Source organism: Mauremys reevesii, linkage group 15 (assembly GCF_016161935.1).
Source record: "Mauremys reevesii isolate NIE-2019 linkage group 15, ASM1616193v1, whole genome shotgun sequence".
Classification (NCBI taxonomy): Eukaryota; Metazoa; Chordata; order Testudines; family Geoemydidae; genus Mauremys; species Mauremys reevesii.
Genome location: NC_052637.1, coordinates 14,006,381 through 14,078,026, shown reverse-complemented (window position 1 = coordinate 14,078,026; position 71,646 = coordinate 14,006,381). Strand labels below are relative to the sequence as shown.

The following is a 71,646-nucleotide window of genomic DNA, read 5'->3' as shown; positions in this document are numbered from 1 at the left end:
CTGAGCCATACGCCAGTTCCTGGTTGCAGTCGGGGGAACCTGTCAGAATGCCTCCCTGCACCACCCAGACTTCTACCTACTGGTAACCAGGTGCACCTTTCAGCCCTGGTGTTGGTCTCAATTGGCTGCCTATTGTGTAAAAGGCCACAATGGTGGCCAGGGAACAGCTAAAGTGAGTGTGGTTGGATTTAAACCCACAACCTTTGAAGGAATGACTGATTGACCCAAGCAATACCCTACCCAAGGCAGGTTTTTAGAAGGCTAACATGCATTCTATTGTGCCACAGAGCCCTCGCTAAGATGGATGAGCTCCTCTTCTCCCTCTACTTTGCAACACTGCAAGTGCTGTGGTAAAAGCAGGAGAAGACCTGAGGAAAGGACTAAGCTGGCTGGGAATTGAAGCCAGACCAACTGGGGGACAAGCAGCTTTGCTGACCACTACACCAGCAATGCAGCTTTGCTAGCAGTTCTCAAGACACAAGAAGATCCAGCTGCAGCAGAAGGTGGGGAGGTTTAAGAGTCGACATCTCGAGTTAGTGGAGAGGCTTAAACGTCGGCCTCTTCAGTGTGAGGCCAGAGATTGCCAGACCCCATCTGCCCACTGCTAAGTGCCAGTGGCTCAACCTCCCTAAAGATAGAAGGGGGAACCCAGCGGGGGTGCAAAAATGCACCTGTGCAAAGCTTGTACCAGGCCTCAGCCACTGGGAGGGGCTTTGGTTTCCCTTTCCCATTTGTTTCTTAATTCTCTAGGGCTGAAAGCTCGCCTGCCTGCACCGCTGAGAGGCATGCAGAGGCTTCTCCCTGCTGGTATCCAGGTGCACTTTTCTGGCCTTGTCTTTGCCCCATTTGGTCACCCTGAAGTGGCAGCCTATTGTGTAAAAGGCACAATGGCTGCCAGGGAGCAGGTAAGGGCACCTGGGTGGGATTTGAACCCATTGCTTTTAATTGAAAGTTATAAGCCAGGCTTTTTTAAGCAAGCTAACATGCATTCCATTGGGCTACAGAGCCCTTTGCTTGAAAGCAGGGTTCCTTGCCTTTCTCTACTTTGCTACACTGCAGTTGCTGTGGTAAAAGAAGGGGAAGAGCTGATGAAAATGCTGTGTTAGCTAGAAACTGACCCCAAACCAACTGCTTAGAAATCAGCCTTGCTAGCCACTACACCATCAACACTGCCCGGAGAGCTCTCTTAGCAATCTGGGAAGGGATAGCTCAGTGGTTTGAGCATTGGCCTGCTTAAACCCAGGGTTGTGAGTTCAATCTTTGAGGGGGCCATTGGGGGATTGGTCCTGCTTTGAGCAGGGGGTTAGACTAGATGATCTTCTGAGGTCCCTTCCCACCCTAATATTCTATGAAGAAGATGCATTATCTAGAACCTGCCTTCAGCTAGCATGTAGCCAAAATGACATTAGCAGGGTTGAGTTGTCTATGCTGCTGTTTCATTTTCTCTTCCCTCTTGAGACTGGTGACAAGCCCCCCCCCCCCCGTAGGGGCTCTAGTGGCTGCCTCCAAGAGTTGGGTGCTATCAGCTGCTACCCACTTTGGGCACAGTCTCAGGTGGGGACTTTGACTGGGGCACTATACTGGCACCATCAGACAGCTGTCATAAATTGAGCTCAGGGTGGACAAAACCTTCTGTGGAGCCAAAGGGCTAACGCTGGCTTCCTCTTCCTCTTCCCCCTCAATAGAAAAGGGGAAAACAGGTCTGTAGTGCCAAGCAGAGCAGCTCCCTACCTGCCACCTCCCGAACATCAGCCTTTGAGACAAGCCTTTTCCTTTTCTCCCAAGATCTGCAGTCTAGGGGGGCCCTCCAGCAGGATGGGAAAGGGCCCAGTAGCACCTGGTGGAGTGGCGGCAAGCTCAGGCTCCCCATGGGAGGGTGACCATGGCTGAAGAATCCAGGTGTCAGAGGCAGGCATGGCCACTGTGTCAGGAGGAAGGTCCATCCAGCAGAGGAGGCAGGCAGTGTAAGCCTTGTGGGATCTCTGCTACCCTTTGGAGCAGTGAATCTCAACCAGGGGTACATGTACCCTGGGGGTACTAAGAGATCTTCCAGGAGATACATCAACTCATCTAGATATTTGTCTAGCTTTACAACAGGCTACATACAAATCACTGACAAAGTCAGTACAAACTAAAATTTCCTACAACTCATGACTTGTTTGTACAGCTCTATATACTATACACTGAAATGTAATTACAATATTTATATTCCAAATAATTTAGTTTATAATTTTATAATTGTAGGGTAAAAATGAGAAAATCAGCATTTTTTTAGTAATAGTGTGTATTTTATGTCTGATTTTGTAAGCAGGTCATTTTTAAATGAGGTGAAACTTGGGGGTACACAAGACAAATCAGCCTCCTGAAAGGGGTACAGTAATTCTGGAAAGGTTGAGAGCTATTGCTCTGGAGGGTTGATGCAGCCAGGAGGTGGAGGTGCTGCAGCAGCAGTGGGGGAGAGTGGTCCTTCAGCTGCCCTTATTAGGGCAGATCAGGATCAGGGAGGGGGGATAAGCGGGTGTATCCCTCTTAAACAATTTCAGTTCCATGTGTTCTGCAAAGCCTTGATGGTATGTAGAACTCCAAGGTGTGGATGGGTGGGTGCGCAGTGGGAATTCATAGAGGTAGTTCTCAGAGAACCAGTTACTTATTAGAGTTAAAATTGTTGGCTGTCACTTTATACTTCAAGAGGTTTTCCTGGTCCTGCTGCAGGCCAGGTGATTCTGTAGAGAAGCACAGATCTGGGTCCAGCAGTAATGGGCAGTTCATAGTCTGCAGACAGATGCTTGCCAAGAGTAAAGTGGGATGAGTTGTGCCTCTCTGTTTTAGGGAGCAGACTGCTTTGTCTCTCTCTGTTTTGGGTTCTAGTGTGTTAAGGCTCTGTAGTCTAATAAATAAAATCATGTTACACTGGAGCCTTCCAGCAAGACTATTTTATATTGTCATAAAGGGTGTCATACGGAGGAGGGAGAAAATTTGTTCATCTTAGCCTCTAAGGATAGAACAAGAAGCAATCGGCTTAAACTGCAGCAAGGGAGGTTTAGGTTGGACATTAGGAAAAAGTTCCTAACTGTCAGGGTAGTTAAACACTGGAATAAATTGCCTAGGGAGGTTGTGGAATCTCCATCGCTGGAGATATTTAAGAGTAGGTTAGATAAATGTCTACCAGGGATGGTCTAGATGGTATTTGGTCCTGCCATGAGGGCAGGGGACTGGACTCGATGATCTTTCGAGGTCCCTTCCAGTCCTAGAATCTATGTTTTTATCTAACTTCTCTGTCTGTATGCTGTGAACATAACAAATAACTTCTCCGTGTCCTCAGAGTGAATTAACTCTGTGCATTCCCAATCATGGGAGATCAGGAAACACTGCCACCCAGGAAGATAGTGGGTGTACAGTTCTTAATGTAATGTGGACTCTGGCCAGGGGCGGCTCTAGGCACCAGCAAAGCAAGCACCTGCTTGGGCAGCCCATTTGCAGGGGCGGCATGGGAGCTGAGAACCAACAGGGGGCTCTGGGAGCTGTAGTTCCTTAGTTAGCTCCCTGCCTATAGAGCCAGCCCTGGAGCAGGGAAAGAACTACATTTCCCAGCATTCCTTTGGCCACTACCAACTGGAAAGGAAGGAGGGGGACCTCATGCGGCAGCGTGCTGTGAGTGGAGAGTGGTAGGGAGATCGTATTTTAACATTCAAAAAACAGGACACTCCAGGGGGAGGGAAGCCCCCCCTGCCACCATCCACTCCCTCCGACTGCTCCCCACAGAAACCCCAATCCATCCAATCCCCCTCCCCCGCTCCCTGTCCCCTGATCACCCCCTCCTGGGACCCCTGCCCCTAACTGCCCCCAAGGACTCCACCCCCTATCTAAGCACCACTGGTCCTTGTCCCCTGATTGCCCCCTCCTGGGACCCCACCCCCTATCTAAGCCTCCCTTCTCCTTGTCCCCAACTGCCCCCTCCTGAGACCCCCACAACTTCCCCCCAGGACCCACCCCCTACGTGTCCCCTGACAAACCCCTGGGACTCCCATGCCTATTCAACCGCTGCCTGTTCCCTGACTGCCCCCCCCGAACCTCTGACCCATCTAACCCCCCCTTCTCCCTGCCCCTGACTGCCCCCGAACCTTCACCCCACCCAACCCCCCTGCTCCTTGTCCCTTGACTGCCCCCCTGGAACCTCCTACCCCTTCTCCAACCCCTCAGGCCCCTTACCGTGCCACTCAGTCCAGCGTGTCTGGCTCCGTGCAGCTCCGGACACGCTGCTGCGTACATGCTGCCGTGCTCCCCCGCAGAGCCCACAGCCTCCCCCCCACACACACCCAGCACCTGCCTTCCAGATTTGAACACCTCAAAATTCAGAAGTGCTCAAGCTCAGTTTGGGCAGCTGTTACTTCATTTCTCCCAAATCAAATATACTGATCCACTGTAACTTGCTGTAGAAAAAGTAGGATAAAATTGAGCAAGAAATGCTTCCCAGTGGTTATTAGGAATGGAATTGCTATTTTCAACAGCCATTGCCTTTTGTTTGTTTGTTTGTTTTGTTTGTTTGTTTGTTTAAAAGGAAGACAGTGATATTGCATTGGCAAATTCCCCATAGAAAGAAAGAGTGGAACAAAAGAATAATAAAGGCACCTCAACTTTTCCTCATTTATGGAGGACAGTCTTATCATATGCATCCAGACATCCTCCAATCACACAAGCTGAAAATTGTTCCACTGTACTACAGCTCTGTAACCATATGGGAACCAATCCTGTCTGTGTTTTGTGCACATCCAAAATTCCTGCTGAATGACCGGCCCTGGGAGCGAGTTACCAGTGACCCAGGGCTGCAGCGGAAGGAGGGTGCAGGTGGGGGTGGAGAGAGCCCAGGGCTGGGGCGGCAGAAGGTGTGTGTGGGGGGCACTGGTGGGGGGGAAGGGGAAGCCCAGTGCTGGGGCAGCAGCGGGGTGTTGTGGGGGGAGCCCAGGGATGGGACGGGGGGCAGCCAAATTTTTTTTTGCTTGGGGCGGCAAAAAACCTAGAGCCGGCCCCGACTCTGGCACTGCTTTCCCAAAGCAAGCACTGGAGTACAATGCTAAATCTAAAGAGGCGTGGTCCCTGAAAGTACACACTCAACTAGGTTGCTGCTTTGCAAAGGTGCACTTGAGAATGACCCAGATGCTGCAGTGGCCCAAGTTGAATAGCATCTTAACCTGGCATGCACTGGTACTAGCTGTAGTAAGAAGAGGCCCTGAAATATAAACCCTTGTATCAGAGGCCCAACTCCCTGCCCTGAGCCCCCTGCGGCATCCTGCACCTCTCCTCCACCCCAACTCCCTGCCCTGAGCCCCCTGCCACACCCTGCACTCCTCCTGTACTTCCTGCCCTGAGCCACCTGCTGCACCCTGCACCCCGACCCCCTGCCGCACCCCTCACCCTTCTTGCACCTCACACAGCAACTTCCTGCCCTGAGCCCCTGCCACACCCTGCATCCTTCCTGCACCCCCTGGTGACAGGGAAGGGGCAGCGTTGGGGTGGGGACTTTGGGGAAGGGGGTGGAAAGGGCCAGGGAAGGGGTGGGAAGGGGTGGGGCAGAGGCGGGGCCTCATGGAAGGGGTGGAGTGGGGGTGGGGCCGGGGGCAGTGAGGGTGGGGTGTCAGTGATGCGGCTCTTGATCCAATGCACTAGACCTCATGTGGCACTTGTGGTCATTTGAGTTTGAGACTGCTGTGGTAGATGGAGGTGTATTTGACCAGTCTCTTATATATAAAGCACTTCATTTTTCTTTTCTTGATGCTTTGGGGTTTCTTCACTGTATACTGATATTTTCTGGTGTCTTCAGGGTGCGATATTTTCTAGTGTCTTTGATCTGTGGGATGCAACTTAAACAACTTTTGTTAGGTAACATAGTAAAGATTTTGTTTGTTTTCCTTTTTTGTTTATGTTTTCAGTAACCCAAATTTAATATAAAGTTTAACTTGGTTTGTTTACAATGTAATAGGGACAATAGAATAGGGATCGAGTCTTTTATAACACAAGCTATACTTTTGCAATTGCTGTATAGACATTCATTTGAGGTGCATGACTAATATTTTATACTGAATGTAATGCTTAACTGCTAAAATAAATGCTCACTCATAGACTCATAGACTTTAAGGTCAGAAGGGACCATTATGATAATCTAGTCTGACCTCCTGCACAATGCAGGCCACAGAATCTCACCCACCCACTCCTGTATCAACCCCCTGACCTATATCTGAGTTATTGAAATCCTCAAATTGTGGTTTAAAGACCTCAAGTTGCAGAGAATCCTCCAGCAAGTGACCTGTGCCCCACGCTGCAGAGGAAGGCACCCCACCTTTCAGAGTGCCTGATTTCTAAGGGGCAATCAGGGCCCTAGGCATGTAAGGGACTTGGAACAGGGGTGTCATTTTGTACCCCTGATATTTGCACCTTGGGGGAAAAAGATAGGGAAGGCTGGACCTGAAAATTGACCCCAACGGGCCTTTTTTAAAAAGAGAAGGGCCAAGGGATGGAGAATAAAATTTTAGAGCGTAAAGGTTTTGCACATAGCCTTCAGCAAATAGCCTCAGAGATCAAACAACAAGTAGGCGACCTTTCCTTCCAAAGCCTTTATAGACAATCCTAATTCATACCCTCCCAGCCAGGAGATAGACTGGCATCTTGGGGACACCCTGGAGCTCGGGGCCCTGGTACAATCATCCCTCCTTCCCCATCCCACCTCTGTTATCACCCCTGCTTTTACCGAGAAGGGAAACCAAGGCACGGGTTGGTGACGTGCCTGAGTTGGCCCAGTAACAGAACCCATGTCTTCTGCTCTGTCCACAAAGTCTCACTCCCTTCCTTCCCACCCCTCCTGTTTTCTGCATGATACAAGCTGCGGCTGTGACCACCCATTTATATTGTGGGAGGATTGCTGCAAATATGCGGTTCGAACTGACACAAAACTCTGGCACGGGCTCTACAAACAGATTTTGGCCTTGTATATCTTGGTCAGGTCAGGTCAGCGTGGGATTTTTTTTACCAATATTGTACTAGTACAATCCGTAGTGTGGACACAGTTATACCAGTACAAATGGGCATTATAGCAGAATGGTTTATTCTCCTTCCCATACAGAAATACTTATACCAAGTCTTCTGTGAGAAGGTGTATTGCTTTTTTTTCCCTGCTGAACATTCTGTGTTAGCAAAAGAGTCAATAACATAATTTTTTCCAAGTTTTTTAGAGCCTAATTTGCTTGTGATACCAGTTTCACTCTTGTTAACTGTTTAGAAGCACACACTTTAACAACCACTGTTTCCCATTAACATAACATAACAAAAGAAAAGCATATAAAATTAAAGCAACTATAGAATTAAACCAAAATAAATTTTAAATACAGGTCCATGCAAATACTTTGAGGGTATTAAACTTTCACGATGCTTTGTTGTGTTTGGGAGCCAAAGGTAGAATCCGGTTGAAAACATGGAAACCTGCTGAAATTGTTTGGTTAGCTTTATGCGTAAATTGTTATTTTAAAACATTTTTGCTATCACATTCTTATAACAATATTTAAAAGTGCAAACAAGTTTATAAAAACCCAAAGAAGCAATTGACATTTTGTTAATATTATCTTTACCTTCATGTTGAGGTTTCCCCTTACATTTTTTCTTTGAATAACAAATAAAAAAACCTTAAACAACATAACAAAACTGTGATTAATAAAAGAGAATTATTTTTGTTTGCAATTGCATTATTTGTTGAGGCAGAAATATATGTATATATAGAATCATAGACTCATAGAATATCAGGGTTGGAAGGGACCTCAGGAGGTCATCTAGTCCAACCCCCTGCTCAAAGCAGGACCAATCCCCAACTAAATCGTCCCAGCCAGGGCTTTGTCAAGACTGACCTTAAAAACTCTAAGGAAGGAGATTCCACCACCTCCCTAGCTAACCCATTCCAGTGCTTCACCACCCTACTAGTGAAAAAGTTTTTCCTAATATCCAACCTAAACCTCCCCCACTGCAACTTGAGACCATTACTCCTTGTTCTGTCATCTTCTACCACTGAGAACAGTCTAGATCCAGCCTCCTTGGAATATATTATTACCCTTATATAAATTGATGGTACACCCACATCTTGAATGCTGTGTACAGATGTGGTCTCCTCATCTCAAAAAAGATATACTGGCACTAGAAAAGGTTCAGAGAAGGGCAACTAAAATGATTAGCATTTTGGAATGGGTCCCATATGAGGAGAGATTAAAGAGGCTAGGACTTTTCAGCCTGGAAAAGAGGAGACTAAGGGGAGATATGATAGAGGTATATCAATCTTGAGTGATGTGGAGAAAGTAGATAAGGAAAAGTTATTTACTTATTCTCATAATACAAGAACTAGGGGTCACCAAATGAAATTAATGGGCAGCAGGTTTAAAACAAATAAAAGGAAGTTCTTCTTTACACAGTGCACAGTCAACTTGTGGAACTCCTTGCCTGAGGAGGTTGTGAAGGTTGGGATTATAACAGCGTTTAAAAGAGAACTGGATAAATTCATGGAAGTTAAGTCCATTAATGGCTGTTAGCCAGGATGTGTAAGGAATGGTGTCCCTAGCCTCTGTTTGTCAGAGGGTGGAGATGGATGGCAGGAGAGAGATCACTTGATCATTACCTGTTAGGTTCACTCCCTGTGGGGCACCTGGCATTGGCCACTGTTGGTAGACAGGATACTGGGCTAGATGGACCTTTGGTCTGACCAGTATGGCCATTCTTATGTTCTTGTTCTCCTTTCAGGTAGTTGAAAGCAGCTATCAAATCCTCCCTCATTCTTCTCTTCTGCAGACTAAACAATCCCAGTTCCCTCAGCCTCTCCTCATAAGTCATGTGCTCCAGCCCCCTAATCATTTTTGTTGCCCTCCGTTGGACTCTTTCCAAGTTTTCCACATCCTTCTTGTAGTGTGGGGCCCAAACCTGGACACAGTACTCCAGATGAGGCTTCACCAATGTTGAATAGTGAGGAATGATCACGTCCCTCGATCTGCTGGCAATGCCCCTACTTATACAGCCCAAAATGCTATTAGCCTTCTTAGCAACAAGGGGACACTGTCAACTCATATCCAGCTTCTCGTCCACTGTAACCCCTAGGTCCTTTTCTGCAGAACTGCTGCCTAGCCATTCGGTTCCTAGTCTGTAACAGTGCATGGGATTCTTCCATCCTAAGTGCAGGACTCTGCACTTGTTGTTGAACCTCATCAGATTTCTTTTGGCCCAATCCTCTAATCCTTGGTCCCTCTGTATCCTATCCCTACGCTCCAGCATATCTACCACTCCTCCCAGTTTAGTGTAATCTGTAAACTTTCTGAGAGTGCAGTCCATGCCATCCTCCAGATCATTAATAAAGATATTGAACAAAACTGGCTCCAGGACCGACCCTTGGGGCACTCCGCTTGATGCCAGCTGCCAAGTAGACATGGAGCCATTGATCACTACCTGTTGAGCCCGACGAGCTAGCCAGCTTTCTATCCACCTTATAAGGAATAACATGTCCACTGCTTTCCCCTCATCCACAGAGCAGTTAGCTCATCATAGAAGGCAATTAGGTTAGTTAGGCATGACTTGCCCTTGGTGAATCCATGCTGACTGTTCCTGATCACTTTCCTCTCCTCTAAGTGCTTCAAAATTGATTCCTTGAGGACCTGCTCCATGATTTTTCCAGGGACTGAGGTGAGGCTGACTGGCCTGTAGTTCCCTGGATCCTTTCTTCCCTTTTTTAAAGATGGGCACTACATTAGCCTTTTTCCAGTCATCTGGGACCTCCCCGATCGCCATGAGTTTTCAAAGATAATGGCCAATGGCTCTGCAATCACATCCACCAACTCCTTTAGCACCCTCCAATGCCACGCATCCGGCCCCATATAGAAACGGCAGGTCTTAGGCACACCACTGGAGGGATGGTTCACCTCCCGCGCCTTATGGTACGCCTGCCTCAGCTCCTTTATCTTTGCTCTGCACTGCTGCATGTCCCGATCATAGCCCTTATCACACAAGCCTTCAGAAATTTGCCCATATGCGTCTTAATTCCTATGGATCACTTGCAGTTGCAACTGAACACGCTCCTCTCCCCATATGCTGATCAGATCCAACAACTCAGCGGTCAACCAAGCGGGAGCGCATTTGGTGTGATTGCCAGCCATGCTCACCTGGGAAGCCACCTGGGAAGCAGCTCTGGGAAGCCAGCAAACAGGAAATGAGATTTAAAGGTCCCGGGGCTTGCAAGATGAAGGGGCGGGTTGGCTGCAGGGCAGCAGAGTTCAAACTGCTGACCAGAGCGGCAGCAGGGGAATTGCTGGATACTTTCTGGAGGCCAATAAAATTAGGAAAAAAATGTGGTGTCTACGCTGGCTGTTTTTCAACAATAAAGGGAGGGGAAAAGACAAAAGTATCTCGCAGGGGTGGATGGTTTTTTGTTGCCAAAACTAGGGGTTTTTTTTTCAAAAAAGGGACCTTGCAGTGTATACGCTATTGCTGTTTTGTCACCAAAAGCCAGTTTTTGGTGACAAACCTTGCAAGTGTAGACAAGCCCTAACAAGCTACCCCTCTGAAACCGGTCACAATACAAAGGTGATGCAAACATATAAACAAGATTATCGTACTTGGGAAATCAGAGCATTTTCATAGATACCTCATACGGCATATCTGGTCAGATTCCTTGCAATTTTATAATATTGGTATTAACAATACTATAAAGTATCTCCCATATTCCATACAGCATTACACCCCAACTTTCCAATTCACCAAAAAGTCAAACTAAAAATTAATTTTCCGTTCTCCTCAAAATGATTTTTTCCCCAATATTTCAGAATTGTGAGGAACCAGCAAATCCATTATTTGCCCAGCTCTAATTTATACAGCCTCTGTATGGACAGCTTGGTTCTCCTCAGCATCTTTCCCCATGAATTCTAAAGAGCTCTCTGACATAGGGAGATGCACTTCCCCTGGGTGGCAATGGGGTCCAGGGAATAACACAGAGAGAACTATACTGAGTATGGTGGAAGTAGGGTGACCAGATGTCCCGATTTTATAGGGACAGTCCCGATTTTGGGGGCTTTTTCTCATATAGGCACCTATTACCCCCAGCCCCATTCCGATTTTTTACACTTGCTATCTGGTCACCCTAGGTGGAAGTCAGAAACTACACTGTGCAGAAAACTAGGGGAGGTTTGAGCACCATTTTGTCCTTGTCAACGATAATCTATGGAGGACCATCCATCAGGACTTGTGGCTCATTAGCCCTCCCTTCATTTCTGATCTTATTGCAATGAAGAATGCCAATTTAAAAAAGGAGTTTCTAGGGATGTCTCCCCATGAAGGTCCCATCAGCCATCTGAAAACTAAATTCCAGTCTCAGGATGGGGAGGAAGGGCAATAGCTATGTTACTTTGGAACTGGAATAGGGATGGGAGGATACATTTCTTCCCTGGGCAGGCTGGCGTGTGTGTGAATGTGGGGGTGGGAGCTGAGAGACCTGCACGATTAACCTTCACTGGATTAAGAGATAGCCCTTGGGCCTTCAAGTGAAGCAGAGCCTCCAAGGTCATTGGGATCCTTGCTTGTTTTTATTTTGCTCCAGGAAGAAAACCTTTTCCACTTTGGAACGTAGCATTTCGCTGTAAATTGTTTTCCGCACATAGATCACATCTTTTCCGAACAGGAGCGGTTTCACCCTTGACGCTTGGCAATTTATCCTGGTAACGGGCACTGGCCCTTTAAGGCCAGAAGAGGTAGCTCAAGAGACCAGTTACCCTGTTCCATGTGTGTGGAAAAACCAAAATGGATCATGGGCAAGAGGTAGATTTTCCTGAGGAATAGTTATTGTCTGGGAAGGGGAAAGTACAGGCAAACCCCAGCTGTTGTTCCTATAAGGGCCCTCGTAGAGTGGATGGGGCAAAGCACCCTTTTCTTTCAGTCAGCCCAGACAGATATTTGGGGTTATTAGATCCACCTGAGCAGGAAAAAGGCAATGGTCAGGTGACTGAGTGGGTGGCTCTGCCGGACACAATCCAAGAAGGAGGGCTGTGGAGACCCTGGACTTAGGGGTGGATGAAAAGGGGGCTTTTTTGGGAGCTGGACTATGCAAAATAAATCAGACCCCAAGAGAAGGGGAATATGGTTTTTAAAGATTTTTGGCTGTGAGTAGATTATTCCCAGGAACCTGAAGAGAAACTGAGGCGGGAACTGCAGTGACGCACTATACCACAAGGGGGCAAGCTTGGAGACTGCATCCTTCCTACTATCCTCCACATTGCCAGGTGAAGTGTCTCCAGGATGGGATAGAGGATTGGCCTGTTCCTCTGGGACAGGAGGTCTGGAACTAGTGGCAGTAGGTATGCTGACCTCGATACTGTAGGGAACCTGGTGTGAGCTACAGACTACAAAGCTGGTGCATGGGGTCTGTGTATGTGGAGCTGGGGCTGTAGATTATAAAACCGCTGGGACTGGGACAAAAGCTTTCCATGTCTTAGGACAGGAAGGGTCATCAAGTCCAGTCTCCTGCCACCCCATTATATAATCCCTTTCATAAATTTATCAAGCTTCATTTTTAGGTTGTTTGCTCTCAGTACCCCTACTGAGATGATGGTCTGGAACCTGGCTCATCTGATGGTTAGACACCTTCTAAGTTTCAGACTAAATTTATTCATAGCGTGTTTACTCCCATTTGTTCTTCTGCCAAGATTGTTCTTTAGCTTGGACAGCTCTTCTCCCTCCCTGCTGCCCCGCTCGCCCCCCAATGTATTTAGAGAGTGCAATCAGACCCTCTCTCAGGCTTCGGTTTGGTAGGCTAAACAAGCCATGCTCTTTTAGTTTCATCTTAGAAGATTTTCCTTGGTCATCCAGGTAGCTCTTCTTTGCACCTGTACCACTTGAATGCATCTTATTTGAACATGGGTGCCAAGCATGGCACACACCCTGATGTGAATTGGTTAGTACACTTGTGATGGGATCCCTTGGGTGCAGCCTGGGACTGTAGGACCGCTGTGCCCCCTTAACTCTCTCCAGCCTGAGCTGTCTCTCACAATGCCTTGCTAGTGACCAGCAGCAAACCCCTCCAGGCGCTGTGATCACTCAGCACAACAGCATGTGGAGCCCCCCGCCCCCAACTAGATTGCATGAATGTCCCCAGAGCCACCCATGAATGACACAGAGAAAGGCACCGGCCAAATCTCCCGAATCAAGATGAGCAGTGAAAATGTATTAATTTGTTCACCACTTCATCAATGGAAAGTGGACATACACTAGCCTTTGCAAACCTGAGCAGATTTGCCACAGACTTCAGGCAAACTCACTGGTAAAGATAAACAGTTAAACAAATTTATTAACCACAAAAGATAGATTTTAAGTGATTATAAGTGATAGGCAAAAAGTCAGAGTTAGGGTTTGGCTACACTTGCAGGTGTGCAGCGCTGGGAGTTAAAGCTGTCTTCGTACAGCTGTGTAGGGAAAGTGCTGGAGTGTGGCCACACTGACAGCTACCAGCGCTGCAGTGTAGCCACATTTGCAGCATTTGCGGCGGTGTTGGGAGTGGTGCATTATGGGCAGCTATCCCAGCGTTCAAGTGGCTGCAACGTGCTTTTCAAAAGAGGGGGGTGGGGTGGAGTGTGACAGGGAGTGTGGGAGAGAGAGAGAGAGTGGATTTTTGGAGCCGACACTGTGTCAGCTCCCTGCCTTGCAAAGTCCGACCACTTCCCCCACACTCTTAAATGCAAATAGCCTTTAGACCAGATAAGCAGCTGCTCCGACGGACTCCCTCCCCCCCCCCCCCGCCGTGTTGTTTCTCTCCTCAAGCAAACACTAGGCTGTGGACAATTCATCCCCCTGCCTGCCTCATTCACAGCAAACAGTAGCTGTGTTTGGTTTTTAGATAAGCAGCTCCGGGAGCCCCGAGTTCACAACAAAACAAAGAGAGGCATCATAACAAAACAAAGAGAGTTCTTTAATTAAAAGCATTATGGGAAAATTCCAGACGTCAGTTACAGCGTAGTAAGATTAATCACTGTTTACACTGGCACTCCAGTGCTGCAGCACCAGCGCTGCAGTCGTTATTCCCCAGGCAGACATGGAGTACAGCCAGCGCTGTAGCCAGGGAGATACAGCTCTGTATGTGCCTTGCAAGTGTGGACGGTGAGTGAGTTGCAGCGCTGTATACCACCACCAGCGCTGCAACTCTCCAGTGTAGCCAAGCCCATAGTTACCAAAAGAAATAAAATATAAGCATGCAGTCTAAACTCTCAACACTATTAGACTGGATAACAACTAGACTAATCAGTTTTTCTCACCGCACTTGATATTGCAGTCCTTAATATACAGATTTCACCCTTGAAATCTGAGCCAGTCTCCTCTGTTGGAGCCTCAAGTCTTCAGTGTCCTTGTTGCAGCATAGGTGGGGGCAGGAGAAAGGCAAAGCATGGGCCTGACTTGTTCTGTTTTATACCCTCAGTCCCATGTGCTTGGGGAACACACAAGTCCAGGCATGTCTGGGGGGCATTACTGAGTCTCCAAGCAAGGTTGAGCAATTCCCCTGATGCGGCCTTATGCAGGTGAGTCATTGAATTGTAGCTCCCTTGCTGGACAATGGCTGTTGATGGGTTGTTTGACACCCTGCCTGGGCATCAGTTACTTTCCTCTGGGGAGCTAATATCTGCTTGATTCCCCAACTTACAGCATGTTTTAGTGGACAGCCATACAACACAATTCTTATAACTTCATATGCATTAATGATATACATATATGGATAGAGAAATGACTTTCAGCAGATCATAACCTTTTCCCTGATACCTCACAGGGCATGCTTTATATGCAATATCACAATTATCTACAGATGAGGAATATGGGGGTTACAAGATGCACCCCCAAGGTATAGAATGTCACAACACTTTTATAAAAGTGAATAATAAGGGAATAATAATGTGAAGCCTGAAAAGGGGGTGCAGCCTCCTAGGGACAGTTTGTAATAGACCTAGAACAAAAGGGGAAAAGCTTGATAAACCATTTACATAAAAATAATGATTATAAACAGACTAAAATAAGAACAGCCAAATAAGAATGAACCAGTTGTAAATAACAATCAGCTAAATAACAGCTGGATTCTATTATAAAATAATATTAATATTAATAATTAATTAATAATAAAGCAACCTAATTGTTATAACCAGCCTGCCACCGCCCAATCAACAGGAGGCATATTACCATCCCTTTCATTTCCAAAAGGGAGAGAACAGCCCCGGGTTGCCCATTATGAAATACATAGGTCTGTACCGATATCATCCCATTGTGACCATCTGGGGGTGTGGTTACAGCTAGCCAATCACTGGGCTCAGAGTCAGCCCCTCATTTGAATGCCTGTCACTATATATGTGTACAGCGGGAGGGAAGTTAGCAGCATTTGCAGGCAAAGGGGCTGAGCTGAGCTAAGTGAAAGCAGAGCGGAGCAATGGCTGCTACCCAGAGAGGGAGGAAAAAGGCCCAGACTCAGAGGAGGCAGCATTATGGGAGGAAGTCCCAGGCCAAGCAGAGGAAGTCCCGGGACAAGCAAAGGAGGCAAGCCAGGCAGAAGCCAGTGGTGAAGCGTGGAAAGAGCCCCCACTGGAAGAAGCCCTCCCCACACAATGCCAAGATGCTGAGGCGGTTGCAACGGGACAACAGGCGCTTGTCAAACAAGGCCAAAGGGCTGATGATCTCCTTCATCAACGACATTTACAAAAAGGTGTCCACGCAGGCTGAGCAGATGAGGAAGCAGAGCCACTGCCCCACGATTGGCCCTTCTCAGGTGCAAGCTGCCCTGCAGCAGGTGATGCCAAGGAAACGGGTCAGGCGCTCGGCCACCCCAGTCTCGAAGAGGTCTCACTAGAGCAACATCCCTCCCCTTCTCCCTGGGGTGCATCCTGGCTGGGATCAGAATAAGAACAAGAGGGGAGAAGGGAGAGGAGCAAACGCCAGCCTGAGACACCTCAGCACCCTCGTGATTAAAGAACTGATGTTGCTTTAGACATGCCAAAAAAACCTTAAACAACTTGCATTCTGCCAGAGGGACCAACCTCTCCCCCAGCAATTCTTCACGAGAGACTATGAGAGACTGAATCAGTGCGAGACTTTCTATACCAGAGCCTGATAAACCATTCCACTGCAGCCTGCTTCAGTGAGACCATCACAGTTTGGAAGAGGAGACTCTTATCTCTGGACTGAGCCATCACTGGAAAAATAGAGACCAAAACGCTGGCTGTGGACTTAATGAACCAGACACTTTCCATCACTGTAAATGAGAGACTGGCTAGAAAGAGCTGGCATCAATTGAACTGAAAGGATTGTATGAGAGGGAAATGAAATAATTGTCTTGGCATTGTAATAAAACAGGATTTTAGCAGCACTTTTTGGTGTCAATAGTTTCCTCTATCTTAAGGAATAAGGAAGGGATGGACTGTGCTTCCAAATTTAATATACAACTAAAGAGAGGGATAGCTCAGTGGTTGTGAGCTCAATCCTTGAGGGGGCCACTTAGGGATTTGGGGCAAAAATCAGTGCTTGGTCCTGCTAGTGAAGGCAGGGGGCTGGACTTGATGACCTTTCAAGGTCCCTTCCAGTTCTAGGAGATTGGTATATCTCCAATTATTACCTTTTAACTAATGACTAAGAGTTTGGGGATTTTCTTGTGTTGAAACAAGGAACAATTTTATTAACTCCTTTAAGGCCTTTCTCTTTACCACAAATTAACAGTGAATTATCCTGGCTAAAATGTTAATCACTTTAGGACACCACTTTCCCCTGAGAATTGAGGGTTTATTAAGGGACTAATGAAATACCCAGATTTTAAATTAATCAGACAAAGTGTGGGCACAACCAATACATTCACAGAACAGCTCCATATTTAATTTCCTTCCTTCCAGTATTTTCCCTACTCACACCTGTATTAATCTGAAGCCAGGCAAAACTCACCCAGGATCCAATCTCTGCAAGAAAAGAAAGGCAAGGTCCTCAGTTTGATTTAATTGGAATAGGTCTATTAGCTTTAGTGATGCTCTGCTGATAAGCCCCTTCGTTTTCAGTTTAAACCGATTTTTTTTAAAAAAATCCCAGGTTTTACAAAAAGTATTATTCATTTTTTTTTTCTGATTTTCACTCTACTTTTGCATCATTCAAACATATAAAAATTACGTGTTTTATTAGGAAAATACAATACATTGCATGACATATATGTATTATGATAATCCGTTAGTTTGTGTTGTGATGCGGTCGGGCCAGACAGCTATAGGAGAGTGGTCCTATTGAAAATTCCAGGGGAAGTGGGTGGGCGTAAGCCCATCCATGGCTAAAAGACCCTCCCTCAGCCTTTGGGGAGGATCCATTGAGCCTGGGAACTTAATTGCTTACAGGGGACAACAAAAAAGAAAACACAGGCAGGTGTGAAGGTCAAAGGGTCAAAATGAGAGAACCAAAAGGGACACCAAGCAGAGAACCCCGGACAGCACCCACTGCTCCTTGAAGGTGTCAAGGGAGCCAGCAGACGCCACCCAGAGGAAGTCTGCCTGGATGCATGAATGGAGGGAGGACCGGAAATAGACCCCACAGTCGCAAAGAACCCCCTCAGTTAACATCCTCTCCCTGGTGTTGTAGATGGCCACTTTGGCCATCGCCAGTAGGAGGTTGATGAGGAGGTCCTGCGATTTTGTGGGGCCACGGATAGGGTGTGCATAAATGAGAGAAGGCCCAGGGTAAGCAGGTCCCTTTTCCCCTGGTAATTGAACAGGGGTTACTCCAGGTTAATTAGGACACCTGGGGCTAATCCAGGGTCTGTCAGAACCTGTTAAAAGCCTCCCCTCCAGTCAGATAGGTGTGCACCTAGGAGCTGTGGGGAGCAGGCATGCTATTGGAGAGCTGGATGGTGAAGACACTGACAAATGCCAGAAGGGAGACCTCACAGATATAGAGATGAGAAGCAGGGGAAACCCTCTGCCCAACTGGGCATACAGCCCTTCTGGGCCCTAGAGGTTTGGGGGAAGAGACCCCGCCAGAGGGGAGAGACTGAAACTGCTGCCACTACACCCAGAGGAGCTACCAGAGACAAAGAGGCTTCCCTTCCCCTCCCCTGTGAGGGAGGCCGGTGGGAACCTCTGCTCCGAAAGATGCAGTCAGTATACCCAGGGGATGGGGAAATTCCAGGGAGAGAGGAATTCCTCAGCCCACTGCTAAGAGGAAGCGCAGACCCACCAAGGCAGAGAAGGAGCTCTGCCACAGTGTGTATAGGCAAAGCTGCCTCTTGAAGTAAGACTATATATTAGTCTAGAATATGCAACAATAGACAAACAGGCACTCATGCAAGCTCGGAAGTGTGTGCACATCTGAACATACCAATGAATTGCACACCCACCATATACACATTTCAAGCAGATAACAGTTTAAAGTTTTGACACACTAAAATTGGAAGAAAATGAAAATCAAAATAAACCCCGATATTTACCCAGAAAAATTATGAATAGTTTTTGGCACCAATTTTCACCTGTTTTTGTTGTTGATAAATTCCTAGGAAAAATTAAATAAGATTAAAAACTGAAAATTAAGGGCCCTATCTGTTGATTTACAGAAGGTGAGGACCTGATCCTGAGAGAACGAGGAGGAAGGAGAATTTTAGTTTGACCAACAGGAGAAGTAGAGTTGAATATCTCTCACATTCTGGTGGTTTGTTTAACCCTGTAAGGGTTTCCTCCCCACTCCGAACTCTGAGGTACAGATATGGGGACCCGCATGAAAGACCCCCTAAGCTTATATTCCACCATCTTAGGTTAAAAACTTCCCCAAGGCACAAATTCCTTACCCTGGGATGGTATCGCTGCCACCACCAAGTGAGTTAGACAAAGATTCAGGAAAATATCCCCTCAAGCCCTTTCACCCCCTTTCCTGCGGAGGCTTGAGAATAATATACCAACCAAATAGGTAACCAAGGTGAGCACAGACCAGACCCTTGGGTTTTTAGGACACTAAAACCCCAATCAGATTTTTAAAACAGAACTTTATTATAAAGAAAAAAGTAAAAGGAGCACCTCTGTAAAATCAGGATGGAAGGTAATTTTACAGGGTAATAAGATTGAAAACACAGAGGATTCCCCTCTAGGCAAAGCTTTAAAGTTAGAAAAAAATAGGAATAAACCTCCCTTTTAGAGAAAATTTACAAGCTAAAACAAAAGATAATCTAATACATTTCCTAGCTATTACTTACTATTTCTGTAATATTAGATGTATCATTTCAGTAGGAGCTGGATTATTTGTTTGGTCTCGCTCTTTGTCTCAGAGAGAACAACACCACAGAGCACAAAGCAAAAACTTTCCCCCACCGACCAGTTATTTCAGCTTCTTAACCCTTTACAGGTAAAAGAGGGATTTTATGCTACCCTTAGCTGTATGTTCATGACAAACATCCCTGAATTTCCTCTTCCATTTTCATAGACTCATTAAATAAGAGTGGTAAGAACATGGATCCATGCTGGAAGCCATAAAAGGGATGAGTTAGTTGCAATCCTGTGAGACCTCCCAGAGGGTAAAGAATGGATCCATTGTCATTCAGATCCCACTGCTGCTGCCATGTCCCATGGAACAGTTTTAGCAATGCCTGGTCATCTATATGAAACGCTACTGAGAGACTGAATGAAGTGGGTAGGCACACTTGACCTCTGTGCACCTCCACGAGAAGATCATCAGCCAAAGTCATCATTGCAGACTGTAGGCCATTCCTAGGACTAAAGCCAGACTCATTAGCAGGCCAGACTTACAAAGATATTTAGGTGCCTAAAGATGCAGATAGGTAAGTTCAAAAGTGCCTAAGCAGGTCAGGGGACTAATTCTCATTGATTTCAATATGAGTTAGGAGTCTAAATGGCCTAGCTGCTTTTTCAAAATCCATTGAGCACCTCTCTTCATTGTGATGTGCCTGAACAGCTCTGAAAACCTGGCCCTTCGTCTCTCTGCACCTCCTCTTCCTCATCTGTAAAACGAAGACTGTCATTGCCTTGTCCACTTAGATGGGAAGCTCTCTGAGGCAGAGATGTTCCATTCCTGTGGACGTGCTCAATGTCCCGCACAATCTCAGTGAGGGTTTTAAGGTGCTAGTGAAGCACAAAGAGGAAATGCTAGCAGCAAAAGGCATCTCACAATGTGTTGGAAGGAAAATGGTTTGGTCTCCACCTATTTCCTCAGGAGGAATGCTGGGAATTTAGGCTAGAGTTGCCAACTTTGTAATATTTAAAAACCAGACACTCCAGCAGGAGTGCTTGAACCACCTGAGCCCTGCCCCACCCCTTCCCCCAAGGCCCCACTCCTGCCCTGCCCCTTCCCCCTGAGGCTCTGCCCCCATTCGCTCCTCTTTCCCTCTTCCTCCATCGCCCACTACTTTTCCCCTCTCACCCCCTCCCTGCATGGGTCGGGAGGTACTCACCTGCAGAGCTGGGCCTGGGAGCTGCAGCCACCGACGCAGGTAGGAAGCGGCCCTGCTGAGTAGGGGCTGGTATGGATGATGACTCGATGCCTCCCCACCTCCCCCACCCGCAGTAACTGGACTTTGGGTGTCCAGTGGGTAGATCTGACCAGACACCATCAGGTTCCCTTTTCGACTGGACTTTCAGGTCGAAAACTGGACACCTGGCCATCCTAATTTAGGCCCAAATCTTCAAAGGTATTTCGGTGCTTAACTCCCACAAGTTAGGCTTTTAAATATCTTTGAGGATCTGGGCCTTAGTTAGCTTTAATCTGGAGGTAGAGCCTTTATGAGGGTGTGAATTGCTCACTTGTTATGTATTTTGGGGGGATTACATTATGCATATATATATTTTCACAGAGCGCTTTGTTAGGTTCAATTGGGACATCAGAAATAAATTTATAATCCTCAACCCTGTGTCTTCCTTAATATTTTGCCACCCCTAACCATGGTGCCTCGCCAAAATTGTAGGCCCTGACCTTGTAAGGAGCTCTCTGCAGAGAGGCTTCTGTGCCCACGCAGATCCCAGATGATTCTGCACATTACAAGGGCCTGCAGATGTGGAGCTCAGTTCAAAATTAGTGTCTTCCACTGCAAGATCTTGGGGGCTTTCAGTGGATTACTTGGTACTCTTTCGTAAAAGAATTCATAAGTAATAAAAACCCTTAAGACCTGGTACAGTCCCTTAGGAATTTTTTAAAGCCAGTCGAAGCAATGAAGAAAATATGTAATGCCAATAATACGCCAGATTCTCAGTGGATGGAAGTGTAGTTCCGATGAAATCAATGGAGCTGTGTCAATTTATAGAGACAAGGCGGGGAGAGGTAATATCTTTTATTGAACCAGCTTCTGTTGGGGAGAGAGAAGTTTTTGAGCTTACACAGAGCTCTTCTTCATGTCTGGAAAAGTAAGACCAAGTCTACACTACAGACCTATACTGGTATAACTATGTCATGAGGGCTTGGCTACACTTGCAAGTTGCAGCGCTAGTAGAGGCTTTCCAGTAATTAGTAACCGTCCACACCTGCAAGGCACATCCAGCGCTGCAACTCCCTGGCTGCAGCGCTGGCTGTACACCTGGCCAGGTTGGGGTGTAGCGATTGCAGTGCTGGTGATCCAGCGCTGCTCATCAAGTGTGGACACACACCAGCGCTTTTATTGGCCTCCAGGGAATAAGGAGATATCCCAGAAAGCTTTTAACTAAATTACTCTCTTTGTTTTGTTATGCAGCCTCTCTTTTTTTTGTTGTGAACTCCGATCGGAGCTCCATTGAACTGCTTATCTAAAAAACAAACACTGATCACAGCAAACAGGAGCTATCTGTACCTGGCTGTGAACGATCAAATGAGAGGCAGGGAGTGAATGTTTGCTTGACAGAGAAACAGCGTTGGAGGCAGGCTGTTTGCAATTAAGACCAAGGGTTCGTGAACATTTTGTGATTTTTCAATCCAGGAAGCTAAACTGTTGGCTCCAAAAATCCACTCTCTCTCTCTTCCCCGCTCCCTGTCACAGTACACCACAGGGAGTGAGTGAAACAGCGGGGAGTCCGTGTTGGAGGCAGGCTGTTTGCAATTAAGAGTTAAGACTAAGGGCTCGCGAACATTTTGTGATTTTTCAATCCAGGAAATTAACAAACAGTGTTGGCTCCAAAAATCCACTCTCTCTCTCTTCCCCGCTCCCTGTCACAGTACACCACCCTCCACTCCCCTCTTTTGAAAAGCATGTTTTTGCCACTTGAATGCTGGGATAGCTGCCCATAATGCAGCACTCCCAACAGCGCTGCAAATGTTGCAAATGTGGCCACACACCAGCACTGGTAGCTGTGAGTGTGGCCACACACCAGCGCTGCTCCTCCACAGCTGGATGACCAGCGCTGCAAACTACCAGCACTGCAAACCGTAAGTGTAGCCAAGCCCTTAGGGATGTGATTAATCCCACCGATTTAGCGCTGTCTACATGGGGTGGATAAGGTCAGTAAAACTATGTCACTCAGGGGTATGGATTTTTCACACCCCTGAGTGATGTATACCTAAGAAAGTGTGTAGCGTTCACCTGGCCTATGACTGGAGGAGTGTTAACGGGCCACTTCACCTTGAATGGTCCCTTGAAATGTTTTAATTACTTATGCTAAACAATCTCTTCCACCTTGCATTTAGCAGTGACAGTCTAACCCCAGATCTACACTACAAGCTTACATCAGTATAACTACATTGCTCAAGAGTTTGAAAAATCCACACCCAGGAGCGACGTAGTTATACCGACCTAAACCTTGGTGTTGATAGCACTATGTTGACGGGAGAGCGTCTCCCATTGAAATATCTATTGCCTCTTGCAGAGGTGGGTTAACTATGCTGGTGAGAGAAGCTTGAAGCTCTTCTGTTGGCATAGTAGTAAAATGCTACAGTCGCTGCAATGCTGTATATGTAGACACGCCATGAGTTAGTTTCCCAGACCTGAAGAAGACCTCTGTGAAAACTTGTCTCTCTCACCAACAGAAGTCGGTCCAATAAAAGTTATTACCTCACCCACCTTGTCTTTCTAATATCCTGGGACCAACCCGGATACAGCAACACTGCATATGTCAATTTATGTCAGTGGAGATCCTGTCTTAATAAATACACAACAGTAGCTAATAAAAATAATGCCACGATAAAAATGATTAAAGAAAAAATGTAATGATACTTATTGGTAGTAAAATAATAACATCTACAGTAGAACCTCAGAGTTACAAACACCTCAGCAATGGAGGTTGCTCGAAACTCTGAAATGTTCATAACTCGAACAAAACATTATGTTTTTTTTCCCCAAAAAGTTTACAACTGAACATTGACTTAATGCTGCTTTGAAACTTTACTATGCAGAATAAAAATGCTGCTTTCCCTGTATTTTTTTATTAGTTTACATTTAACACAGTATTGTACTGTATAGTATTTGGTTTATTTCATCTCTGCTGCCTGATTGTGTACTTCCAGCTCCAAATGAGGTGTGGGGTTGACTGGTCAATTTGTCACTCTGGGGTTCATAACTCAGAGGTTCTACTGTAAATATTAAAATAATAAATTATAGTAAACAATCAGCTAATTGGCAGCTGGCCCCTAATATACTCCACAAAAATCACCATAGCAACTTAATTGCCCTACTCATCCTACCAAAAGCCAGTGAGCATGTGGAATGCTACAATTTCCTTCATTTTCACATGAGAAGGAGTGAATTCAAGTCCCTCATTATGAGGATCACCATTACAGTGTGGCTAACAAGGCCATTGTCCCAGCCAACCAATCACTGGGCACAGAGTCAGTGCCTCATTTGAATGCCTGTCACTATATAGGAATACAGCCGATGTAAAGCCACTGCAGGCTGAGAACTGAGCTGGAGAGACCAGGGTGGAGAGCAATGGCTGCTGCCCAGAGAAGAAAGAAGAAGTCCCAGATCCAGAGGAGGCAGAAGACCCAGCAGATGATGCTCCAGAAGCCACAGCCCAAGTGGAAAACGTGCCAGCCCCAGCAAGGCAGCTGGAAGCGGGTGTTGAAGCAATTGAGGAAAAGCCAGGGGAAGAGGCGTTTTTCTACTTTGTATATCTCTGAGATGATTGGCCGGCTGCAGCAGAGAAATCGGCGCATGTCGGCCAAAGCCAAGGGGCTGATGAACTCCTCCATGTGCAATCTTTACAGTGGAGTATTCACGGAGGCTGACCGCCGGAGAAAGAAGAGACGTGGGTCTTTCATCGGCACCTCAGAGGTTCAAGCCGCTCTGGAGAAGGTGATGAAGGGGAATGTTGCCAGTTGCTCCATCACCTCAATCCACAGCAAGTCTCATTAGAGAAACATTCCCTTTCCTTTCCCCCTAAGGCCCTACACCATGGCAGGGGTAAGAGAAAAAGCAAGAGGGGAAAAGGGAGAGGAGCAAATACCAGCCTCATTGACCCAAACACCTGCCTGATTAAAGATCTATCATTGCCTTCGAGATGACCAGAAAAGCTGCACTTTGCCCCTTGCTGAAGGACCAGCCCTATGTACAGCAATTCTTCATGCAGGATGCTGAGCTAGAGGAGAGATGGAATCAAAAGTGGAATCTCCATGATTATGAATGAGAGAGAGTCATGCAGCATCCTGAAACAATGGGATCATCAAACATTGCGAGAAATACCATTCTTCATCAGAAGAAAAGAGTATCCTGAACCAGCACCAAAGACTTTTCACACCTGGAAAAAAAAGATTCTCATGCTACACCTTGAATTTGCAAGAGGTACTTTCTGTGATGAATGGAGACTGTCTTCTCTGCATTGCTTCACTGAAAGAATCTGGGGAAAGAGATCTGCCAACGTTCAAAATCAAAGGATTGCCAATGAGATGTTATCATAAGGGGAGAAATTATGGTCATCTTGACATTATAATAAACTGGATTTTAGCAGCAATTTCTGTTGCTAAATGTTTCCTTTATATGGGAGTGGGGGGAGTGCTTTATGTTTTAGCTAATTGGCTTCAGGATGGAGCTTGATAAGTTTATGGAGGGGATGGTCTGATGGGACTGCCTACTATGGCATAATGTAGCCAATCTGTGACTGCTAGGAGCAAATATCTCCAGTGGCCAGTGATGGGACACTAGCTGGGAAGGGCTCTGAGTTACTGCAGAGAATTCTTTCGCAGGTGTCTGGCTGACAGGCCTTGCCCACATGCTCAGTGTCTAACTGACTGCCATATTTGGGGTTGGAAGGAATTTTCCCCTGGGTCAGATTGGCAGAGCCCCTCCCTGGGGATTTTTCGCCTTCCTCTGCAGCATGGGGCATGGGTCACTTGCAGGTTTAAACTAGTTTAAATGGTGGATTCTCTTTAAATCATGATGTAAGGACTCCAGTAACTCAGCCAGAGGTTAGAGGTCTATTACAGGGATGGATGGATGAGATTGTGTGACCTGCAATGTGCAGGAGGTCAGATTAGCTAGATGATCATGGTGGTCGCTTCTGACCTTAAAGTCTATGAGTCTATGAGCCTTAAGATAAAGTCTTAATGAGTTGTAGACTTCTGCTAGAGTGAACACAAAGTGCTTTCAATGCTTCCTTTTTTTCTGATCAGTGCTTAAAATAAATATCCAGCCACAGATGATAAAGGAATATAGGCTTCCATTGTCAGCTTGGAAGGATAAGAACTCAAGATTATAAATCATTAAGAAAAGAGTGGATATAGGCTAGGCTTTCAGCCTAAAGAACAGTAACAACCATCTCCAGTTCCTCCAGATTTATTCATCTTCCTAACTACTTTGGTATTGTCCAAATTACGCAGAAGATGCTATGGTGTTACGTCTTAGTCTCTCACCTCTAGGCTCTTCATGTGTACAATTCCCTTAAGGAGGATGTGTCCAGTACACCCCTGTGGAATCTCCAACAAAGGAAGGAATGGAGTTGCTTTAAAGCCGTGGTTTTCAACCAGGGATCCGAGGCCCCCTGGGAGGCTGTGAGCGGGTTTTAGGGGGTCCGCCAAGCAGGGCCAGCATTAGACTCACTGAAGCCCAGGACAGAAAGCTGAAGCCCCGGGCTCTGAGCCCCACCACCTGGGGCTGAAGCCGAAGCCTGAGCAACTTAGCTTTGTGGGGGCCCCTGTGGTGTGGGGCCCTGGGCAATTGCCCTGCTTGCTACCCCCAAAGCTGGCCCTGGCTCTTATATGCAGAGGGGAGGGAGGAAAGGTTGAGAACCCCAGATCTAAAACACAAATTTTTGTTCCTTTGGGTCTCCCCCCTTATTTACAATTAAAAGTGACTCCATCCAGCTTTGCCAGGTCCCAAAACACCTCATGATCAACCATATCAGAGGCTGATGGTAGATAGGCTAAAGCAGGGGTGGGCAAACTTTTTGAGCCGAGGGCCACATCTGGGTGGGGAAATTGTATGCAGGGCCGGGGCAGGGGTTGGGGTGCAAGAGGGAGTATGGGATGTGGGAGGGGGTATGGTGTGCAGGAAGGGGCTCAGGGCAAGGGATTGGGACAGAGGAGGAGTGCAGGGCATATGAGGGAGCTCGGAAGGGGGTTGGCGTGCAGGAGGGGTGCTGAGTGCGAGAGGGGGATCAGGGCAGGGGGTAGGGGTGCAGGAGGGGTGGGAGGTGCAGGCAGAGGGCTTAGGACAGGGAGTTGGGGGGCGGGATGCAGGAGGGGTTTGGGCTCCGGCCCGTGCCACTTACCTAAAGCGGCTCTGGGGTGGCAGCGGTGCGAACCGGGGCCAGGGCAGGCTCCCTGCATGCCTGCCCTGGCCCCACGCTGCGCCGTTCCGGAAAGCACTGTGTTCCCTGGGGGAAGAGGGGTGGAGGGCTCCGCATGCGCTGCCCTTGCCGCGCCTCCAGGTACCTCCTCCAAAGCTCCCATTGGCCATGGTTCCCAACCAATGGGAGCTGCGGGAGGCAGTGCCTGGCGGCAAGGGCAACACATGGAGCCCTCTGCCCCTCCGCCCCTGGGGGGCTGCAGAGAAGTGGTGCCGGCCGCTTCTGAGACCGGTGTGGGGCCTGCAGCATCACAGGGGACAATCCCACGGGCCGGATCCAAAGCCCTGAGGGGCCGGATCTGGCCCGTGGGCCGTGGTTTGCCCACCCCTGGGCTAAAGTCTAAAATGGACACCTGACCTTGGAGCCTCACTAGGAAGAGACCCTCAACAACCTTCCTGACACAAGGTAAAAATGAAAGCAGTAGAACAGAGACCCTGGACTTCAGAAAAGCAGACTTCGACTCCCTCAGGGAACTGATGGGCAAGGTCCCCTGGGAGAATAACATGATGGGGAAAGGAGTCGAGGAAAGCTGGCTATATTTTAAAGAAACCTTATTGAGGTTGCAGGAACAAACCATCCCGATATGTAGGAAGAAAAGTAAATATGGCAGGAGACCAGCTTGGCTTAACAGTGAAATCCTTGCTCGTCTTAAACACAAAAAAACAGCTTACAAGAAGTGGAAGATTGGACAAATAACCAGGGAGGAGTATAAAAGTATTGCTCAGGCATGCAGGTGTGAAATTAGGAAAGCCAAATCACACTTGGAGTTGCAGCTAGCCGGAGATGTTAGGAGTAACAAGAAGGGTTTCTTTAGGTATGTTAGCAACAAGAAGAAAGTCAAGGAAAGTGTGGGCCCCATGCTGAATGAGGGAGGGAACCTAGTGACGGAGGATGTGGAGAAAGCTAGTGTACTCAATGCTTTTTTTGCCTCTGTCTTCACAGACAAGGTCAGCTCCCAGACAGCTGCACTCTGCAGCACGGTATGGGGAGGAGGTGACCAGCTCTCTGTGGAGAAAGAAGTAGTTTGGGACTATTTAGGAAAGCTGGACGAGCACAAGTCCACGGGGCCGGATGCGCTGCATCCGACAGTGCTAAAGGAGTTGGCCGATGAGATTGCAGAGCCATTGGCCATTATCTTTGAAAAATCATGGCGATCGGGGGAGGTCCCGGACGATTGGAAAAAAGCTAATGTAGTGCCCATCTTTAAAAAAGGGAAGAAGGAAAATCCAGGGAACTACAGGCCAGTCAGTCTCACCTCAGTCCCTGGAAAAATCATGGAACAGGTCCTCAAGGAATCAATCCTGAACCACTTAAAGGAGGGGAAAGTGATCAGGAACAGTCAGCATGGATTCACCAAGGGCAAGTCATGCCTGACTAACCTAATTGCCTTCTATGATGAGATAAGCGGCTCTGTGGATGAGGGGAAAGCAGTGGATGTGCTATTTCTGGACTTTAGCAAAGCTTTTGATACAGTCTCCCACAGTATTCTTGCCAGCAAGTTAAAGAAGTCTGGGCTGGATGAATGGACGGTAAGGTGGATAGAAAACTGGCTAGATGGTCGGGCTCAACGGGTAGTGATCAATGGTTCCATGTCTAGTTGGCAGCCGGTATCAAGTGGAGTGCCCCAAGGCTCGGTGCTGGGGCCGGTTTTATTCAATATCTTCATTAACGATCTGGAGGATGGTGTGGACTGCACCCTTAGCAAGTTTGCAGATGACACTAAACTGGGAGGAGTGGTTGATACGCTGGAGGGTAGGGCTAGGATGTGGGAATTTGGCAGATAAGTATGTGAGAGCTGAAGTGTTTAGACTTCAAGGTCGAGGCTAGTTTTTATCTGCTGGTAGGCAGTAAATAGGATGATAAGTCAAACAGGTGTTAGGATGATAATTACCCTATGGGGTTACAGCTGCGGCTGTGTAAATTTTGTTAACCAATTAGCAACTGCTTGCTTGCCTGCTTCAAGAGTATAAAGATGTATGCTGGAGAGAAATAAATGACTTTGCTGCCAATCAAACTGACTGAAGAGCTTTGTTCATATACGCCTGCGATGCAACAAATGGTGACCCCGACGTGATTGAATGAGGACAGTGTTGGTGGCCTGAACTGAAAAGAAGAAAAGGAGGCGCACCTGAGTCTCAGTGTCGCGCACCTGAGCTCAGTGTGCACCTGAGTTCAGTGTTGGCGCACCTGAGCTCAGTGTCGAGTGCAAAGCGCAGGCGTCTGAAAAGGGAGGCACCCAGCCCAGAGGTGAGCAGCTAATATGGGAACCACTGCATCAGCGGAAGAAAGGACGGTGCATGAATGTTTGATGCGGCTGCGGTGGGGACGGAGAAGGGACTTTCTGTTCAACCAAGTACAATTTTTGATAAAACTGTTTGGGGCTTTGGAAGTCGGTGGCTCAGGGCGATAAGGAGGCCTTCTCCTGAGTCCAGTATGGAATAAGGCGAAGGAGATAGTAGAAACTCTCACGGCCGAGGCAGGAGTGCAGGCAGCCCTTTCTGAGCTTTGGAATGCCTTCTGTGTTGCCGGTTGGAGCCAGAGAGTTTTTGGTGGTGAGGACACGGTGATACCTTTGGCTTCCGACCCCTTCCCCATGGATGATGTTGCGACATGATTGATCCTGCGGAGACAGCCTTGCCGTATGCACCCCCTCCAAAGCCATGCCGTGTCCGGGGGCCTGGGGGGCCACGATTGGGGGGACAGAGGAGCGGGTGGGAACATGCCATCGAACCCATATCCCGATTTGACTACGTTTACTCAGTTTACTCAGTCTGATGCCTTCTATAAGGAGATGGAGCGCCAGGGTCGACAGCTGCAGCATATATGTGACAAGTTGGACCAATTGGAAGGTCTTCCACCTGGATCATCGCGATCGCATCTTCACAAGTGCCAACTGGGGACCCTCCGGATCACAGCGCTGGCATGGAGTTTTAAGAGAAGCATCCCTTGAGGTCTAACACCTGAGGGCCTCGGTGATTGCGCCAGACCCTCAACACCCTAATCATGACTGGAAGTTGATCCGTGAGGCACAGAAATCGATCATGGCTTATGGACTAGATAATCCGTATGTACAGTCTATCATTGAACAGGTATTTGCTGGCCGAGCAATGTGTCCGTATGATGCGATTAAGCTAGCTGACATGCTTCTTACACACAGAAATTGTTGTGGAAAGATGATTGGGCTAAGAGAGTTGACTTGGCTCTTGTCCGCAATTTGGATTTACGGATGATGATCCTCGGCGCGGCCACTGCTGATATGTTTTTGTTGACCCGCATTTGCAAGCCCGCCTCGATCCCGGATCCTGCAGCAGTCGCAGGAACTGGCTTTGGCTGCCTTTAAAGCGGTGCCCCAGATAAATTATGCAAGGCCCATCGGAACGTATTTCCCTTTTGGATCGCCAGGCTATTGATAGATCTCCTAATCTGACGCCAGAGGCCAGAACTGCAGTTGGACTTGATCTTGCAACCCAGAATGCAAATCCCACTTGCCGCCGTATATAGCCACCTTGCCCCAAGACGGCGCCTGATGGAAATGATTGAGGCATGTGGTAGGGCGGATAAGGCAGCAATTCATGCTAAGGCACAGGCCTCTGCACTGGTGTGGAAAACCTGGACATTTCTGCAAAATGGGCAGCGGGCCTCTGATGTGTTACCTGAAGCTGCAACTGGCGCAAGGATGGAACAGCTGCCTGGAACACCTGACTTGGCCACAGCGACAGATGTAGTTTTAGAGACTGACGAGGTACAAGTTCTTCCTTCCAACACCGATGGTCCATTAGGATTTGGCCTGAGTGCCCTTTTGATTGGTCGTCAACATCAAAACAAGGTATTTTTGTTTTGCCTGGGAATATTGGGATAATGTTGTCCCCTGTGACTATAACTGCTGGTACACGTCTTGCTCAGTTAATACCTTTCAAGGGATGTGTGTCGAGGTTTGATCCACTGGCCCTCCCCACACTGCCTTTGCTATGGACATCACAACTACTCGGCTTCAGGGATCCCGATGGGCGGCAGATCACTCAGGGAGGTTTTATTGGGGATGCAATGCAGAGTGGGGTAACTGAGGCACCTGTGACGACAGAGGTAGAAGATCCTGTGTTTACCTTGGAATCAGAGCCCACTGCAGCGGTTGCAGCTGAGGCCCCCATGCAGAATGATGTAGGAGATGCGCCATCTAACCTAGTATCAGAATACCCAGGGGCAGTTGTAAATGGGGCCCCTCTACAGAGCGCCATGTGTCCTCAAGAACTGCCTGTGTGTAGAAAGGGAGACGAAGAGGAGCAAGAGAATTTAGCTGTGCAGCTGGCAGATACTGGCTCACCCATTTTTAGTACTGAAAGCTCTGTGGCTCAAAAAACATTTGTGCCTGTTACAGCTGCAGCAATTGAAGAACAAATCATTGCAGAAACTGTAACATCTATGGAAACCTCAGCTGAAACTTTAAAGCCTTTAGAAGCAATGCCTGGAAAACTATTTCCTGAACTAGTCCAAGATATTACCACTGCTCATTCGGGATTTGAGGCTGCAAACAGTAGGACTGAAGAAACTGCAACAGTGTCAGTATCGGAGATGACTGCTGCAATGGTGGATGGAATGACTGAGAAAGCAACAAGATTTACACAACCTGAGCCCCTGGAGAACAACTGCTTGTTAGCTGTGCCAGGATCCCGTTTGTTTGATCCTCCCTGAATGATTTAATTGATTGAAATAATTTTTGCTTTGCCTGAATGTATAGGATGATATCCTGATAATTTCCCCCGTAAAACTTGAACCACGATGGTGGTGGAACAGAAAAAAAAACACTCACATCATTAATATTGCCAATGTCTAGAAATTCCTGACTAAAAGGGCATTGAAAACTGACCCTGGTAAAGAAGCAAAGAATTGCACACTGGCAGGAAAAAATTTGGGCTCCTGCTAAAAAATGTGGTATTGATTGGATTTTGGGGTTTATTTTACAGGCTGCGCCTGTGTTGTGGAATTTTTTTAGCATGTATTGCCCTCCTAATTGGATTGTAAATGATATTACCCGCCCCCATTACTAGCCCTGTTTTTAGAGCCTAATTGTTTTTGTTTTTAAAGTTTGAGAAAACTCAGCCAAAAGGTTTGTTGAGTATTCTCAAAGGGGGGGGGAGTTTATGGTGTTATTTAGGCATAAATTTAGGTAATTTGGGAGAATGGCTTTGAATTTATGTGACCCAAAATACCTTTATGTAAAGTGCTTTGGATCGGGCCTAGGCAGGTAGGCAATAGACAGAGGCTTGGAAAGGAAAAAAGGATCGGGCCCAAGCGGGCAGGCAACAGACAACAAGCTTGGAAAACTGGTTGATAACCTTGAGGGTGTAGTTGATAGAAAAGGTAATTAACTACAAGCGAGTAATGTTAGGCAGAGTACAAAGTTAACTCTGTGGTTGCTGGAGGGAATAGCAGTTGAATTTTGTAAGGATGCTAAAGAGAAAAGTTTTTGGTGTTTTTGAAATGTTTGTAAACAAATTTAGGCAAATAAATTAGTTTACAATTGTTTGGCCATAAATAATTTTGTTGCATTAATTGAAGATTGTATATTGTGCTATGTAATTGTATTAGGCTACGGGCATATAAGTGGTGATTTTTTTGGGGGGTTTAAAGGTAGAAGTTAATACTAAGAACCCTTAAGCTGTGAATAGCTTTGAATTTAGAAGTAAGCCAAGATGCAATTGTATTACTGTAAATGATTTAATTGATGATGTAATTTTCCTTTTTTGCCTGATGGTACTAAGGGTATTTGTATATTGTATGTAATGATTGCTTGCCCAGTAGGGGTAGTTTTGTTTTGTTTTTTAGATATTAAGAAAATTGGTGTTAGCTGCATAGCATTTTATGTACCATGCATTTATTTATGGAGTTCAATTTATGTTATGTGTTTTATGTTTTGTTTTGTGGTGTTTGTTTGTTTGTTTGTTTGTTTGTTTTTCTGGCCAGAATTGTCTTTTGCGTTTTATGTAGTTTATGTTGTGTTTTTCTAGGACCCCCCCCCTCCCTCAGTGTCAGTTTGATCGCCTGACATCTGAGGGATGATTTGGTAATAGAAGTTTGCCACAAGTTGGTGTGCTATAGAGAAGGGGGGAATCCTGTAGAATTTACACCATTTATTTGTTGTGCTTTGTTTTTCTTTGGTGTTGTTGGGGTTATGTTAAGAATTGCATGGTTATATAGGTTGGTTTTATAAAGTTTTAATTTTGGTTTGTGATAGATTGTAGTGTTATGATGTTATGAGTTGGGAATGTTTTGCTTATGCCTTTTTTCTTTTTTTCCTTTTTTATTTTGAGAAAAGGCGGGAGATGTGGGAATTTGGCAGATAAGTATGTGAGAGCTGAAGTGTTTAGACTTCAAGGTCGAGGCTAGTTTTTATCTGCTGGTAGGCAGTAAATAGGATGATAAGTCAAACAGGTGTTAGGATGATAATTACCCTATGGGGTTACAGCTGCGGCTGTGTAAATTTTGTTAACCAATTAGCAACTGCTTGCTTGCCTGCTTCAAGAGTATAAAGATGTATGCTGGAGAGAAATAAATGACTTTGCTGCCAATCAAACTGACTGAAGAGCTTTGTTCATATACGCCTGCGATGCAACACTAGGATACAGAGGGATCTAGACAAATTAGAGGATTGGGCCAAAAGAAATATGATGAGGTTCAACAAGGACAAGTGCAGAGTCCTGCACTTAGGATGGAAGAATCCCATGCACTGCTACAGACTAGGGACCGAATGGCTGGGCAGCAGTTCTGCAGAAAAGGACCTAGGGGTTACGGTGGACGAAAAGCTGAATATGAGTCAACAGTGTGCCCTTGTTGCCAAGAAAGCTAATGGCATTTTGGGTTGTATAAGTAGGGGCATTTCCAGCAGATCGAGGGATGTGATCATTCCCCTCTATTCAGCACTGGTGAGGCCTCATTTGGAGTACTGTGTCCAGTTTTGGGCCCCACACTACAAGAAGGATGTGGATAAATTGGAGAGAGTCCAGCGGAGGGCAACAAAAATGATTAGGGGGCTGGAGCACATGACTTATGAGGAGAGGCTGAGGGAACTGGGATTGTTTAGTTTGCAGAAGAGAAGAATGAGGGGGGATTTGATAGCTGCTTTCAACTACCTGAAAGGGGGTTCTAAAGAGGATGGATCTAGACTGTTCTCAGTGGTAGAAGATGACAGAACAAGGAGTAATGGTCTCAAGTTGCAGAGGGGGAGGTTTAGGTTGGACATTAGGAAAAACTTTTTCACTAGTAGGGTGGTGAAGAACTGGAATGGGTTACCTAGGGAGGTGGTGGAATCTCCTTCCTTAGAGGTTTTTAAGGTCAGGCTTGCCAAAGCCCTGGCTGGGATGATTTAGTTGGGTTTGGTCCTGCTTTGAGCAGGGGGTTGGACTAGATGACCTCCTGAGGTCCCTTCCAACCCTGAGATTCTATGATTCTATGATTAACCACAATTCCTTATCCAGCACCAGGTCTATGTGACTTTCCATTCCATATTATTTATGGAAATATGCTTATGATATGGCATAACTGAGATATAGTTTGTGCAAGTTGGCTCATGTAAGATATCATTGGAAAGGTTACGATGTACTGCATGTGATTATCCAATTTGTATGCCTGTATCATTTCAGTATCTGAAGTTAGGAATATTGACTATGCATCTATATTTCAAATGGGATTCTTTGGGTGTCACCCCCAACTAGCCCTTCAGGTACAACAATGAAAAAGCCAGACAGGGCTGATGGCCCATCAGTAAAGACAATGGAGTGTGGAAGAGCTTAATCTTCCAGTGGATGCTCCAGATGCCCTGCGAGTAAGGGCTGCCACAGCCCTGCAGAGATAGGGGTCCGAGTCACTTGGTACAGGACCCCTTCCCTCCCTTTTTGGAATGCCCGTATTTTTCCACAGCAAGACAAAAGGTTCCCGCCTTACACAATAGCTATATAAGGCAGGAGAGTCACATCATCAAGGTTCTCCTCTGGCTCCCCACTCAAAGAGAAACTGAAAAACACCTGGAAGCAAGAACTGCACTTGGGGGAGAAGCCCAAGCTGGAAGGGCGTCTAGCTTGTGGATAATAATACCTGAGGTCTCAAGCTGCAGGCCAGTGCAGCTGCCTTTCAAGACTTTCTGTAATCTGCCTGCAATAATATCTAGGGTGAGAAATTACTATTTGTAACCAATTTCTTTAGTGAAACAAGCTTAGTTTGAGTGTTTTGTTTTATTTTCTTAGTAATCTGCCTTGTTCTCTTTGTTATCTCTTTAACCACTTAAAATCTACCTTTTATAGTTAATAAAATTATTTTGTGTTTATAATATAACCCAGATTGTGCAATTCATAATGGGGGGGGGGGGGAGGCAGTAAGAGGCTGTGCATACCTTCCTCCACATTGAGGGAGGAGGTGGATTTCATAATATACCTTTGGGTCTGCACTCCAAGTGAGGTAGGCACCTGAGTGCTGGGGCAAGTCCCTTTAGCTGAGTCTTCCCAGAGCTGATCTCAGTGTCTGTGTTGTTCTGCAGTTGGGTGTGGCCCTGCTTGTGTGTGTTCTGGAGGATCTTAAGAGCAGGGGCAGCTCTAGGAATTGCGCCGCCCCAAGCAGGGCGGCACGCCGTGGCGGGGGGCGCTCTGGCGGTCACCGGTCCCGCAGCTCCAGTGGACGTCCTGCAGACGTGCCTGCGGAGGGTCCGCTGGTCCTGCGGCTCCGGTGGACCTCCCGCAGGCATGCCTGCGGATGCTCCACCGGAGCCGCGGGACCAGCGGACCCTCCGCAGGCATGCCTGCGGGAGGTCCACCGGAGCCGCCTGCCGCCCTCCCGTGGCATGCCGCCCCAAGCGCGTGCTTGGCGCGCTGGGGTCTGGAGCCGGCCCTACTTAAGAGCCTGGCTCAGCAAGACAGGAAAAAGGGGGCCCATGCTGGCAGAACAGGTGGGCTCAGTGGTATCTCAGCACATCAGGTGGCATCTTAAAGAGGGCCAACCTATCACAGACTAGACTGAGGTTGATAAGGTGTTCCTAAAGAAGAAGAATTAGGTGTAGCTGAAGTTGGTTAATTAGAATCTGCTTGGTAACTGTTCTCAAAAGGGAGGGTAAAAACTGATGAGAATGTTAACAGGAAGAGATGGCTTCTTCAGCAGAACCTTGCTACTGCTTGCTTCCGGGGATTAAGTGACTGGGTCTATAAAGGGCGGTAGCATCATTTCTCATCAATAATAATAGCCCCAACACTTCCTTTTAATAACCACAATGGGCAGGTGTTCATCTTGTTGGTGGTTGTGAAATCTTATCCTAAAATTTGAGAACATCCAACAACATTGAGAATGGAAGGAACTCAACAGAAAGAAGTGGTCTCTTCAGACAGCCCAGCCCATTCTGAGTTTCTGAGAGACTGTGTCAGATCTGAGCAATCTTACCTGCAAAGCAGATTTAAAACTACTGACAATGGGCCAGATTTGCAAAGGTACTAAGGTGCCTAAAGATGAAGGTGTTCAAAAGCCCCTAAGCAGGTTAAGTTCCTACCTTCCATTGATTTCAATAGCAATTAGGTGTCTAATATGTTGAAACTCTTTTGAAAATCTCACTAGACCTATCAGCATTGTGAGGGGCCTAAATACCTTTGAAAACTTGGTCCCAGAGTCCCTGATATATCAAAGCACTTAAGTACATGCATAACTTTAAGCACATTGTAATTCCATTGACTTAAAGGGGACTATGGACTTGCTTAGGCATTTTGCTGGATTGAGGCCAATGAGAGTGTCTTCCTGTCTTGTAGTATATAGGATCTGATTCATCTCCTATAGCAGTCAATAGGAAACTCCAATTGACTCCAATGGGAAACTTCCATGATTCCAAAGGAAGTTGAATTAGACCTATATGATCTAGTTTTGAAAAAATGCCAAGCACCCAAAACTCCAGTTGAAGTCAATGGGAGCTACTAGCGCTAGGAACCTCTGAAAATCAGGGTCTATGTAATGTTTTGCACTATCTGAGGAGCAGCAGTGGCTCCAGGCACCAGTGCACCAAGCACATGCCTGGGGTGGCAAGCCACAGGGCGCGCCCTGCCGGTCCCTGCGAGGGCGGCAGTCAGACAGCCTTCAGCGGCTTGCCTGCGGGAGGTCCACCGGTCCCACCCTTTGGTGGCAATTCGGCAGTGGGTACGCTGAAGCCGCGGGACCAGCGGACCTCCCGCAGGCAAGCCGCCGAAGGCAGCCTGCCTACTGTGCTTGGGGCGGCAAAAAAGCTAGAGCCGCCCCTGCTGAGGAATGAAAATATCTTGCCATTTCCAAGATCCTATGTCATCCCAGATATTTTCCTTTCACTCTCTGTTCCAGGCCTCTGTCAGCCTGGAATGGAAAACTGTGTACAATAAGGGCCCGATCTCACTGACATTCACTACTGAGCAAAGCGCTTGTTTACTGCAGTTAATTGTCCTATTGACTTCAGTGACAATAAGCATTTTACTCAGTATGAAATGTTTGAATTGCTGAGTATAAAGGCTCAGATACGGAAAGGAATTTACACACCTTTCTGGAGAGAACTTGAGTTGGTTAAAACAGACACAAGCATCTCACTGTGTCACATAACGAGGGCTTTCCATTTCATTGCCAGCTATTTTCTTGTGGCGAATAGTCGGAAAGCAACTTGGCTTTGATCATGAGAGGGTCATTCCTGGAGTTAACAGTTATCCATTTGTTATGTGCATTGGCTAAAGTTTAGAACCTTCGTACAGATGCTTAGAGAGAACTCGGATGGGAACGTTTTATATATTACAAATGAAAAAATGCACAAACCCTGAAGCAATAGCTCATTCCCTAGGGGCTTGTTAAGGCAAGGGACGCTTTCACCATTGACATCAGATAATAAAAACATGGAAAAATTCTGTCTAGTTCCTTTGCATTTAAACCAATGTTATGTGTGAGAGAAGAAGAAATAACAACGAAAGGTGGAACCTAAAAACAAAACAATGGGCCATCTTTTTGTTCTGTGTTTGTATATCACCTAGCACAATAGGGTCCTGGTCCAGGGCTAGAGCTCCTAGATGCTAAAATAATAATAATAATAATAACAATTAATAATAATAATAATTTATTATGAATACCACTACCTCAGTTACAATGTAATTGATAACATGAAATAATAAAAAATGAATGATAAAAATAAATCCAACTCAGTAAAATAAAAGATTGGTGCAATAATATTAATGTGTGACTAATGGAATTTTAATATGCAAAATCTCTAAGGGTCACCTCATTGGCCAGAATGACCAGCCAATAAGCACCTAGGGTTTTTAAAGCCTGTTATTTACATAAGAAAGGGAAAATGACCTAGCTGCACACAAATGCACAGTGGGGCCTGTACAGCCCTAGTCATAATGCAATTGGCTGGAGTGGCAGCCTGGCTACCCAATCAGCAAGCCCAGGGTGGGCCCTCATTTGCATGCTAACTGTTATATGAGATCTCAGCTGGCAGGAGGCTGGTGGCATTTGGCTGGGGAGAGCTGAGTTACGCAGGAGCAGAGTGGAAAGATGGCGGATACCCAGAGAGGGAAGAGGAAGGTTCAGACTAAGAGGACACAGAAGGCCCAGCAAGATGAGCCACGGGCCGCCCCCAAGCCGGGGAAGCGCCAGCCCCAGGCGGGGCATCAGGTGAGGCAGAAGCCAGTGGCGAAGCAGCTGAAGAGCTGCCAGGGAAAGAAGGGCCTGGGGAAGAATGGTGTCCCTGCCCGTTACGCCTCCCGGATGCTGCAGCAGATGAGGAAGGTGCGCATGTCGGCCAAGGCCAAGGGGCTGATGAAATCCTTCATGGCCGACCTCTACAGCCAGGTATCCACCGAGGCCGAGCACCTGAGGAAGCAGAAACGGCTCCCCGCCCTGGGCTCCTCAGAGGTGCGAGCTGCCCTGCAGCAGGTGATGCCGAGGGAAGTGGCCAAGCACTCGGCCACACCCGTCTGCAACGAGTCCGCATAGAGAAATGTCCCTCCCTTCTCCTCAGGGGCAAGCCCAACTTGGGGGAGAGAAAGAACAAGAGGGGAGAAGGGAGAGAAGCAAACCTGAGAGCCCCGGACACCTGCCTGAATGAAAATTGCTGGAAAGATGTCTAACAAACTTGCATTTTGCCCCCTACTGGTGAACCAAGCTCACACTCTTCTGCATGCCAGATACTCAGCTAAAGGAGAGAGACTTCATCCCATCTCCTGAAATAAGGGACCATCATGCTGCAGCCTGAATCAATGAGAGCTCCTTAAGAGGCCTGTATGCTACAGCCTGAATTCCTGACAGAATTTGCATTATTTTAAAGAAGAGACTGTCATCTCCTGGCTGAATCAGTGAGAGAGGCTTTCTGTTGTTGGTCCACAGGCGGCAGACTGAATGAAGCAGAGAATTGCCATCCTTGTAAACTCAGAGACAACTGAGACTGAGTAAAAAGATTGGCCAGCATTAGAAATGAAAGAGTTGTAGGGGAGGTGGGAAAAATAACAGACAGTAACATCACCTCGGCATTATAATAAAACTGGAATGTTAGGAGTGGTTTGTTGTGTGTTTTTTGGTTCCCAAGGAAGAAGAGAACGGGATGGTTTGGGATTTAACGTCTTTTAGACCTATTTTCAAAGGTATTTGGGCACCGAAGGATACAGACAGGCATTGCATAGGGTTTTCACAAGCACCTGAAGCAGGCTATGTGCAGACTCCATTTGATTTCGACGGGAGTTAGGTGCTTTTGAAAATGCCACTTAGTGCCTATCTGAATCTTTAGGCACCTAAATACCTTTGGAAGTCTGGTCCTGAGCTTGTTGTTCCAGCAGCAGCTGTATTTTATATGTCTGAACAGCATAATCACACCCCGAGAGGGCTGAGACCTGTGTGTGTGACTTTGCTTTTCCGGCTGGGAGGTAAAGATCTCTGCTATGCACCTGGCTGTAGGGTTTGCAGTGGGTTGAGGGTGCGGACTGGAAGGGAAATACGTGTTTGATACTATGGTACTCTAGCCATGCCACTGAGCAGAGTGTATAGGGAAGGGGATTGGCTAGATTAAAACATGACTGCAAACGCGACCAATCAGAGATCACTATTTCTCTCTTTTGAGCCAATGAGAGAGTTCAATCCAAGCACAGGCTGTACTCAGAGGGGCGAGCTGAATGGTGAAGTCCCCTCCTGGCTGAACTTTATGCACTTTGACTCTGTCCTGGGGAGGGGACCAAGTGAGAAGAGGGAGGCAAGAGAAACTGGGCAGGTACACGTGGAGACGGGAGAAAAGGGATATGGAAAAAAAAGTGTGCCGGGAAGATAAACACTGTGCTAGCCCGTTCCTGGCAGGGAGCTGCTGTATTGAGGAATAGGAGTGAGTATCATTTAAACAGCTGCAAACAGAGCCGCTGGTGCAGTCCAGTTTAGAGGCTGCCTAAGCTAGCGGGAGTGGTTAGATGTGTCTGATCCTTTTTGTGGCTCGGCAGCAGTCGTGGGTCTGTGTGTGTCATGGAGGGTGAGTCCTGGGGCCGCTGAGATTGTAGCAAAACAACAAGGAAATGTGACAGGAAGACACTTTTGCAGAGAGATTATGAGCCACTTGTTTCAAACATTGTCTCGTCAGTGTCAGGATGGCCGAGTGGTCTAAGGCGCCAGACTCAAGGCTCTGTCTTCCCCTCACCTGGGTGTTCTGGTCTCCGAATGGAGGCGTGGGTTCAAATCCCACTCCTGACACGTTCTTTTAAGTAATAATAAAACGTTCTTTTAATTTCATTGGATTAAAATGGGAAAACAAGCCAAGGATTCCTTCCTTCCTTTCTTTTCATTGACAGTGTATTTTAAAACATGTATGTTTGTTTCCAGGGCTCTTCTCCATCAGATCTTTATTTGCCCTGTATTATGGAGGGGCTGTAAGGGGTAAAGGGGAGATTTGGGGGTGGATCAGCAGCCCCTCTTATTTTAGTATTGGTCACACAGCCTTGAAAGAGCCGTAAAACCTGGCTGTAACCCGCACTGACAGCTCTTTCAAAGTTTAAATTAACTGCGGGGGGGGCAAAGCCAGTCTCTGCTGATTTGCACAAGAGTTGTGCCTGCTGCAGAGTTACGTGTGCGGTGCAGTCTAGGTGCTTTGTTCAATTCAGAGGCGTGAAATGATCGTGTGTGATTGCAATGAGAGCTTTTGCATAGAGAAAATACTAACTCTGTACATGGGAGTAGGAGTACAGCCTACAAAGCACGCTTGCTATCTCTTCCCTGGTGGTCTAGTGGTTAGGATTCGGCGCTCTCACCGCCGCGGCCCGGGTTCGATTCCCGGTCAGGGAACGATATTTTTCTTAATTAAAATAACTATAATTTTCACAAGCGAGGGAGGGAAAGAGATTCTCCCATGCTGAATATGGATTCAGTATTTTTTTTTTTAAGTTTGGACTACAGTTTCAGACGGAGAGATTTCTACACTCTACTGCAACCTGGGAAGAGAAATTAACATTGTTTTAATGCTTGTGAATGATTCGACTGCTACCCCAGCCGGAGGTGGCTTAGAAAACTGCCAGCTAGCTGAGGCGAGACATTTGTGGAGGCTGATTACTGGAAGCACGAATGCCCCTGAGTAACTTTAGTCACAGGAGTAAGGCCACTGAAATCACTGCGATAGTGGTGAATGAAATTCCTGTTGTGCAGAGTAACCTTACTGCTTCTCTTAGTGAAGCTAGGTGCCAAAGGGTCTTAGGGAGTCACCAAATAACAGATGCTAACACTTTTTGTCACTTTCTGATTTTATTGAATAGTAGCAGGACCTTCAGCAACACTGTATCTGGGAGGCTGGGGACCAAGTTGACTTTTCTCTCTCCATTATTTGGCAGCATGGCCTTGGAGTAGCACTGAAGACAGCTAGATTCCAGGCTTGGCTCTCCCGAGACCTTGAGCAAAGTCCCCACTTTGTGCCTCAGTTTCCCCATCTCCAAAATGGAGATAATGCTGGTGCCTTCCTTTGCAAAGTGCTTGGAAATATGCTGAGGAATGGTGCTATATGAGAGCTGAGTATTATTAGTCATTCTACAGCCCTCCAAAATCTCAGCCTAAAAGTAGGTGCTTCCTGTCCCAGCAATAAGCAAGGTTATTTGGGGCCAGATTCTAACACGAGTGGCCCAGTTGAAATCAGCAGGGTAAAGTGTGCAGTAAGGCACTTCCTCATATGTAAGTGAGAGAAATAAAACTCAGCTCTTAGTTTAAAGGGGCAAAGGGTGCTGATAAAAAAAATCTGCACTGTCTAGCAGAGTAAGGGGGGTATTTTGGGATTCAACCTTTTTTTAAAAGACTAACCAAATTAAGAGTCCCCTTTGTTTATAGTAAATATTGTCTTACTCTCTGAGTGGTCCCACTAAGAACCAAGGAGCTGTCAGAAGGTTAAAGTACCAATCAACTAGAGTAAGTGTGTCAGAATCTAACCCTTGTTAATTATTATTAATTAGTATCATAATCATAAATATTATCCTCCCCAAATTGGAAATCCATTAGGAACTGATGCTTTACTGTTATTGTGCCAATCAAAGCTTGCTTTATTTTTGTTTTAAAAATGAGTGTCAGGTTTATGGGAAAGAAACAAAGGCTGAAAGCATTTATTGTGGTCTAGTAGCTAGATCACTGCACTGAGAGTCACAAGACCTGGGTTTCATTCCCAGTTCTGGCACTGACCTGCTCATTAACCCTACACAAGTCATGTCACTTCTTCATGCTTCACTTTCTCCATTTGTGACAGTGACAGACATTATAAAGTGCTTTGAGCTCTACTGGTGAGAAATGCTGTAGAAGAGTGAGGCATTCTTAAGCACAAATCCGCACGTGACAACAAGAGTTCTTACAATTACCAGGCTGTGTTTGCAGAACCTGTTAGAACCTTTCTGGCATTTAAACACGTGTTGCTTTACACGGATGAACAGTCTTAAAAACTCCATGACCCACCAGTGCCACAACAAGCAGGGAAGTTGCCTGGGGCCCCAAGCCAAAGGGGCCTCCACAAAGTTACATTGCTCAGGCTTCAGCTTCAGCCCCGGGTGGTGGGGCTCAGGGCCCCAGGCAGTGGGGCTGCCCTGGACCCCTGCGAGTCTAATACTAGCCCTGCTTGGTGGACCCCCTGAAACCTGCTCGCAGCCGTCAGCGGGAGAAGCTCTCCCATTGAGATAGCACCATCCACACCAGGGGCTAGGTCGGTCGCTCAGAGGTGTGGATTTTTCACACCCCTGAATGATGTAGTGACACTGATGTCAGTTTACAGTGTAGGCCTGGCCTCAGTCACAATCTTAATCTAGGTAAGGCCTAGATACCTATTTCCATTTTTGATACTTACAGCTGTTTATGTCTTTGATCTGCACTTGCAAAAAGCTAGTAACTAAGGGTGCACAAAGAAATGTGTTCTTAACATGGGTTAAAATAGCAGTGAAGACACAGTAGCTCGGTTTGTTAGCAGGGAGCCTGGTGGTTGAACGCTAGATGCCAACCTAAGTTAAAGTGTCTTCACTGCTCCTTTAACCCAAGCTAACTAACCTGGGTTAAGAACACTCCGTTTTTTGGGGGGAGGAGGGGAAGGGGGCAGTGACAGTAGACATACCTGAAAGCCAAAGCATGAAGACACTAGCCTCTGTAGTGCTAGCTAGTGTGAGTAGTCTCTGGATTTCAACAGGGCGATGCACAGAAGTCAGCAATGTGCTTAACAGGAAATTCCTGGCCCTGTATTCTGAACCGTATTTGTTCATGGTGAAGTATCTTGCCAGTAGGTATGAATGAAAACCAAGGTTGAGAATTGCTGCAGTGGAAAAATCCACTCTTCTCTAAGTATCTGGGTGAGGAAGGCAGCCTGCTCAGTATGGCCCTGAACCAAAGCCCACAGAAATCAGTGAGAAGACTCCAGTGACTTGGTGGGAGCTGGATCAGAGACAAAAGGGATTGGGAAGCTAATTGAAATGTATTGCTCTGAAAAGTCTACCCCTAAAACAGGGGCTTGCCTCTCCATCCACCCCCCCATTTTTTTTTCTTTTGCTTCTTCATGATGGATGAAGAAAACCCACAACGTTTGTTTCTTCCTGCTTGACTTTTGCATTCCAAATTCAGGCCTCTCTTTTGTTCCTGGAGGATTTGTTGGCCACATCTACATACAATGAGAGCTTGATGAGATTCCCCTTTGTTACCACAGTACCAATGGTGAGAGAACAAAGGCTATCACCAGGTCCTCTAACCCTGCTAAGAGTAGGCGTTATCAGCACAGCAGCAAAGCCCTCTTTATACTAAAACTGCTATGGGGGAGATCAGGTCCCTTCTGATTTAACAAAGACTGGATTCTAGGTGAAAGCCACATGACTTCAGATCAGTATAGGTAAGACTGGAGTAATACTGGAAGGAATGGGTCTAACTAGAGAGTGTGGTGACTGGTCTGCTTATGTAGTGGCTTTGCCCATCTTTTGGCAGATTGATTTAAAATCTGGTTCTCTTAATGGTCCCTGAACTACTTCTCAATTCTCAGGTGGTCTAAAGCATAGGTGCTGACACCATGGGTGCTCCAGGGCTGGCGCATCCACAAAAAAAAAAGTTGGTGCTCAGCACCCACCAGCCACCCTTTGATCAGCTCCTTGGTGGACCCTGCTGATCAGCTGTTGGGCAGCGGGTGGAAGGTTCTGGGGGAAGGAGGTGGAGTGGGGGTGGGAAGAGGCATGTCACGGACAGGGCCTAGGGGGAGGTGGTATGACGGGATGGAAAAAGGCGGGGCGAGAGTGGGGCCTTGGGCAAAAAGGCAGAATGGGGGCAGGGCCTTAGGGTGGAGTAGGGGTGGAGCATCCACCCAGAAAGAAGAAAGTTGGTGGCTGTGGTCTAAAGTGTTTTAACATTTGAGACAGGGACATTCACTTTTAATCTGTGAGAAGGAAGAATGAAACATCCCCCTTTCTTCAATAAAGCAAAATCCAAAACTTCTAGTCAAAAGCTTTTGGGGGCGGAGCTTGTCTTTTTGTTCTGTGTTTACATATAATGGGATCCTGATCCATGATTAGAACTTCTCGGCAATATACCAATGGTTCTCAATCAGGGATACACGTACCCCTCTCTGGGGTACGCAGAGGTCTTCCAGTGGGGCACATCAACTCATCTAGATATTTGCCTACTTTTGCAACAGGCAACATAAAAAGCACTAGTGAAGTCAGGACAAACTAAAATATCATACCGACAATGACTTGTTTATACTTCTCTATAGACACTGAAATGTAAGTACAATATTTATATTCCAGTTGATTTATAATTCTGTGGTAAAAATAAGAAAGTCAGCAATTTTTCAGTCATAGTGTGGCTGTGACACTTTTGTATTTTTATGTCTGATTTTGTATGCAAGTAGTTTTTAAGTGAAGTGACATTTGGGGGTATGCAAGACAAACCAGCCTCCTGAAAGGGGTACAGTAGTGTGGAAAGATTCACACCCACTGCACTGTACTACAACTAATTTTATATTAAATTGTGAAGCACAATCCACCCCATCATTGCCCCCTACACTAAAGAAAACATAACACCAGAAATGCTGCTAAAATCCTGTTTTAATATAATGCCAAGATGACTATTTCTTTTCCCTTGGGAAAGCACCCAGTCCTTTCAGTTCAATTAATGCCGGTTCTTTCTCTATACAGTAGTTTCTCATTTGCAGTGACAGAAAGTGTCTGGTTCATTAAGTCCACAGCCAGCAGGCTGGTCTCTTTTTAACTAGGATGCAAATTCTTTCTCACTGGCTTAGTCCAGAGATGATGATCTCTTCTTCCCACTAGTGATGGTCTCACTGAAGCAGGCTGCAGTGTGGAATGGTCTATCAGGCTCGGGCATGGAAAGTCTCTCACTGATTCAGTCTCTCATAGTCTCTCGTGAAGAATTGCTGGGGGAGAGGTTGGTCCCTCTGGCAGAATGCAGGTTGGGTTTATTTTTTTTTGGCATGTCTAAAGCAACATCAGTTCTTTAATCAGGAGGGTGCTGAGGTGTCTCAGGCTGGCGTTTGCTACTCTCCCTTCTCCCCTCTTGTTCTTTCTCTGGTCCCAGCCAGGATGCACCCCAGGGAGAAGGGGAGGGATGTTGCTTTAGTGAGACCTCTTTGAGACTGGGGTGGCCGAGCGCCTGACCCGTTTCCTTGGCATCACCTGCTGCAGGGCGGCTTGCATCTGCGAAGGGCCAATCGTGGGGCGGCGGCTCTGCTTCCTCAGGCGTTCAGCCTCGCTGGACACCTTTTTGTAGATGTCGTTCACAAAGGAGAACATCAGCCCTTTGGCCTTGGGTGACAGGAGCTTGTTGTCCCGTTGCAGCTGCCTCAGCATCTTGGCGTCGTAGGGGGCGGGAGAGGGCTTCTTCCCCTGGGGGCTCTTCCCACGCTTCCCCGCTGGCTTCCGCCTGGCTTGCCTCCTTCTCTTGTCCCGGGACTTCCTCTGCTTGGCCTGGGACTTCCTCCCATAGTGCTTTTGTCTCCTCTGAGTCTGGGCCTTCTTCCTCCCTCTCTGGGAAGCAGCCATTGCTTTGCTCTGCTTTCACTCAGTTCAGCCCAACCCTTTTGCCTGCAAATGCCTCTGGCCTTCCCCCTGCTGTACTCATATATAGTGGCAGGCATTCAAATGAGGGGCTGTCTCTAAGCCCCGTGATTGGCTGGCTGGAACAATGCCCCAGGCTAGTCACAATGGGATGATGTTGGTACAGACCCATGTGCATCATAATGGGCAACCATGGGTTGTTCCCTCTCAGGGAAATGTAAGGGATGGTAACGTCCCTCCTGCTGATTGGCTCGTGGTGGGATGAGTAGGGGTGTTTCCTCATCCCCATGTTTCCCCATTGGCACCTAGTCCAAATCTCCTTGCCCAGTCAATACCAGTGTCCTCCCCACATATATCTCCCTGTCTCAGTCTGCCCCACAGCTCTTGTCAGCTCTCCTGTCCAAGCTTCCCCCCACCAGCTCCTTGTCACCCTGCACTCCCACATCACCTGTTCAGGTCAAGCTCTGGCCCCCTCAGCATTCTAGTCAATGGCTTGTTTCTCAATGCTGCTTTGGTACCCGGGGAGGGTTGAGAGCACAGGATCAGCAGGCCAGAGGAACAAAGTGCAGGGAAAGTCCTGCTCAGCCCCTGCAGCTCCAGGCTGGAGAATGCTCAGAGCAAGTGGAACCGTAGCAGATAGTAGCTGCCAAACTCTTCTCAAATCTCTACTGAGCATGTCAAATGGCAATGTGTTGAAGGCTTAAAACGTAGCCATTTGTGTGTGTGTGTGTGTGTGTGTGTAGGAGGGTTCCACCTGGACAGGAAAAGAAACATCCCTGATGGGGCCACACTGCCTGTCCATTTCAGGTCCCTGCTCCAAAACCCTAGAGCTTTTCAACCAAATGCCTGTGCCAATTTTTTTTAGCCTATGCAAATCCACATATTGTCCCCTAATCTTGCTCTCACAACGGCTTACCTATTTTTGCTGAAACTTGCCAAAAAAAGACATCCTAAGGCAGGCACTTGCCTGGAGACTATCAGCCCAAACACAAAAAGTTTGTGAAAGTTTTAAGCAACTGAAAACAGGGTCTTATGATGGGACGTGTCTAGTAACATTATCTATATTTACCTCTACCAGGTCCAACTATAATTCTTGAGCACCATCTATTGGCACGTTATGTACTAACTAACTAACTAACTAACTAACTAACTATACATAGATAGCCTGTAGGGACTACCACAGTACAAATAAATAAAATAAGAATACTGTGGACACTGGAGATTAAATAGTGTCTCTACTCCTATTGCACCCATTTGACTCAAATTATTATTATTAATCATGTTTATTACAGTCGTGCATAGGGAGCCACCAAGAATGTGGCCCCCTTGTGGTAGGTGCTGGTACAAACTCAAAGTAGTCAACAGTCCCTGCCCCAAAGAAATTACAATGTAAATGACCAGATAGACGAGTGGCTCACATCCTTTCCAGACTACTGTACCCCTTTCAGCACAGGCGCCAACTTTTTTCTGTGCTGGTTGGTGCTTGCACCCTCGCCCCGACTCCACCCCTACCCCAAAGTCTCCCCCCTAACTCCGTCCCTCCCTGCCCCTATTGGACCCCTCCCCAAATCCCCTCCCTGGCCCTGTCTCCTCCCTGAAGTGTGCCGCGTTCCCCCTCCTCCCCAGGCTTGCTGCATGAAACAGCTGTTTCACGGTGCAAGTGCTGGGAGGGAGGGGGGAAAAGCAGGACGTGGCAGCGCGCTCAGGGGAGGAGGTGGAGGTGAGCTGGGTGGGGGGGCAGGGAGCTGCGGGTGGGTGCAGATCATCCACCAATTTTTCCCCATGGTGCTCCAGCCCCAGAGTGCCCATGGAGTCAGCGCCTATGCCTTTCAGGAGGCTGATTTGTCTTGCACCCCTGTCAGGAGGGCTGAGTGGTCTCAGGCACCAGACTCAAGGCTCTATCTTCCCCTCACCTGGGTGTTCTGGTTGCTGTATAGAGGTGTGGGTTCAAATCCCACTTCTCACACATTTTATGGGGGGAAGGATAGCTCAGTGGTTTGAGCATTGGCCTGCTAAACCAAGGGTTGTGAATTCAATCCTCGAGGGGCCATTTGGGGAACTGGGGCAAAAAATCTGTCTGGGGATTGGTCCTGCTTTGAGCAGGGGGTTGGACTAGATGACCTCCTGAGGTCCCTTCCAACCCTAATATTCTATGAGTCTAAGTTTCACCTCACTTAAAAACAACTTGCTTACAAAATCAGAAATGAAAATACAAAAATATCACAGCTGCTATTACTGAAAAATTGCTTCCTTTCTCATATTTACCATCTAATTATAAAATACATCAATTGGAATATAAATATTGTACTTACATGTCAGTGTATAGCATATAGAGCAGTATAAAGAAGTCATTGTCAGTATGAAATTTTAGTTTGCACTGAGTTTGCTAGTGCTTTTTATGTAGCCTGGTGTAAAACTAGGCAAGTTGATGTACTAGCTGAGTTGATGTACCCCAGAAGACCTCTGAGTACCCCAGGGGTACCCATAGCCCTGGTTGAGAACCACTGAGATAGACACAGGGTGGGGGACAGGGTAGAACACACCCGCAGAGTGAACAACGTGACTGTAGCAATGTGATGGGAGTTGCACCTTTTTTTGGATGGGTTTAGTTAGGAGGGGATCAGCTAAAGGGAAGGTAAAGAGGGTGAGGGGGACAGAGCAGGGGAGAGGAGGGGGTGTTTGACAGCTATGGCAATTTCCTGCCATGGCCTTGGGAGGCCTTACTGAATTAAGTGTAAGTCTCGCTGGAGTCCATTGTATTAAATGCAAAACTGCAGGCTGGGATGGTTTGTAACCTCTCCACGGAGGAGATGTGCGGTGAGCCCTGGGAAGCGTTGTGGATTTCAAAGGACTGGATCAAATAATGTGCCAGATAAGGATGGACTCCGGGGATAGTATCAAGAGGTTTACCAGGGGAATCTGTAGCGGGAGGCACAGGCGCCGACTTTCCAAAGTGCTGGAGGGTGCTCGACCCCCAGCTGTGCCCCAGGTCCTGCCCCCACTCCACCCAAGGCCTCAGCCCTGCCCCATCTCTTCCCTCCCCTGCTCCATCCCCACCCTGCCTCTTTCCTCCCCTGAGGATGCCACCTCGCTCCTCTGCCCAGCCTCCTGCATACTGTAAAACAGCTGATTACGGCAGGCAGTAGGCACAGGGAGGGAGATGGAGGCACGAATCTGCAGGGCTTGCTGGTGGGTGGGAGGCATTGGGCGGGCAGGGGGAGCTGATGTTGGGGGCTGCCAGTGGGTGCTGAACACTCACCATGAGCACCCACAGAGTCAGCACCTATGGAGGGAGGGGAATGCCAATTCCCCACCTCCGGTAATGTGAAAACCCAGCCTTTTGCAGCTGTGTCCCGGGGACTGGGCCTTTGCTGACATGAGGCCGAGCCCCAAGCTGTAAAAGGAAAGACTAACCTATTAATGAGTGTGCTCGCTCTGAGCTAAGGCTGTTAATCAACTTGTAATCACAAAAAATCCCCTTTGTGGAGGCTGGAGGCCTGACTCCGACCAGAGGCTTTGCTGGAGTTGGGGGGTGATCTCCGGTAAATTATTGCAATCCAGGAAGGTTCTTGAATTGTTTTTAATGTGGTTTCTTTGCAACGCTTCCACCACAAGACTAAATGCGCTGGCCTAGGAAGGGCTGTGCAGCAACTTGTAGGTGTGGGTAATTACAGCCTTTGGAGGGAAAACAAAGTGCAGAGACTGGCCTGTGCAGGCAGGCCGATTTGCTGGGATTATCACTGTGCAGCCTGGGAAACCCCCTGGTCAGAGAGGAGAGAGCTGTGAGCAAGGCCGGCTCCAGACCCCAGCGCGGCAAGCACGCGCGTGGGGCGGCCCTTTCCCGGGGGGGCGGCAGATTGGGCCGGCGGACCTGCCGCAGTCATGCCTGCGGGAGGTCCACCGGAGCCCCGGGAGGACCGGACCTGCCGCAGGCATGACTGCGGACGGTTCGCTGGTCCCGCGGCTCGGCTAGACCTCCCGCAGGCACGCCTGCGGCAGCTCAAGCGGAGCCGCCGGACCTGCGAACCGTCCTCAGCTGCGGGAGGTCCAGCCGAGCCGCGTGACCAGCGGACCCTCCGCAGTCATGCCCACGGGAGGTCCGCGGCTCCGGGGCGCCTCCCGCGCATGACTGCTTGGGGCGGCCAAAAAGGTAGAGCCGCCCCTGGCTGTGAGTCTCTGCTTAAGAGAGGTGAGGGCTGAGGAGCCAGGAGCCCAGAGTGAGCGCCCTGGAGGGTCAATGGAATGGGAATACAGGGGCAGTTGCTCTGAGCTGTGATAGTGAGCAGTAATGCAGAGGTGATGAGAAAGGGGGAGTGGGAGGAACATAAGAACGGCCACACTGGGTCAGACCAGTGGTCAATGCCGGATGCCCCAGAGGGAACGAACAGAACAGGCAGTCATCAAATGATCCATCCCCTGCCACTCACTCCCAGCTTCTGGCAAACAGAAGCTAGGGACACCATCCCTGCCCATCCTGGCTAATAGCCAGTGATGGACCTATCCTCCAGGAAGTTATCTAGTTCATTTTTGAACCCTGCAATGGTCTTGGCCTTCACAACATCCTCTGGCAATGAGTTCCACAGGGGTTGTGTGAAGAAATACTTCATTTTGTTTGTTTTAAACCTGCTGCCTGTTAATTTCATTTGGTCACCCCTAGTTCTTGTATTATGCGAAGGAGTAAATAACACTTCCTTATTTACTTTCTCCACACCAGTCATGATTTTATAGACCTCAATCATATCCCCCCGTAGTCATCTCTTTTCCAAGCTGAAAAGGGGATATGGCTTTAGCAGTGGGATTGGATTAGCTGTTACATTCCCCCACAGTGCATTACTAGCTTCAACCCACCCTCCCAATGGGTTCAGACTTAAAGCACCACTTAATTTGAGCTACAGATTTTGACGTATGGACAGGAGTCAAATTAGGGATAACAGTCAAGTTCTAACTGTGCTGTGAAAACACATCCAAGCGTAGGCAAGCCCCGAGCCTGCTGCAGATAGAAGAATTGTTCCCAGCGCGCTCTGCTTTGCAGCAGCTTTCAGCCCGGCGTCCCGCTGGCTGCGGTTAAATACCACATGGAGCTGGGGCTCGTGGCTGCTAAAGGGGAAGTGGCTCTTTGGCTTTGGTGTTTTCCAGGCTCGCTAGAGCATTGATCAGTAACCGGCTGCTTCGTTTTCCAAGCGGTGCGCTCACCTCTGCCTGATTTTTAGCTTAAACCCCAAACATGGATGCAGAGACGCTGAACCCCAGACCGGAGTGAGTCTAACCCACTCCCCTTTCTCTCACTAACACAGCGGGAGCGGCTGGCTCAGTCGCGCTCTGGGTGTTTTGCAGGGCAGGCTTTAGGGGTGTGTGAACAACAGAAAGAAGAAACGAACTGCAGAAACAAAGTAAACTAGAAACAGGCATCGTCAGAGACATGAGGATATATTTATTTGAAGTTTTTCAAAATCAGTGTCAGGATGGCCGAGTGGTCTAAGGCGCCAGACTCAAGGCTCTGTCTTCCCCTCAACTGGGTGTTCTGGTCTCTGTATAGAGGCGTGGGTTCAAATCCCACTTCTGACACATTTTTCTTCCCTGTTTGAGCTTTTTTTCATGAAGGGAGATTTAGTTACATTGAATTAAAAAATGGGAAAACACAGATAAGGGAACAATTTCTCTCTCGCTCACTTCTCATTGCTTCTTTCTTTCCATGTAGGGGTTGATGTTTTGGAGAGAACTCACTGTTATATTCTTTTATGCTGCAAAATAACAATCCTGAAAATACGATATATTAAAGTAATTAGCCTAACAATAATTCAGGCAATTGTCCCTTGCCTCTGTTTGCCAGAATCTAGGAATGGGTGGCAGGGGATGGATCACTTGATGATTGCCTGTGCTGTTCATTCCCTTTGAAGCACCTGGCACTGGCCACTGTCAGAAGACAGGATACTGAGCTAGATGGACATTTGATCTGACCTAGTATGGCCATTGTTATCAGAATTCTGAGAAAAAAATTGTTAGTCACAGGTACAATACGTTTTCTTTGGGACATGACATTACAATTGTCAAAAAAACAAACCAAAACCTTCCCTGGTTTGCATAGGATTTTTCCTTGAAGGGTCAGAACTGCAGAATTGGGGTAAGCGACAGAGTGCGCCCCGTGTCCACACCTTACACATGATTGCTATAATCTTTGTACAAAGTATGTCTTGTAAGGTATTGTTTGAAAATTCATAATTTGCTGCTCATTATTGTCCTGCTAAAATGTGTGTGACAATACTGTATTTGAAGTTCTAAGATTCCATTGTATGTTGTTATTAACACATGTTCCAAGCTGAGCATGGCAAACAGCTCTGGAATCTGTGCCCTGCTTAATTTGTATTGAAACAGTAAACAGAAGTAAGCAGGAAGGGTAGACAAAGAAACCTCAAACAGGTGAGGAAAGTGGCAGGGAACACCCTTTCTTATAGATGCTGTCTCCTGAATCTCATCTAGAAATGTTTTCCAAGGCGGGAACTGACACTATGAAAAGGGGGACAAACACCCTAAGGTACCCCCACTTCTTCCTCTCTCTGTCCATTGATTCACTACACCAGAAGGAAGAAAGGAAGCAACCATTAAAGAGGAGCAGAGGTCCAAATCTAAGGACTGCTCAGAGCTTGTGGTGAGAAAACCTTTGCTTTGAATTTAATGTAGTTTGTTAAGTTAGGCACTAGTGGCATTTTATCTTTATTTTTCTGGTAACCATTTCTGACTTTTTATGTCTCCTTACTTGTATTCGCTTAGCATCTAGCTCTTTGTGCTTAATAAACTTGTTTTCTGTAATCCAGTGTGCCTAAATGAAAGTGTCCAGTAAACTCCACTGGGGATAACAAGATGTGTAAATATCATTTCTCTTCATAAAATAATGGATTTCATATGAGCTTGTATTGCCCAGGAGAGGGCAGTGCAGTACAGGACATAGATTTTTTGGAGGAAATCTAGGACTGGGGGTGCATTGGCATCAACTTCTTCCAATATAACCAAGGCTGGTAAGAGCCAAGATGTGGCTGGGTGGTTGCAGCAGGCACACAGACATAGCTGGGAGTGACTTGCATCCTGGAGACTGTCCATGAGCAGTCCAGACTGGAGGTGACAGCAACAAAGCCGTGTAAAGGTCACCGCAGCGTAGATGGCAGGGATAACACAGCTACTCATCGGTCTGGATTCTGAATTGGGTACATCACAGAGGAAGTGTGCTTTCACCCCCAGAGTATAAAGGCAAAAAAGGGGATGAGAAAAAGAAAGCAAAGTCGTCTTCCAGTGGCTGAGGCCTGCCACAAGCCTTCTGCAGCTGCTTCTTTCCGGCCCATCCGGATGCCCCCTTCTGTCCTTAGAGGGGTTGGGGCGCTGCCCCTGAGCGGTGGGCAGATGGAGTCCAGCAATCCCTGGCCTCACACTCAAGAGGCCGACATTTAAGCCTCTCCCCTAACTTGAGGTGTTGACTCTTAAACCTCCCCACCTCCTGCTGCAGCTGGAATCTTCAGCCTTCTTGTGTGGCTTCTCCTGCTGGGGAAAACGGGCACTGCTGGGCTCCATTTGAGGAGGAAACCTTGGCTGGAAAGAACTGCGGCCAGCAGGGCAACCTCTTGAGCACAATGGGCTGAGCTGGAGGCCCTGCCCCATAGTCCCCAGCCCAGCAGCTTAGGCCAGTGCTCCCATGAGTGGGGGAGTCAGCTGCAGTGGGTGGCAGGCGTGTAGCCCTGGGCCTCAGGCCTGTTGGGTCACCGGCTCATCCCAGGACCCCAGAGAGGGGAAGAGAGGGGGTGGCCAGACACTCCTCCCACCAGGCTCACCCTGCCCACCTCCTCCTGCCAGAGTAGCCATGCCTGCTCCTGGTATCTGGACCCTCGCGCCAGGATCACCTTCCCCACCTCCCGAGTAGGGAAACCACCTGTGCCAGGCACTGCAGGGCCCTTTCCCAATCTGCTGGAGGGGCCTCTAGAGCACAGGTCTTGGGGGGAAAGGCCCAGGCTTGTCTCAAAGGCTGATTTTCAGGAGATGGCAGCCAGGGAGCTTCTCTGATTGGCACCAAGGCCCCATCTCTATTGAGAGTGAAGAAGATGAAGCCAGCTTAAGCTCTTCTGCTCTGTGGAATGTTTCTGTACACCCTGAACTGGCCTTTGGACACCTGGGCTAGGATTTGTCCAGTGTAGCGCCCCAGTAGTGCTGTCCTCTGAGCGGGCGGCAGCTGGCCTGCGTCGATTGCTTGGAACCAGTCACCAGAGCCCCTGAGGGCTTGCCCCTGGCCTGAGAGGGGAAGTGAAAAAACCAGCAGTGCTAATGACTCAAAACCCTCCAGAGCCATTTTGGCTACACTCTGGCTGAAGAGAGGTTCTAAGTAACGCATCTTCATGGGCCCTGAGGGCTTTCAGGAAACAATTCATCTGGGTTCAAGTCACAACCAGGGCAGGGTTTTCCTGAGCTCCTCCTCTTCCTTTACCTCAGCAATTGCAGTGTTGCAAAGTAGAGAGAGGAAAGGAGGTCACTTGCTGTCAGGGGCGGCTCTAGGATTTCCGCCTCCCCAAGCAGGGCGGCACGCCGCGGGGGGCGCTCTAGCGGTCACCAGTCCCGCGGCTGCGGTAGACCTCCCGCAGACGTGCCTGTGGAGGGTCCGCTGGCACCGTGGCTCCAGTGGACCTCCCGCAGGCACGCCTGTGGATGCTCCACCGGAGCCGCGGGACCAGCGGCCCCTCCGCAGGCATGCCTGCAGGAGGTCCACCGGAGTCGCCTGCCGCCCTCCCGCTGGGACACCGCCCCAAGCACGCGCTTGGCGCGCTGGGGTCTGGAGCCGGCCCTGCTTGCTGTGCAATGGATAGTGTGTTGTACTTCTGAGAAACAGTGATTTGCATGGGTTAAGACAATGATTCAAATCCCAACAGTCACTCTGGCTGCCATTGCACCTTTTACAGAATAGGCAGCCACTTGAGTGCCCCCAGGGGGCCAAGACAAAGGCAGAAAGGCATGCCTGGCTACCAGGAGGTAGAAGCCTCTACCTGCATCGTGGGAGGTGGGCTTCCCCCTTAGAGTATTAAGGAAAAAATGGAGAGTAGGAAAATAAACCAAATCCCCCTTCTAGTGCCTGAGGCCTGCCACAAGCCTTCTGCAGCTGCTTCTTTCCGACCCATCTGGGTTCCCTCTTCTGTCCTTAAAGGGGTTGAGGCGCTGCCACTGAGCGGTGGGCAGACAGGGTCCAGCAATCCCTGGCCTCACACTGAAGAGACTGTTGTTTAAGCCTCCTGTAGGGGACCATGGGCCCCGCTGGGCTCCATTTCAGGAGGAAACCTGAGTCGGAAAAATTGAGGCCAGCAGGTCAACCTTTTGCATCCAAAGGTCTGAGCTGGCGGTCCTGCCCCTTAGTCCCTGGCCCAGCAGCTCATTCTTGGCCCCAGACCAGTTCAGCCACTGGCTCATCACAAGGGGAAGAGAGGAGGTGGCCAGTGTGATGTTCCCCTCTGGTGTTATCTGGACCAGTGATCTGCTAGGTCACTCCAATCCTTGACTCTGGGAGCCAGCCTTACCCTGCTCTGCTGTGAGACGCCCCACTCCAGGGCTGTTCATGCACAGCCTCTGGCATGTAAGCTGCTCCTTGGATTGTGCAACCGAATAACACTAGCCAATATCTCTGGTACAAGACACAACCCTAGGAACCTCTGTCTTGCAGTGCTCAGTTATGCCCGCTGGATGCTGCAAGCTTATATGAGTTCGTCGATTTAACAAAGAAATTGATATGTTCCAGGCTTGTTATCTCAAGGGGAATCTCTGACACACTTGAAACCAAACACACTGCTTCAGGTAGAATAAACAAACAAATTTATTAACTACAAAGATAGATTTTAAATTATTATAAGTGATAGGCAAAAAGTCAGAGTTAGTTACCAAAATAAAATAAAATATAAGCACGCAGTCTAAACTCTCAACCCTATTAGACTGGGCAGCAACTAGATTAAGCAGTTTTTCTCACCCCACTGGATATTGCAGTCCTTAATATACAGGTTTGTTCCTTAAACCTGGGCCAATCTCCTGTGCTGGTGTCTTGTCTTCTTCTCAGTGTCTTAGGGTACGTCTACACTATGGGATTATTCCGAATTTACATAAACTGGTTTAACAAAACAGATTGTATAAAATCGAGTGTGCGCGGCCACACTAAACCCATTAAATAGGTGGTGTGCGTCCACGGTCCGAGGCTATCGTCGATTTCTGGAGCATTGCACTGTGGGTAGCTATTCCGTAGCTATCCCATAGTTCCCGCAGCCTCCCCCCCCCCTTTGAATTTCCGGGTTGAGATCCCAGTGCCTGATGCGGCAAAAATCATTGTCGCGGGTGGTTCTGGGTAAATGTCGTCAGTCACTCCTTCCGCTGGGAAAGCAACGGCAGACAAGCATTTCATGCCTTTTTTTCCCTGGATTGCCCTGGAAGATGCCATAGCATGCAATCATGGAGCCTGTTTCGCCTTTTGTGACTGTCACCGTATGTGTACTAGATGCCGCTCACAGAGGCGATTCAGCAGTGCTACACAGCTTCATGTTTTTGCTTTTGCATGATAGCAGAGATGGTTATCAGCCATATTGTACCATCTACCATACCATAAATTGGTAATAAGATGGGCATGGCTACCAGTCCTTTTTCACTGTTCCATTTGCTGCTGTCATAAGTGCCCCTGGCTGCTCTTAGCCAAAATTGGGAATGACTCCCTGAGTCAATCCCTCCTTTTTGGTATCTAAAAATAGAATCAGTCCTGCCTAGAATATGGGCAAGTGTACTAGAGAACCACTGTATCAGAGAACCAGAGAGCACAGCTGCTCTGTGTCAGATCCTGCATAGATTATGAGCTGTATGCTATTCACAGGGGGTGCTCCTGCAACAACCCCACCTGTTCATTCCATTCTTCCCCAGATTTCCTGGGCTACCATAGCATTGTCCCCCCACTTGTGTGATGAAGTAATAAAGAATGCAGGAATACTTGTTAGTGAGAAACGAGTGGAGGGCAGCCTCCAGTTGCTATGATAGTCCACATAGGACATTAAGGAGTTTGGAGGAGAGGAGCCCAGCATCCTGCTGCTAGTCCAGGGGCAATTGAATCTTTTCTTTACACATGAAGGGTGGGGGCTGATGATGCTCAGCCCCCTGTTGCTATGATGATGATGGTTATCAGCCATATTGTACCATCTACCAGGAAAAATTAGGGCCAGGCGCCCTTGATCGACCTGACCGATGCTAGTACGCATGGTTACCAGTCCTTTTGCACTGCCCCATGTGCCAATAGGCTGATGATGACGATCGGTATCAGTCATATTGCACTGTTGCCGGCCCAAAAAAGGCCTGAGGCAGCAAACAGTGGTTCGTTGCCCGGTGTGCATCGCACTAATTATCACACCAGGGTGGAGAATGCAGAAAAAGTTTATTTGAGCTCAAGTAAGGTGCCAGGGAGGTATTTACAACCTCAAATCCTGCACACACAGATACAAGCTGTGTGTCTCTTCTTATACATGATTTCAACAAGGCATTCTCATTACCCCCCATTGCCCACTCACCCCCCTTCTCCCTTCTAGTCCCCTCCCATATAATAGGCACTTTGTATAGTTAACAATTACATCAAACAGATTAAATCATTCTTGACAGCAAACAATTCATCTTGTAACTTTTCAAGGCTGTTACCTTGGTTTACTTCTGAATTTATTACCTTGTCTCCCCTTTTCCTAAACTAAACACAAGTAGGGCCCCTATTTACTATCTTCTGCTGTCCGTGTTCCACTGATAAGGAGCAGTTACACATTCCATTCTAAATGCTGACTTAGGAATTCAACTAGAGTTTAACATAAAGGGACTCTTAGACCAGCATAAAATAACTTTGGTCCATTCAGGCCTGGTACAGAAAAGCTTCATTAACACTGTGTTTTTCTACCCTCCTGAGTTATCTAGGGATATGCCTAATGGCACCAACAATCCCCCCCTTTGAGAATACTCAACAAACATTTGGCTGAGTTTTCTCATACTTTGAAGACAAAAACAACAATTAAACTCTAGGGAGCTGGGGTATTCAGTTCCACATTCATCCTCCCTATGGACCCGGTAGGATTCGGTATGTGGAAGCCCACACCCACCCTAACCGGTCCACATGCCTGGAAGGAGCATTGTGAATGTCCATACTTCCATCCAGAAAGTGTCCAAGTATGTCATCCCCCTGACCACAGATCAGATGGTTCCTGATAGTCTGTAAGGGCAGTGGGCCAAGTCTGGTGCTCAAGATCCATCTAAATATACCAGATCCCACTGCAATACCTTCCCAGTCTCAGTGATTCTCAATACCATCTCTGTCAGCAACTTCTGGGTCATAGAACTAAGGGTGGAAATGACATGTAACCCACCAACTCCAGCTTGTATTCGGGATAGCTGAGCTTTAAAAATAAGGCTAGTGGCCTTTTTCTAGGTGGCCCAATTTCTTATCATGTTCCCAGCTTTTAAGAATATTTCAAATGGTTGCTATATTATTGGCCTGAGTCCACAGAGATCTGGTCAATTCCCTCTTCTTGCAGAGGAAACAATCTAGGCTCTCTGTTGTACTAATCTAATGGCAGCCCCTTGTGAGCAATACATGCTGGAGGATTTATCCAAAACACAGGGTGCAGCCTGTAGAATAAACCCCAAAATCTAATCAATACCACAGTCTCAAACAGGGGTCCCACAGATTTCTTCCTGCCAGTGTATAATTCTTGGTTTCTACACCAGGGTCAGTCCTTAATGTCCTTTTTGGTCAGGAAATCCTGGATTCTGACACTGCACAACGCTGTTGGTGGTCACCAGGACTTAATAAGGGTCTTTCCAGCATAGAGCCAAAGCAGTCTTTCGCTGGTGGAGCTTTACATCAATCCAGTTTCCTGGTTCCAAGAAGTGGCAGGCCTCCTAGGGTCTTTATGTAGTTTGTCTTTACCTGTGAAAAAAAGAAACCTAACACATTTCATGAGTGCCTGTCAACGATTTGCAGACTCTACAGCTGTGTGGGCACATTTAATTAAGCCCCCCCCTTGTCTTGGTTGTTAGCTAAGTCTTAGCTGAGAGCAGTGTCCTGAAATGGGGCTAATGCCCTATCTTTAAACTCAGCATGTTAGCTATTTTTCCTCAGTTAACTCGTTCTTCTTCCTTTGTCCTGTCTGGCTTCTTTTAACCTACAAAGGAAACTTAGCCTTCACTTATACATCTTTTTCTAACAATGAACACATATACATTGCCTTTATACAGTACATTAGCCTTATTATTTAAAGTTTGTCACATCTATCCTTTTACTAAAATAACTTTTTCCAGAGCTTTGGGACAACAAGTTAGGACAAGCACACCCACTTTAACGAGTTTATTTCATAGAGCCTCTAGTCCAATAGTTTCCCACCATCCCCAGCCCTCTGGCTAGAAATCTGAGATAGCCAGAAGGATCCAAATACAATATGGGGAGTGGGTTAACTTTCCATATCCTTGCTTCCAAAAACTATTAGTATGCAAGTTTTACTAACAATTTTCAATTAAAAGATTTGGCCAATAAAGTTTCTCTTTCTCTTACTTAAGGAGATGTATTAGACTTTAGTATATCACATTTTTCCCAATTTATCCAAGCACTTTGTATTCCAAGTTGAACAAAACAAGTATCTGTATTCCAATCCAGACTATCCCATAAACAAAATAATTTTGGCCACAAGACAGAACATAAAACACAAAACATAATTTTTACTGTGCCATCAAAGGCATGGTATGTTGAATGCTGTTCAGCTAGCATCAGTTTTCTCTGATTATCTGAAAGACAAAACAGAAGTCTACCCTTTCTGGGCAATCAATCATCACTGAAAATATACAAGTACCTTAGTTGATTTCAGGCAAAACAGGGGAATTACCCCATATTTTCATATATATATTTCATAGGCAGCTTAGGTCTCAGTGACTTCTACTTTATCAGTTAGATAACTTGCATCAATACAGATGCTTCCTGACTTGCTCTTTACTTTTAATTCCTGCTTTTAAACACTGAAAGAAAACATCACCACTTATAGTGCCTTTAGAACCTAATAAGATTTCAATTACATAGCACTATATACATTTTTTAGATAATTCAACTAAATGGGTCATAACCAAATGATTGCAATCTAATAATTTCTTTGCCTGAATTTATTTACAAACATTTCAAAGACACCAAGAATTTTTCTCTTTAGCATTTTTACAAAGTTCAACTGCTGTTCCTCCAGCAACTATGGAGTTAACTTTTCACACTGCCTTAAATCACTCACTTGTTTTCTCCAACAACCACTTTTCTCAACTTAAATCACTATTACAAGTATCCTCCTGGGTATTTGAAATCCCCATGTTTATACCTATGTACTCCTTTCTTCTACTAGACCCTCAAAAGTTTCCAACCCGTTTTCCAATCTCTCCGTCTGTTGCTTGCCTGCCTGGGCCCGATCCTTCTTTTCTAGCTGAACCGTTCTTTCCCTAGACACCAATTTGCTCCACTGCCAGTTTTAACTAAGGGGGGGGGTTGGTTTCTCAATTAGCCCCCACCCTTCTGGTCCTTTTCCATAAAAGACTACCCGAGTCCTCCCTTATGAGGCTTGCCACCTGGGCAAAACACATGACCCACTGGTGTTTAATCATTTAATTTCCCTTTATAGCAAACACACTGCTATTACGGTGTATGCTGAGCACAAATAGTTAAATTTTGGCAAGTCCCTGAAGGACTGGTACTTGCTTAGCCAGGGCTTCCTTTTCTAACTGGAAATCCTGTCTCAAAGCCTGCAACTTGCCCTGAGCGCAGGTTTGAGTTGCTGTCTGGGTCATGATCTATGCTCTTAATTGCTCAATTCTAGTTATCAAGTACATATTTGTTCTTTTCTCCAACTACTCTATTGCCCAGTCCTGCTGCAACTGGGGTAGAACCCTTTCCAGTTCTCAGACTTACTGCAGCTGAGAGTAGGCTCATCTTTAATCATGCAATCCTCAACATATAACACCAATAGTACCAAACAAAAGAAACTCAACATAACAAAGGTAAAACAGATAAATGGTGTAAATTCTATAGGGCTCCCCCATTCTCAATTACTCACCAAACTGTGACAAATCTGTTACCAATTTATCTATTGCAGGACGTTGGGGGAGGACAAAACACACCATATAACCAAACCTCAAAGCTTCCCCAAGCCTTAAGCCACTTTAATACTCACACATATCCAGACTGACCACGTCTGTATATAACATTCAGAGAAGGGGAATAGGTGGACGGGAGATTATTCTGTATACAGCTTATCCAATATTTCCAACATGCTTCCACTCTTGGGAGAGCTGTTCTTTTACACCCTGGAATCTCCTGCAGTGTCTCTTTCAGAGATTCAGGTCACCAAGCCATACCAACTCTGGGATTGCAAAGACTGTTAAATCTCACTGAACAGTTAAGCTTTGCAAATGCAATCTCAGTTCTGTAACTTATATTACCTTTAATTTACCTCTGTCTATATTTTCCCACAGCCAGCTGGGGATAAAAGCAGTTTTTTCTTTGTACTTAACATAGTCTGACCTAATACACAGAGCAGCTCTCCTTATCTCTGGGCTTAGCAGAGTTTCAAATTAACCCATTCCTAGACGAATTGCTCACACCGTGTCAGAGGCTTTTCCTTTGGTAATTAAAAGCTCCTCTGAGATATATGATCTTATCTAGATTGAAGATACCTTCTAATGGACATTGTTTAGATGGATTTTCACGCGTGTAAAGATTCCAATTCTCTAAATACCTGCAGGTTTCAGGACCATAATGTACGTACATGTACTATGCTGGGGTACCCTTAGGGGGTGAGGTAGAATGTTTAGACTGTCCCTTCCCCCATTTTCCACTTACACACACAAAGAGGGGGGCCCTGTCCGCGCTAGCCTCATAAACTAAGAATCTCTCCTACAGGGTGGGGAGGGAAGATGGGTTCACACATTCCTAGACCCAGGCAGCTTCCTCGCGGACGATGCCAGGCTGAGTCAGCCCACCGTGGGTCGGATCTCCTAAAGATCCACTAATTACTGGGCTTGCGTTAGACTAGTCCTGATCATTAGCATTTGCTTCACAGGTTAATCTGGGCGTCTTCCAGTAACAGACACTCACACAGGTATACACACACACACACACCAAGACCATTATTCCCACGGACAATCCTCCTCCCAATGCAGCTCTGGGGCATATGATGGGGGATTTTTACAAGAGCTCTCTATACAAACAGTTTCAAAAGCTACCCATTCGCTAACAAAACAAAAGTAATTGAAGGATCATGTTGTAATTAAGTGATCCTTCTGGTGGCCACCTTTCCTGGCTCTCTAGTTGATATTGAGGCCAGTCTACTGTACAGAACCTTTTTAGTTTACCCTTAATCATTGGATCCAAACCAAACACTTTCCAATTTGCTAGAATGCATTCTGGGGGCATACACCGTGCCCTGCCTGTACTCTATCCCTGCCCCATACCTATGGGAAGACACTGGGCGTCCCCAGGTCTTAACAGGCAAACAAAAGGTTAACAGCACTGAACTGTTCCTACCTTTTCCACAGGACCGGTTCCTCACCGTCGCCCGCAGCTGCTTCTCCACTATCTGAGTGCGTTGCACCGTTGTGCCTTCCAAGGTCGGTCTGCCTGCCGAGGCCCCGGTAAAAGCACCGGTGCGCGCTGGGCATCGGCTGTGACTGTCGTCCACCGGCCATTGGAGGAGTCCGGGCAAGGCATAATTTTGCCTCGAGCCCACCCAGGACGCCAAGACTGTTGCCGGCCCAAAAGGCCTGAGGCAGCAAACAGTGGTTCGAAGCCCGGTGTGCGTCGCACTAATTATCACACCAGGGTGGAGAATGCAGAAAACGTTTATTTGAGCTCAAGTAAGGTGCCAGGAGGTATTTACAACCTCAAATCCTGCACACACAGATACAAGCTGTGTGTCCTTCTTATACATGATTTCAACAAGGCATTCTCATTACCCCCATTGCCCACTCACCCCCTTCTCCTTCTAGTCCTCCCATATAATAGGCACTTTGTATAGTTAACAATTACATCAAACAGATTAAATCATTCTTGACAGCAAACAATTCATCTTGTAACTTTTCAAGGCTGTTACCTTGGTTTACTTCTGAATTTATTGCCTTGTCTCCCCTTTTCCTAAACTAAACACAAGTAGGGCCCCTATTTACTATCTTCTGCTGTCCGTGTTCCACTGATAAGGAGCAGTTACACATTCCATTCTAAATGCTGACTTAGGAATTCAACTAGAGTTTAACATAAAGGGACTCTTAGACCAGCATAAAATAACTTTGGTCCATTCAGGCCTGGTACTGAAAAGCTTCATTAACACTGTGTTTTTCTACCCTCCTGAGTTATCTAGGGATATGCCTAATGGCACCAACAGCACCATCAGCCACCCATGGCGGGGGGGGAGCAAGGATGTTGGTGTTGAGTGCTGCACCATCGCGTCTATCTGCAGCATTCAGTAAAGATAGGGTGACATGTAAAAGAGTCAAGACAGGATTGTTTTCCCTTTCAGTTCTGGGGGTGGGGGGGGTTGCGTAAATTGCCTAGCTATGCCCTGACCCACCGCGGACACTGTTTTTGACCCTAGAAGCATTTGGAGCTCAGCCAAGAATGCAAATGCTTTTCAGAGACTGCAGGAACTGTGGGATAGCTTGAGTCCTCCAGTCCATGAGCGTCCATTTGATTCTTTGGCTTTCCGTTACGCTTGCCACGCAGCAGTGCGCTGAGTCCCTGCTATGGCATCTGTCTGGAGATATTTAAAAAATGATTTTGAATTTCGTCATCTGTAACGGAGCGCTGATAGAACAGATTTGCCTGCCCTTACAGCGATCACGTCCGCATCGTCCATGCTGGAGCTCTTTCTTTATTTTGATTTTTAACTGCATCATCACCTGTGCTGATCGGAGCTCCACGCTGGGCAAACAGGAAATATTCAAAAGTTCGCGGGGCTTTTCCTGTCTACCTGGCCACTGCATCCGAGTTCAGATTGCTGTCCAGAGCGGTCAGTGGTGCACTGTGGGATACCGCCCGGAGGCCAATACCGTCGATCTGCGGCTACACTAACCCCAATCCGATATGTTAATACCGATATTAGCCCTACTCCTCTCGTTAGGGAGGAGTACAGAAACCGGTTTAAAGAGCCCTTTATACCGATATAAAGGGCCTCTTAGTGTGGACAGTTGTGGCGTTAAATCGGTTTTAGGCTCCTAAAACCGGTTTAAACGCGTAGTGTAGACCAGGCTTCAGTTGCTTTCAGCAAAGGTGGGGGCAGGAGAAGGGCCCAGTATGTGTCCACTCTGTCTGTTTTATACCCTCAGTCCATGTGCTTTGGGAGCACAAGTCCAGTCATGTCTGGGGGCATTGCTGAGTCTCTCCAAGCAAGGTTGATCAATTCCCCTGGTGTGGCCTCATGCAGGTGAGTCATTGAATTGTAGCTCCCTTGCTGGACAATGGCTGTTGATGGCTTGTTTGGTTGGTTACTTTCCTTGCTGTTGCCTCTGGGTAGCTAATATCTGGCTGATTCCCCAACTTACAGCATGTTTTAGTGACCACCATACAACACAGTTCTCATAACTTCATAGGCATTATTGATATACATATATGGATAGAGAAATGACTTTTAGCAGATCATAGCCTTTCCCCTGATACCTTACAAGGCATGCTTTATATGTAAGATCATGATTATATGAAAATGAGAAATATGGGGGTTACAGTATGCTCCCCCAAGGTACAGAATGTCACAGCCAGACACTCCTCCTTCCAGACTCACCCTGCCCACGTCCTCCGCCAGCTGGACCCCTCCTCCTGTCAGAGTGGCCGTGCACACCTCTGGCACCTGGATCCTCCCACCTCGATCACCCTCCCCACAGTCGGAGCAGGGAAGCCCCTCCCCCTAGAGTGCAGGTGTTGAGAAAAAAGGCAGATGCTTGTCTCAAAGGTTGATTTTCAGGAGATGGGCAGCCAGGGAGCTGTGCTGCTTGTCACCCAGACCCCATTTTCTCCCGCTCTATTCAGAGTGAAGATGAAGCCACCTTTAGCTCTTTTGCTCCACAGAAGGTTTCTGTCCACCCTGAGCTCAACTGAAGACACCTGTGTTTGGATTTGGCCAGTGCAAAGTCCCAGTCAAAGTCCCCACCCGAGACTGTCCCTGGAGGAGATGGCAGCCGTCCTGCACTGGATGCTTGGAGCCAGCCACCAGACCCTCCAGGGGGATTTGCCTCCAGCCTCTGGGGGAAAGTGAAAACACAGCAGTGTAGACGACTGAAGGCTGAAAACAGCTTCTAGGTAGTGCACATTCTTGAGTCATGAAGACACCCAGCAAAGCAGCATTGGTGGTGTAGTGGTTAACATAACTACTTTCTAAGCAGTTTGTCTGGGTTTAATTTCCAGCCAATGCAGTGTTTTCCTCAGAGCGTTGCCTGCTTTTACCACAGCAATTGCAGTGTTGCAAAGTAGAAAGAGAAGAGGCACTCTTCTGGTCTACTGATAGCTCTGTGGTGCAATGGAACACATGTTGAACTTCTAAGAAATTATGCTTTGCATGCGTGGGGACAGTCATGTGAAGGTTGTGGGTTTAGGGTGACCAGACGTCCCGATAAAATTGGGACTGTCCCAATTTTAAGGAGTTTGTCCTGCGTCCCAACCAGAATACAATCGGGATGCCATTTGCCCGATATTTTGTTTCCTGGTCTTCGGCGGCAATTCGGTGCAGAGTCCTTCAGTCATGGGTGGTCTTCGGCGGTATTTCAGCGGCGAGTGCTTCTGTCTTTGGTGGTAAGGTTTATTACTCACCGCTGAAATACCGCCGAAGACTGTCTACGACTGAAGGGCTCTCCGCTGTATTGCCATCAAACTCCCGGATGGCTGAGTATAAAAAAAAAAAAGCCCCCCCGCGGCGGTCCCGATATTTCCCCTTAACATCTGGTCACCCTGTGTGGGTTCAAATCCCACCTGAGTTGCTCTAGCTGCTCCTTTGCTTCCAGTGTGGCTCCTACAGAATGAGCAGCCACGTGAGTGTGACCAAAAGGGGCTGACAGAAAGGCCCATCTGGCTAACAGGAGGTAGAAGTCTCAATGGTGCAGGGAGACGTGTGTCTGTCCCTAAAGAACTAAGGAAAACAATGGGAGGGCAAAAAAGAGACCAAAGCCACCTTCCAGCAGCTGAGGCCTGGTGCAAGCTTTCTGCAGCTTCTCTTTTCTGGCCCAGCTGGTTGTCCCCTTCTGGCCTCACTAGGGTTGGGGCGCTGCTGCTGAGGGGTGGGTAGGCAGGGTTCAGCAATCCCTGGTCTCACACTGAAGAGGCCAACGTTTAAACCTCTACCCTAATGGGAAGTGTTGACTCTTAAGCCACCCCACCTCCGGCTGCAGCTGGAGTCTTAAACCTTCCTGCCAGGGAGAAGGGGCCCCAGGTGACGTGGAAAATGTCACAGAGGTCTCTGGAAGTCACTTTCTGTGACCTCTGTGACATAATCACAGCCTTACTCATGATCCGTGTTCTCACCTTAGCCTTAGCTCCCCAAGGCAAGTGGAATAGATGTTCCCACCCTACAAAACCCCTATAGATGGAAAAAGTGTTAGCCCTGTGTCCTTAGTCCAGAGGTGTACCAAGGTTTGTTTACCATCCAGCTCCAGTTCCCAAGTATGACTGCTCTCCATTCCTCTCCCATTCATCTCACTCCCCACTGGGAGCAAAACCCACTCATTCTTACACCACTCCTGGACCTCAATTGCCTCCCAGGATTGGGGTTCCCTCTTCATCCTCAAGGAAGAGTGCCCGTACTCCACTCTGCTGCAGCAGTGTGACTGAGGACATAGATTGGGTGGACGCTACCCCAGTGAACGGGCCTGGCCCATCCACTTTTTGTCAGGGCGGTAACCTTTTTTTCCCCCCCTCTCGATTCTGGTTCAGGTTCATTAGATAGGCCAAAATTAAGGTCCAGATTTGTAAAGTAAAAAATACCAGTTTGAACTGGATCTCCAGTTTGGTTCTGGTTTGTGTATAAGACTTTTCCTTTTAAACAAAATTACCCTCTCTGTTCTCTCACTCTAGAATTGTCCAAATATTTATTGAACAATTTAATCTTCTGCTAAACAAGTTCTCGCAGAGTAACAGCACCTGATATTTGGTTACTGGTGTCCGCAAGAGAGCAGGAAATGTCAAACAAAGTCCTGATCTCTTGAATTACCCCATGGTTGGCTCAAAAAAAGGAAAATCTGCTGAAGACCTATTTTATGCAACACGGAGCAAGGTATGCAGGTTGTTGTATTGTAAAAAAGGCCTGATACTGCCAGGTGTTAATAGTTTCCTGGAGCTGTCACTGATCTCAAATTGGACTCAAATCAATAGGAGCTCAGCACCTAGCAGCAGAATCCCGATATAGAGGACTAATTATGCTGCATGTACAGCTGCTTTGCATCCATGAAGTGGTCCAAAGCTGTCAAAATGTCTTGGTCAATCTGACCCACAGCACAACTGTAGGGAATCTCTAATAGGGACTGAATGTGCTTTCATGGTGCTCGCAGTGCTTCTACACTGACATGACTCTAACGAGCTCTATGGAGTTTGAAAGCTTGTCTCTTTCACCAAGAGAAGTTGGTCCAGTAAATGCTATTCCCTCACCCAGCTTGTCCCTGCAATATCCTAGGGACCGACACAGCTACAACTACACTGCAAATAACTCCACTGTGTTTTGAGCACTTCAGCTGAGCCTGAGGACTCGTCAGTCCAGCCTCCAGGCAGATTAATGAGCTCTGCTGAGTTGCAGTAGGGTCACTGGACAGGCTGCCTGATTGGCCAGGGGGAGCAAACAGGCTTGTTTTTAAGCTCAGCAGCAGCAGCAGCAGATTGTGGCTGGGCCATGCTTTGGCTTCTAGCTGTGACGGCTCTTGCCTCTGTCCTGCATCAACAAGTAAATCCTAATTACCCATGAGAGTAAGGGTTAGCAGCATCATGCACAGGTGCTGACTCTATGGGTGCTCCAGAGCTCAAGCACCCACATGGAAAAAAATAGAGCGTGCTCCGCACCCATCAGCCACAGTGATTCAGGTGGGGCCCCGGGGCTGGCCACTGATCAGCTGTTCACCGGGCCCCAGGTCTGGCTGCCGATCAGCTGTTCAAAAGTAGGAAGGGGATAGGGCTGGGGCAAGGGGAAAAGAAAGGGCTGGGGCAGGAGACAGTAGGGAGAGGAAAGGGGAGGGGATGGGGAAGGGGGACCTTGGGGGAGGGAGTGAAGTGGGGGCAGAGTGGGAAGAGGCAGAGCAAGGGCAGGGCCTCAGGGCGGAGCGGGGGGTATCTGTTATCTCAGTGGAAAAGCTGTCAAAGTTATTGCAGAAGTATCGGCAGTTTTTAGCTTCCCCTATTTACTCTACAGCAACACTTCTTTTACCTAAGCTAAAGATCCCTGCAGCACCCAGAATACTGTGGGGTTTGCTCATCAAGTGGGTTACTGCCAGTACAATTATGATGTGAGAGGGAGGATAGGGACATGCAGAATCTGGGACACATAAGGGGGGGAGAGGCAGCTTGAAAGTGCTGCTTCATCCAGCCCAGAGAGTCCAGGGACGTATAAGGAGTCAGCTTGAAAGTGTTGATTGACCCAGTTCGCTCGGACTTGCTCTGTGTGTGTGTGTGTGTGTGTGTGTGTGTGTTCAGCCAGATCCAGGGCTGGAGGAATCCTGCACAGTAGCTCCACTGGGAGGGCACTTGCAGCAGGGAGAAGTAGAGCTCTGTATGAACACATAAGTGACACAAGCACAAGTGACACACTGATAGAATTACAGACCCCCCCACCCCAAAAAGTAAACCAAATAAATGAGCATACCCCAAAGTAACAGGCAGATCTGGTAACACAATGGAGGAGGAACAGATCTGCACTGGAGCCCGGGCTGTGATTCTGGAAGGAGGAGAACTGCTGGCACTTCCTGTTGTGTTGTGTGGCAAAAAGGTCTATCTGGGGAAACCCCCGCACCTAGAAGATTGAAATCACGATGTCTGAATGAAGGGACCATTCGTGGCTGTGAAATGATCTGCTGAGGTGGTCCAACAGCTCGTTCTGTACCCTGGAGAGGTATGACGCCTGCAGGTGTATTGAATGTTCTACACAGAAGTCCCAAAGCATGAGGGCTTCTTGGCACAGGGGAGAGGAGCATGCACCACCCCATTTGTTGATATAGAACATTGCTGTTGTATTGTCCATCATTACTGATACGCTGTCCGGTTAGGTAAGGACGGAAGCTCTGACATGCTAGGCTCACCGCTCTCATCTCTCTGACACTGATGTAGAAACCCAGATCTGCTTGAGACCAGAGGCCTTGAGTCCTGCCATCTCCCAGATGAGCTCCCCAGCCCAAGTCTGGCACACCCGCCACCAGTGACAGGGGCGGCAAAGGGAACCTCTGAGCACATCTCCTGAGCAATCCACCACAGGAGGGAGTCGAGGATGGGCCGAGGAAGGATCACGAACATGTCCAAGCTGTCCCTGGCTGGGCAATACACTGATGCAAGACACGACTGAAGTGGTCGAAGCCTGATTCTGGCATGCTGCACCACACAGGTACAGGCAGCCATGTGTCTCAGACGTTTCAGGCAGTTCCTTGCTGTAGTGGTGGGGAACTGTCTGAGGCCTCGAATTATATCGTTGAGGACATGAAACCATGCCTGTGACAGGTATTCCCTGGCTTTAATCGAGTCCAGTACTGCCCCTATGAACTCTATCCTCTGGATGGGGGACAGAGTTGATTTTGCTTCATTTAGAAGTAGACCCAGGCTGTTGAAGGTGTCTCTGATGAATCCAACCTGAGCTTCCACTTGGGTCCTGGAGCGGCCTTTAATCAGCCAATCATTGAGATATGGAAATACCTGTATCTGGTGCCTTCGCAAGAACACGGAGATGACTGCCATTCACTTGTTGAAGACTCGAGGTGCTGCTGACAGGCCGAATGAAGGACAGTAAATTGGTAGTTGGTACTGTTGACCACAAACCTGAGATACTTCCTGTGGGGCTGAGTGATTGCAATATGAAAATGCATCCTTCAAGTCAAGGGCGGCATACCAGACTGCTGGATCTAGTGAGGCCAAGGATACCATGCAGAACCTGAGTTTCTTCATGAACTTGTTGAGTTCTCACAGGTCCAAGGAAGCCTGAGGCCGCCTTTGGCTTTTGGTATTAGGAAATACTGTGAATAAAAGCCATCGCCCCCTGTTCCTGAGGAAGCTCCTCCACTGCCCCTAGTGATAGGAGTGACTGCATCTCCTGCATAAGGAGCTTCTCGTGAGAAGAATAGCTGAAGAGGGATCCGCAAGGAGGGTGCAAGGGCAGGAGGGAACAGAATTGGATGGAGTATCCCCTCTCTAGTGTGCGGAGCACCGAGCGGTCTGAAGTGATACGGGACCATGCACAGTAGAAAGGGGACAGTCGGGAGGAAAAGGTAAGATGGGGTAAATCTAGTCTCTGATCTGGTGCACCATCCTTGACTGCACCTTCAAAAGGCTGGTTTAGGGCCATAAAGTAGTTTGGGTTGGCCAGAACCCTGGCTGGGACCCCCCCACACCCTCCACCCCAACCAAAGCCCGACCCTCATTCCCCCTCTCCCCTAAAGCTGACGGGTGTTGTCTCCTCCTGCCACTCCTGTTCCTGCTCTGAGAACTTTCTTGGTGGTTCTGCTGATGGAATCTCTGAGGAGGTTGTGGTCTGAAGTGTCTCTGCTGTGTGACGGGAGTGTGCAGGCCTAAAGACATGAGGGTGGCTCGTGAGTCTTTAATTTGGTTGTCATGAGTCTATGTAATCTCTCTTTTTTTCTTAGGAATAAAAGTAGTAGAAGAACTGAAAGTAGTTGAAGGAGGAAGTCGGGCCTAAGCAAGGGGAGAAACATCAGCTATTACAATATATACAAATATTCCAGCAAAGTGAAGTTCTGACTGTGGTCGCAGATCAGCAGTTGAGAGCATGTTACATTTCTAGAATATTAGGACAAAAAATAAAAAGCAGCCTCGCTAAACCTTGAACATTTAAACATCTGGGGAGTGCCAATTTAAAGTTACACTTCTCAGATGAAGTGAATCTTAATTTACTTATTTGGTAGCATGGGCGGCGCATGAAGCCCCCATTCGGGGAGGCTAGCCCCCCAGCCCCACCTCTTTCTGCCTGAGGACCCGCCACTATACCCCTTCTACCTCCCTTCATCCAACAGAGCCTCAAGCTCCCCCCCTCACCCACCGCATCCTGACCAAATAGGTCCGAGCACCGGCTGTCTCACCCCAGCTGCCCTGAGTCCAAGGCCACCAGACACTTTGAGTTCTGTACCGCTGGCTGGTCTGAGCACCAGCCCACCCACCTCAGCTGCCCTGAGCTCCA

The 71,646-nt window shown here is 47.5% G+C and overlaps 1 long non-coding RNA gene and 3 other non-coding genes across 4 annotated transcripts; all 4 read left to right on the top strand.

The window, feature by feature from the left end:
• The first annotated feature begins 40,330 nt into the window (after positions 1-40,330).
• On the top strand, positions 40,331-40,439 carry TRNAL-CAA. Its single transcript has 2 exons — positions 40,331-40,368; positions 40,394-40,439. It is a non-coding gene; the product is annotated as a tRNA-Leu (tRNA).
• Positions 40,440-40,955: 516 nt separating this feature from the next.
• TRNAE-CUC lies at positions 40,956-41,027 on the top strand. Its single transcript has one exon. It is a non-coding gene; the product is annotated as a tRNA-Glu (tRNA).
• Positions 41,028-43,952: 2,925 nt separating this feature from the next.
• On the top strand, positions 43,953-71,218 carry LOC120383684. Its single transcript, XR_005588499.1, has 3 exons — positions 43,953-44,073; positions 52,724-52,892; positions 71,096-71,218. It is a non-coding gene; the product is annotated as an uncharacterized LOC120383684 (long non-coding RNA).
• TRNAL-CAA lies at positions 51,703-51,811 on the top strand. The gene is made up of 2 exons: positions 51,703-51,740; positions 51,766-51,811. It is a non-coding gene; the product is annotated as a tRNA-Leu (tRNA).
• Positions 71,219-71,646: the final 428 nt, after the last annotated feature.